At 66.3% G+C, this 67674-nt stretch overlaps 3 protein-coding genes across 3 annotated transcripts in view; 1 reads left to right on the forward strand and 2 right to left on the reverse strand.

Moving 5' to 3' along the window:
• Positions 1 to 24000: 24000 nt before the first annotated feature.
• On the forward strand, positions 24001 to 34708 carry LOC125433436 (acanthoscurrin-2-like; the record flags this gene model as incomplete). Its single annotated transcript, XM_048497943.1, has 2 exons — positions 24001 to 24572; positions 34669 to 34708. Coding segments are annotated over 2 exons (612 nt in total), but the record flags the coding sequence as incomplete, so codon positions are not given.
• On the reverse strand, positions 34569 to 57679 carry LOC125433437 (sodium-dependent lysophosphatidylcholine symporter 1-B-like). The gene is made up of 12 exons (XM_048497944.1): positions 57281 to 57679; positions 50536 to 50655; positions 50268 to 50392; positions 47707 to 47967; positions 45368 to 45464; positions 44949 to 45039; positions 44493 to 44614; positions 41761 to 41844; positions 41050 to 41133; positions 40383 to 40495; positions 38048 to 38191; positions 34569 to 34958 (listed from the first exon to the last, which is right to left on the reverse strand). Exons 1-12 carry the CDS (start codon positions 57368 to 57370, stop codon positions 34778 to 34780), a joined length of 1512 nt encoding a protein of 503 aa, XP_048353901.1. The 5' UTR covers positions 57371 to 57679; the 3' UTR covers positions 34569 to 34777.
• A 9262-nt stretch (positions 57680 to 66941) lies between these two features.
• NSFL1C (NSFL1 cofactor) overlaps positions 66942 to 67674 on the reverse strand; it is a 25375-nt gene continuing 24642 nt past the window's right edge. The window contains exon 9 of the mRNA XM_048498626.1: positions 66942 to 67531. Coding sequence (XP_048354583.1) covers positions 67369 to 67531 — 163 coding nt within the window. The 3' untranslated portion in view covers positions 66942 to 67368. The remainder of the gene's footprint in view (positions 67532 to 67674) is intronic.

A 67674-nucleotide genomic window follows, 5' to 3' on the forward strand; every position in this document is an offset into this window, starting at 1 on the left:
TCCCCCCTCAGACGTCTCCTCTCCAAACTAAAGAGTCCCAAACGCTGCAGCCTCTCCTCATAAGGAAGGTGCTCCAATCCTTCAATCATCCTTGTTGCTCTTCTCTGCACTTTTTCTATCTCTTCAATAACCTTTTTGAGATGTGGCGACCAGAACTGAACACAGTACTCCAAGTGCGGTCAAACCACGGCTTTATATTAGGGAATGACAATCCTTGCAGTTTTATTATCAAGGTTTGATTATTAGATTGGGTTTTATTGTATAATTATTACGATTAGACTTATGACATTGTTCACCGCTCTGAGAATGGCTTGCTGGGATAGGGTGGGATAGAAAGCTCAAATGAAGTGGACATAATGGGAAGATTGGGAGGTTAGTTAGTATGGTTTGTACCAGTAGCATTTTCTCCTGATGTTCTGCCTGCATCTGAGGCTGGCATCAAGAAGATGCCGGCCACAGACGCAGGGGAAACGTCAGGAGAAAAAGCTTCTGGAACACGGCCATACCACCCGGAAAACCCACAACACCCTAATGCAGTGATGGCGAACCTTTTCGAGACCGAGTGCCCAGATTGCAACCCAAAACCCACTTATTTATCGCAAAGTGCCAACACGGCCATTTAACCTGAATACTGAGGTTTTCGTTTAGAAAAAACAGTTGGCTCCGAGGCGTGCGTTACTCGGGAGTAAGCTTGGTGGTAGCCGGTGGCTTTGCTTTGAAGCAACCGTGCCGCTCTTCCAACGGGTGAATCATGACCCTAAAAGGGTTTACTCAGAAGCAAGCCCCATTGCCAGCAACCGAGCTCACTCCCAGGTAAAGGATCGCGCTTTAGTTCTTCGCATGAAAATCAGTTGGGTTTAACAGCGCTCAACAAGGTTACCTATACTGCTTCCCCAAACTTGGTCTGAGGTTTAATGCTAATAGAGCCCAGCGGCCCAGGTCAGCCTAGATGTGTGTGTGGGGGGGGGGGCAACTCTGTTTGCACGTGCCCACAGAGAGGGCTCTGAGTGCCACCTCTGGCACCCGTGCCATAAGTTCGCCATCACTGCCCTAATGATTCCAGCCAAAACCTTTGACAATACATATAGTAATTTAGGTTGCATCATCAGAAACCCAGAGGGCAGGTCAAAGGGGAAGCAGGCGGGAGGGCGGGACCGTAACATGCAGACGTGACTCTGCTCCAACACTGCTCCAACGCTGCCGGTGGAGGAGACAAAGGGAGGAAACGTGACCAAAAAGAGTCTTGGGGTGGGGAACGGCGCGCACTAAAAGCCCACCGCCAGCACGGCAGAAGTGCTACCAGCTGGACAGCTTTTATTTTTCCCCTTGGGGGAAAAAAACTCACAACTATGCGGAATCTCGACCCCCCCGCCCCTTTGAAAATCCCTTTCAGAAGATCTGCTCCTTCCCAGAGGAACCGGGCCGGCCAGGATGCGGCTGGAACTGAGCTCTTTGGCTACCTCCTGAAAAGAGAAACGAAACCTTTAGCCTGAAAAGGCCAACTGGGCCTCACCTTGAATCTCACTGTGGTGGGGACCTGACCCCTCTAACTCTAGGGGGGGGAGGGGGTTTCATCTCCCCTGTAGCCCCACTGCTATCAGAGCCAGCATGACGTCTGCCAGGAGCGCTTTGATTCTGTGTTCCTGTATTGTAGGGGGTTGGATTTGATGGCTCTTTGTGGTCTCTCCGAAGAACTATGACTAGCCCAAGGTCACCCAGCTGGCATGTGTTGGAGCGCACAAGCTAATCTGGTGAACCAGATAAGCCTCCACAGCTCAAGTGGCCGAGCAGAAAATCATATCCAGTTTTCCAGATTAGAGTACACCTGCTCTTAACCACTACAACACGCTGGCTCTCTTAACCTTCGCTTCTCCAGACTAAACATCCCCATCTCCCTAAATCTCTTCTCATGGGGTGAGGATTCCCTTTGACCATTTTGGTCGCCCTCCTCTGGACCCGTTCCAGCTTGTCAATATCCTTCTTGAATTGCGGTGTCCAGAACTGCACACAGTATTCCAGGTGAGCGCTGACCAATGCAGAATAGAGAGGTATCATTACGTCCCTGAGTGTAGACACTATACTCCTGTTGGTGCAGACCAGAATCGCATTGGCTTTCTTGGCAGCCGCATCACGCTGCTGACTCATGTTCAGTTTCTGGTCTACTAAGACTCCCAGATTCCTTTCACATGTGCTGCTGTCAAGCCAGACGTCACCCATTTTACAGCTGGGACATACCCTCTTAACCTCACTACGCAGCAGTGGCGTAGTGGTTAAGAGCAGGTGCACTCTGATCTGGAGGAACGGGGTTTGATTCCCAGCTCTGCCGCCTGAGCTGTGGAGGCTCATCTGGGGAATTCAGATTAGCCTGCGCACTCCCACACACGCCAGCTGGGTGACCTTGGGCTAGTCACAGCTTCTCGGAGCTCTCTCAGCCCCACCTACCTCACAGGGTGTTTGTTGTGAGGGGGGAAGGGCAAGGAGATTGTCAGCCCCTTTGAGTCTCCTGCAGGAGAGAAAGGGGGGATATAAATCCAAACTCTTCCTCTTCCTCCTCCTCCTCCTCCTCTTCCTCCTCCTCCTCCTCCCCGCCCTCCTCTTCCTCCTCTCGGGGCAGTCTTCCGAAGTCAGGCTTATTCTGACTTTTCAGAAGACATAAGCAAGGCGAACTCTTTGTGGGTGTTCTCAGATCTACGGTGAAGATAGGGCCTTCCTTTTTAAGTCAGCTTTTAATTAGCGCGTCGGATCGTAATGTCTTCAACGGCAGGACTCTGAAGTGAATTTCGTTAAGGAAATGTTTTCACTGAGCTGCTCGAAGCGCAACTTGAATTTTGACTGACAATTTAGGGGCTATAAATCTATATATATAAAAATCTAACAGTGTGTTTGTCCCTGATAGTCTCCCTCAGAAGCTGCTGGACGGATCGCCCCCAAATTTTCACAGAACGTTCCTCCCTGTTGCGGGCAGGTAATCGGACCTTCAAACCGCCGAAAGTCCATACCTGAGCCAGGTAAAACGTCGTTTTCCTGGTGCACCAGGCCATGAAGCTGGCTGTATTTAACTGTCACCCTTAGAGTGTTCGTGCAGCCTGTCTGTCTGTGGCCTGAGGGCTTGGTTTGAGGGCTTGGGATGAGGGCTTGGGATGAGGGCTTGGGATGAGGGCTTAGGATGTTCGTGCAGATGGGCAGAGATGAGCAGTGAAAACAGTAAATAGGTAATACTGTTAGGTAACACGAGTGGAAGTGAAACACATACACACTTTGCCGTGTGAGACGTCAGGTGAGGTTACCCCCCCCCCCCCACACACACACACACACGCAGGTAACTTTTACTCTCTGTGCCTCACCCACTGCTACCACAAAATACACATCCAGCTCATCCTCACACACCTCACTCTGCCCTCCCTCACATCCAACCACCACTTACCCAATTCCTCACCCATATTCGCCACAGATCTCTTTTACTAAAAGCGAGCTGGAGTTTGCCTTTTCCTTTTAAGAAAATCCGTGGGGTGGGGGCGAACCAACACTACCGGCTCCGCTTCTTTTGCACGTGGCCCTTTAAGAACCCAGGGAGCTGGCCTCGGATCTGCTGCCTCACCACCCCGCCTCTGCTGCGTGAATGGGATAGCCAGCTTGCCACAGTTCTGCCTTCCCCAAGCCAGGACTGTACGTGTCAACCAGCCTCATGGACAGCGGGATTCGCACTCTGGACAGTTCCGTTGTAGAATGGGAAGGGTTACCTTATACTAAAAAAACAAGGCACCACCATATAACAATGTGAATTGAAAAGGGAAAGAGGGATTCCATTTGATCACCTGTAAAGGCTATGCTGGCGGATCATTGGACCCATATGGACATCTGTGTGGCTATGCGGACCTGTGGGATGAGAAGCACAATTATTACAGCAACGCCGCCCGGGCCCCGCTAGTTTCCAATAAAAATTCAGAGACCCAAAGCAGAACATGAACAGACGGTACACTGGATTTGTGATTGGTCACTATCCCTGAGCACAAGAAAGCGTGCCTCAATCCAAAATGAAAAGGGGGGATACAAATGCTTAAATAAATTAATGTCTTTGCAATCTTCCAAGCAAGTCTTTTCAGGGAAATTCTGGCATCGCCAATTATGACCCTCCCCGGGCCTTCTCGTCTCCAGCCAGAACACACCCAGTTTGTCCTCAAAAGATTCAACTTCCAGATCCACCCTTTTACAGCTACGCTCTGCTAAACCCCGCCCGGTTCCTTTGAAACCATTCCAAGTATCCACAGGACCGGCAGGCAAATACCTTTAAACACCCTGAGCTGAATTTGGGGCAATTACACTCTTTTGTCGAAGGCTTTCACAGCAGGGGATTGCTGGGGTGTTGTGGGGTTTCTGGGCTGTATGGCCGTGTTCCGGTAGCATTTTCTCCTGACGTTTCACCTGCAGGTGAAAACGTGCAGGAGAAAATGCTACTGGAACACGGCCATGCAGCCCAGAAACCACACAAAACCCCATTACAATCTCCCCCCCACCCATTTACCTTAAGCAGCAGTGGCGTAGGAGGTTAAGAGCTCGTGTATCTAATCTGGAGGAACCGGGTTTGATTCCCAGCTCTGCCGCCTGAGCTGTGGGAGTACATCCGTGGGAATTCAGATTAGCCTGTGCACTCCCACACACGCCAGCTGGGTGACCTTGGGCTAGTCACAGCTTCTTGGAGCTCTCTCAGCCCCACCTACCTCACAGGGTGTTTGTTGTGAGGGGGGAAGGGCAAGGAGATTGTAAGCCCCTTTGAGTCTCCTGCAGGAGAGAAAGGGGGGAGATAAATCCAAACTCTCACTCTTCTTCTTCTTCTTAAAATGCCATCCTTTTCTTTTTTTATTTTAGCCAACTAATCTATCAAGAGTTTCCAACCGCCCAAAAACTTAACTAAGTTTTTCTTTATGTAACAAAGTTAGTTTGGCCAACTCTGATACCTTTACCCATAGTGGGCATAGCTGGAGTTTTCTATTTCTGTGCATGGGGTATTCTTGCAGCTAATGTCATATATAAAAACAAACGTCCGTGTTTTCTTTCCAGAGGTCTATTCATAAGTCCCAACAGGCACGCTTCAGGTTTCATTTGTACATTTGTCTTTAAAATCTATTGAATTATTGGCTACCAATTATACAAATATAATAAATAAATAAATAAATAAATAAAAATCTATTGAATTATTGTTTATATTGACCTGTAAAATTCGTTTGCTTTTCCATAACTGTTTGTATTGACCTGTAAAATTCCTTTGCTTTTCCATAAAATTCCTTTGCTATTCCATAATTCCATAATAATGTCCCGTCTCGGGGGCAACTACGAATTCAAGGCTGACTCAATGCAAATCTCCTTGGGATGTCTGGGGACAGACTTGCTCCCAGGTAAAAGGTCCCACGTATCGTGGCCGGCCCCGGTCACCACGGATCTCCTGCAGCAAACGGACAACTTTTCTGGAATGTCTCTTGAAACAACTGAGAAGAGTTTGGGACTCTTTAGTTTGGAGAGGAGACGCCTGAGGGGGGATATGATTGAAGTCTATAAAATCAGGCATGGGGTAGAAAATGTTGACAGATAGACATTTTTCTCTCTTTCTCACAATACTAGAAACAGGGGGCATCCATTGAAAATGCTGGGGGGAAGAATTAGGACTAATAAAAGGAAACACTTCTTCACGCAACGTGTGATCGGTGTTTGGAATATGCTGCCACAGGAGGTGGTGATGGCCTCTACTAACCTGGATAGCTTTAAAAAGGGTTTGGACAGATTTATGGAGGAGAAATCGATCTATGGCTACCAATCTTGATCCTCCTTGATCTCAGATTGCAAATGCCTTAACAGACCAGGTGCTCGGTAGCAGCAGCAGCAGCAGCAGGCCATTGCTTTCACATCCTGCACGTGAGCTCCCAAAGGCACCTGGTGGGCCACTGTGTATAGCAGAGTGCTGGACTAGATGGACTGTGGTCTGATCCAGCAGGTTCATTCTTATGTTCTTAAGCAAACAGAAGGCTGGTAGGAAGCAGGAAGCAAAGGGCTGCAGTCCCGTACGCTCAAGTAACCTGGGCAACTATCGCACACATACCGGCGCGACCTGCCCGAAAAGAATGGCTCTGTTTCAAGAAAGGCTGGCATCTCGAGCCACTTGGCAGGCTGCCCCGCGGAGCCTCTGAAGGAACACGACAGGCAAGTTAGCAGGAAGAGATGATGCCAGGGCCTCCACCCACGACTACCAGCCCAGAGAGGAAGGAGTCTTCCGTCCTCCTCCTGCCACCCCACCCTGCGTGTTGCTTTTCCTGCCACTGTCAGCTGCTCAGAGTCACGGGCTCCTCACCTTACACAGCAAAGAGCTTCCCAGAGTCCCAGCAGCAGCCCCTGCTAGAAGGACAAAGGTCATTCCTTCACTGGGACGGTTTACTTTGTGGAGGCATGACCGCAATTTGCTGCTATGCACAAGTGCAGTCTTACTGGGCCAGGCAGGACATTAAGAACATAAGAACTTGCCTGCTGAGAGGAGGGGCGTCACTAAGGCAAAAATCACGTGGCAAAATCACCCATTAGTAACCCCCTCTCAGCACACACAAAATGATTAGTAACCTACTCTCGGGAACCTGTGAGAACCTGCTGGATCCCACCTCTGCCGCCCTACCCCCAAAGGGCTCAGGGTGGTTCACACACCAATCAAACATAATACCACACAAGTAAAAAATCGAATAATCCCAATTAAAACAATAAATATGATAAAACAGTAGCAGAAGCAACAACAACCTGTCCGTAGTTAGACAATTAAGCAGTTAGAACAGATGACGTCTGGTACTAAACCCCGGGAGGGGACTGGCAGATGTTCAGATAAGCCGATGGCACGTAGGGCAACCAAGAGGGCAACAAAAATTAAAGAGTTAAGAGAATGATGTACAGTAGTCAGCGTGGGTTTCTGAAAAACAAGTCGTGCCAGACTAATCTTATCTCTCTCTTTTTTTATAGAGTGACAAGCTTGGTAGATGAAGGGAATGCTGTGGACGTAGCATACCTTGATTTTAGTAAAGCCTTTGACAAGGTGCCCCATAATATTCTCGCCAGTAAGCTAGTGAAATGTGGACTAGACAATGCTACTATTGGATGGATTTGTAATTGGTTGACTGGCCAAACACAAAGAGTGCTCATCAATGGCTCATCTTCATCCTGGAGAGAAGTGAGTAGTGGAGTGCCACAGGGTTCTGTCCTGGGCCCAGGGCTGTTCAATATTTTTATCAATGACTTGGATGATGGAATAGAGGGCATGCTAATCAAATTTGCAGATGACCTCAAATTAGGAGGGGTAGCTAATACCCCAGAGGACAGAGTCAGAATTCAAAATGAATTGGATTAGAGAGCTGGGCCAAAACAAACAAAAATGAATTTCAACACAGATAAATGTAAGACACTACACCAGTGGTGGCGAGCCTATGGCACAGGTGCCAGAGGTGGCACTCAGAGCCCTCTCTGTGGGCACGCGCAAACAGAGTGCCCCCCACATATCTAGGCTGGCTTGGGCCACTGGGCTTGATTATTAGCATTAGCTAATTGATTATTAGCATTATTAGCATTAAACCTAAGACCTAGTTTTGGGGAAGCAATGTAGGTAACCCTGTTAAGTGCTGTTAAACCCCACTGATTTTCATGCGAAGAACTAAAGTGTGATCCTTTATTTGGGAGTAAGCTCAGTTGCTGGCAATGGGGCTTGCTTCTGAGTAAACTCTCCTAGGGTCTGAGTAAACCCTCCTAGGGTCATGATTCTGAGTAAACCCTCCTAGGGTCATGATTCACCCGTTGGAAGAGTTGCACGGTTGCTTCAAAGCAAAGCCACTGACTACCACAAAGCTTACTCCCGAGTAATGCATGCCTCGGAGCCAACCGTTTTTTCTAAACTAAAACCTCAGTATTCAGGTTAAATTGCCGTGTTGGCACTTTGCGATAAATAAGTGGGTTTTGGGTTGCAGTTTGGGCACTCGGTCTCGAAAAGGTTCGCCATCGCTGCACTACACTTAGGCAGAAAAAATATGAAATGCACAGATATGAGATGGGTGAAACCTGGCTTGAAAACACCACATGCAAAAGGCACCTGGGAGTCTTAGTAGACCACAAACTGAACATGAGTCAGCAGTGTGATACTGCAGCCAAGAAAGCCAATGCAATTCTGGGAAGCATCAAAAGGAGTATAGTGTCTAGAACAGATCGAGGGGAAGTAATTGCGCCGCTCTAATCTGCATTGGTCAGACCTTGCCTAGAGTTCTGTGTTCAGTTCGGGGCACTGCAATTTAAGGATATTGACAAGCTGGAACGGGTCCAGAGGAGGGCGACCAAAATGGTCAAAGGTCTGGAATCCATGCCCTACAAGGAGAGATGTAGGGAGCCGGGGATGTTTAGTTTGGTGAAGAGAAGGTCAAGAGGTGTCATGATAGCCATGTGTAGATATCTGAAGGGATGTCATGTTGGTGAGGGAGCAAGCTTGTTTTCTGCGGCTCCAGAGACTAGGACCAGGAGTCACGGGTTCAAGGTGCAGGAAAAGAGATTCCACTTAAACATCAGGAAAAACTTCCTGACCGTCAGGGCTGTTCGACAGTGGAATTCACTGCCTCGGAGTGCGGTGGAGTCTCCTTCTTTGGAGGTTTTGAAAGAGAGGCTGGAGGGACACCTGTCAAGAGTGATTGGTGTTTGGAATAGGCTGCCACAGGAGGTGGTGATGGCCACTCACCTGGATAGCTTTAAAAGGGGCTTGGACAGATTTATGGAGGAGAAGTCGATCTATGGCTACCAATCTTGATCCTCCTTGATCTGAGGTTGCAAATGCCTTAGCAGACCAGGTGCTCGGGAGAAGCAGCAGCAGCCGCAGAAGGCCATTGCTTTCACCTCCTGCATGTGAGCTCCCAAAGGCACCTGGTGGGCCACTGCGAGTAGCAGAATGCTGGACTAGATGGACTCTGGTCTGATCCAGCAGGCTCGTTCTTATGTTCTTATGTTCTTAGGAGTGCTTTGATTGCATGTTTCTGCATCACAGAGGGTTGGACTGGATGGCCCTTGGGGGTCTCTTCCAACTCTATGATTCTAGGTGCTTCACCCAATCAGCAACAGAAAGGGCACCAAGACTACAGCCAGGGAAATGCAACACGCTTGAAGCTACAACAGCTCTTCGCAAGGGGAGTGGCTATTTAACAAGCCTGTTTTTGCACGCACCGGAAAGAGATCCCCAAATTCCTTTCCTCAGCAAAGCAGCTTCGCTAGAGGCACACGTGGCACGGCTAAGCCGGCGCGACCCAAGAAGGAAGTTAAAGGCGGCAAGAGAAAGGTTGAAAATGCAGCAGAAGGGTGAAGAATTAATGTTTGGTCACCGACTATAAAGACACCCGCCCTTTCTGGGAACCGGGTTTGATTCCCCGCTCTGCCGCCTGAGCTGTGGAGGCTTATCTGGGGGATTCAGATCAGCCTGTGCACTCCCACACACGCCAGCTGGGTGCCCTTGGGCTAGTCACAGTTCTTCGGAGCTCTCTCAGCCCCACCTACCTTAGGGGTGGGGGGGGGGGGGGGTGGGGGGGGGGGGGGGTGGGGGGGGGGGGGGGTGGGGGGGGGGGGGGGTGGGGGGGGGGGGGGGTGGGGGGGGGGGGGGGTGGGGGGGGGGGGGGGTGGGGGGGGGGGGGGGTGGGGGGGGGGGGGGGTGGGGGGGGGGGGGGGTGGGGGGGGGGGGGGGTGGGGGGGGGGGGGGGTGGGGGGGGGGGGGGGTGGGGGGGGGGGGGGGTGGGGGGGGGGGGGGGTGGGGGGGGGGGGGGGTGGGGGGGGGGGGGGGTGGGGGGGGGGGGGGGTGGGGGGGGGGGGGGGTGGGGGGGGGGGGGGGTGGGGGGGGGGGGGGGTGGGGGGGGGGGGGGGTGGGGGGGGGGGGGGGTGGGGGGGGGGGGGGGTGGGGGGGGGGGGGGGTGGGGGGGGGGGGGGGTGGGGGGGGGGGGGGGTGGGGGGGGGGGGGGGTGGGGGGGGGGGGGGGTGGGGGGGGGGGGGGGTGGGGGGGGGGGGGGGTGGGGGGGGGGGGGGGTGGGGGGGGGGGGGGGTGGGGGGGGGGGGGGGTGGGGGGGGGGGGGGGTGGGGGGGGGGGGGGGTGGGGGGGGGGGGGGGTGGGGGGGGGGGGGGGTGGGGGGGGGGGGGGGTGGGGGGGGGGGGGGGTGGGGGGGGGGGGGGGTGGGGGGGGGGGGGGGTGGGGGGGGGGGGGGGTGGGGGGGGGGGGGGGTGGGGGGGGGGGGGGGTGGGGGGGGGGGGGGGTGGGGGGGGGGGGGGGTGGGGGGGGGGGGGGGTGGGGGGGGGGGGGGGTGGGGGGGGGGGGGGGTGGGGGGGGGGGGGGGTGGGGGGGGGGGGGGGTGGGGGGGGGGGGGGGTGGGGGGGGGGGGGGGTGGGGGGGGGGGGGGGTGGGGGGGGGGGGGGGTGGGGGGGGGGGGGGGTGGGGGGGGGGGGGGGTGGGGGGGGGGGGGGGTGGGGGGGGGGGGGGGTGGGGGGGGGGGGGGGTGGGGGGGGGGGGGGGTGGGGGGGGGGGGGGGTGGGGGGGGGGGGGGGTGGGGGGGGGGGGGGGTGGGGGGGGGGGGGGGTGGGGGGGGGGGGGGGTGGGGGGGGGGGGGGGTGGGGGGGGGGGGGGGTGGGGGGGGGGGGGGGTGGGGGGGGGGGGGGGTGGGGGGGGGGGGGGGTGGGGGGGGGGGGGGGTGGGGGGGGGGGGGGGTGGGGGGGGGGGGGGGTGGGGGGGGGGGGGGGTGGGGGGGGGGGGGGGTGGGGGGGGGGGGGGGTGGGGGGGGGGGGGGGTGGGGGGGGGGGGGGGTGGGGGGGGGGGGGGGTGGGGGGGGGGGGGGGTGGGGGGGGGGGGGGGTGGGGGGGGGGGGGGGTGGGGGGGGGGGGGGGTGGGGGGGGGGGGGGGTGGGGGGGGGGGGGGGTGGGGGGGGGGGGGGGTGGGGGGGGGGGGGGGTGGGGGGGGGGGGGGGTGGGGGGGGGGGGGGGTGGGGGGGGGGGGGGGTGGGGGGGGGGGGGGGTGGGGGGGGGGGGGGGTGGGGGGGGGGGGGGGTGGGGGGGGGGGGGGGTGGGGGGGGGGGGGGGTGGGGGGGGGGGGGGGTGGGGGGGGGGGGGGGTGGGGGGGGGGGGGGGTGGGGGGGGGGGGGGGTGGGGGGGGGGGGGGGTGGGGGGGGGGGGGGGTGGGGGGGGGGGGGGGTGGGGGGGGGGGGGGGTGGGGGGGGGGGGGGGTGGGGGGGGGGGGGGGTGGGGGGGGGGGGGGGTGGGGGGGGGGGGGGGTGGGGGGGGGGGGGGGTGGGGGGGGGGGGGGGTGGGGGGGGGGGGGGGTGGGGGGGGGGGGGGGTGGGGGGGGGGGGGGGTGGGGGGGGGGGGGGGTGGGGGGGGGGGGGGGTGGGGGGGGGGGGGGGTGGGGGGGGGGGGGGGTGGGGGGGGGGGGGGGTGGGGGGGGGGGGGGGTGGGGGGGGGGGGGGGTGGGGGGGGGGGGGGGTGGGGGGGGGGGGGGGTGGGGGGGGGGGGGGGTGGGGGGGGGGGGGGGTGGGGGGGGGGGGGGGTGGGGGGGGGGGGGGGTGGGGGGGGGGGGGGGTGGGGGGGGGGGGGGGTGGGGGGGGGGGGGGGTGGGGGGGGGGGGGGGTGGGGGGGGGGGGGGGTGGGGGGGGGGGGGGGTGGGGGGGGGGGGGGGTGGGGGGGGGGGGGGGTGGGGGGGGGGGGGGGTGGGGGGGGGGGGGGGTGGGGGGGGGGGGGGGTGGGGGGGGGGGGGGGTGGGGGGGGGGGGGGGTGGGGGGGGGGGGGGGTGGGGGGGGGGGGGGGTGGGGGGGGGGGGGGGTGGGGGGGGGGGGGGGTGGGGGGGGGGGGGGGTGGGGGGGGGGGGGGGTGGGGGGGGGGGGGGGTGGGGGGGGGGGGGGGTGGGGGGGGGGGGGGGTGGGGGGGGGGGGGGGTGGGGGGGGGGGGGGGTGGGGGGGGGGGGGGGTGGGGGGGGGGGGGGGTGGGGGGGGGGGGGGGTGGGGGGGGGGGGGGGTGGGGGGGGGGGGGGGTGGGGGGGGGGGGGGGTGGGGGGGGGGGGGGGTGGGGGGGGGGGGGGGTGGGGGGGGGGGGGGGTGGGGGGGGGGGGGGGTGGGGGGGGGGGGGGGTGGGGGGGGGGGGGGGTGGGGGGGGGGGGGGGTGGGGGGGGGGGGGGGTGGGGGGGGGGGGGGGTGGGGGGGGGGGGGGGTGGGGGGGGGGGGGGGTGGGGGGGGGGGGGGGTGGGGGGGGGGGGGGGTGGGGGGGGGGGGGGGTGGGGGGGGGGGGGGGTGGGGGGGGGGGGGGGTGGGGGGGGGGGGGGGTGGGGGGGGGGGGGGGTGGGGGGGGGGGGGGGTGGGGGGGGGGGGGGGTGGGGGGGGGGGGGGGTGGGGGGGGGGGGGGGTGGGGGGGGGGGGGGGTGGGGGGGGGGGGGGGTGGGGGGGGGGGGGGGTGGGGGGGGGGGGGGGTGGGGGGGGGGGGGGGTGGGGGGGGGGGGGGGTGGGGGGGGGGGGGGGTGGGGGGGGGGGGGGGTGGGGGGGGGGGGGGGTGGGGGGGGGGGGGGGTGGGGGGGGGGGGGGGTGGGGGGGGGGGGGGGTGGGGGGGGGGGGGGGTGGGGGGGGGGGGGGGTGGGGGGGGGGGGGGGTGGGGGGGGGGGGGGGTGGGGGGGGGGGGGGGTGGGGGGGGGGGGGGGTGGGGGGGGGGGGGGGTGGGGGGGGGGGGGGGTGGGGGGGGGGGGGGGTGGGGGGGGGGGGGGGTGGGGGGGGGGGGGGGTGGGGGGGGGGGGGGGTGGGGGGGGGGGGGGGTGGGGGGGGGGGGGGGTGGGGGGGGGGGGGGGTGGGGGGGGGGGGGGGTGGGGGGGGGGGGGGGTGGGGGGGGGGGGGGGTGGGGGGGGGGGGGGGTGGGGGGGGGGGGGGGTGGGGGGGGGGGGGGGTGGGGGGGGGGGGGGGTGGGGGGGGGGGGGGGTGGGGGGGGGGGGGGGTGGGGGGGGGGGGGGGTGGGGGGGGGGGGGGGTGGGGGGGGGGGGGGGTGGGGGGGGGGGGGGGTGGGGGGGGGGGGGGGTGGGGGGGGGGGGGGGTGGGGGGGGGGGGGGGTGGGGGGGGGGGGGGGTGGGGGGGGGGGGGGGTGGGGGGGGGGGGGGGTGGGGGGGGGGGGGGGTGGGGGGGGGGGGGGGTGGGGGGGGGGGGGGGTGGGGGGGGGGGGGGGTGGGGGGGGGGGGGGGTGGGGGGGGGGGGGGGTGGGGGGGGGGGGGGGTGGGGGGGGGGGGGGGTGGGGGGGGGGGGGGGTGGGGGGGGGGGGGGGTGGGGGGGGGGGGGGGTGGGGGGGGGGGGGGGTGGGGGGGGGGGGGGGTGGGGGGGGGGGGGGGTGGGGGGGGGGGGGGGTGGGGGGGGGGGGGGGTGGGGGGGGGGGGGGGTGGGGGGGGGGGGGGGTGGGGGGGGGGGGGGGTGGGGGGGGGGGGGGGTGGGGGGGGGGGGGGGTGGGGGGGGGGGGGGGTGGGGGGGGGGGGGGGTGGGGGGGGGGGGGGGTGGGGGGGGGGGGGGGTGGGGGGGGGGGGGGGTGGGGGGGGGGGGGGGGGGGGGGTGGGGGGGTTGGGGGTGGGGATGGGAGTGGGGGGGGGAGGGGGGTGGGGGGGAGGGGGGTGAGGTGGGGGGGGGGGGGATGTGGGGGGGGGGGGAGAGGGGGAGGGGGGGGGGGGTGCGGGGGTGGGGGGGGCGGGGGGGGGGGGGGGGGGGGGGGCGGGGGGGGCGGGGGGGGGTGGGAGGGGGGGCGGGCGGGGGGGGGCGGGTGGGGGGTGGGGGGGCGTGGCGGGGGGCGAAGCGGGGGTGGGGGGAGGGGGGGGTGGGGAGAGGGGGGGGTGGGGGGGGGGGGGGGTGGGGGGGGGGGGGGGGGGGGGGGGGGGGGGGAGGGGGGGGGGGGGGGTAGGGGGGGAGGGGGGGGGAGGGGAGGGGCTGGGGGGGGGGGGGGGTGGGGGGGGGGGGGGGTGGGGGGGGGGGGGGGTGGGGGGGGGGGGGGGTGGGGGGGGGGGGGGGTGGGGGGGGGGGGGGGTGGGGGGGGGGGGGGGTGGGGGGGGGGGGGGGTGGGGGGGGGGGGGGGTGGGGGGGGGGGGGGGTGGGGGGGGGGGGGGGTGGGGGGGGGGGGGGGTGGGGGGGGGGGGGGGTGGGGGGGGGGGGGGGTGGGGGGGGGGGGGGGTGGGGGGGGGGGGGGGTGGGGGGGGGGGGGGGTGGGGGGGGGGGGGGGTGGGGGGGGGGGGGGGTGGGGGGGGGGGGGGGTGGGGGGGGGGGGGGGTGGGGGGGGGGGGGGGTGGGGGGGGGGGGGGGTGGGGGGGGGGGGGGGTGGGGGGGGGGGGGGGTGGGGGGGGGGGGGGGTGGGGGGGGGGGGGGGTGGGGGGGGGGGGGGGTGGGGGGGGGGGGGGGTGGGGGGGGGGGGGGGTGGGGGGGGGGGGGGGTGGGGGGGGGGGGGGGTGGGGGGGGGGGGGGGTGGGGGGGGGGGGGGGTGGGGGGGGGGGGGGGTGGGGGGGGGGGGGGGTGGGGGGGGGGGGGGGTGGGGGGGGGGGGGGGTGGGGGGGGGGGGGGGTGGGGGGGGGGGGGGGTGGGGGGGGGGGGGGGTGGGGGGGGGGGGGGGTGGGGGGGGGGGGGGGTGGGGGGGGGGGGGGGTGGGGGGGGGGGGGGGTGGGGGGGGGGGGGGGTGGGGGGGGGGGGGGGTGGGGGGGGGGGGGGGTGGGGGGGGGGGGGGGTGGGGGGGGGGGGGGGTGGGGGGGGGGGGGGGTGGGGGGGGGGGGGGGTGGGGGGGGGGGGGGGTGGGGGGGGGGGGGGGTGGGGGGGGGGGGGGGTGGGGGGGGGGGGGGGTGGGGGGGGGGGGGGGTGGGGGGGGGGGGGGGTGGGGGGGGGGGGGGGTGGGGGGGGGGGGGGGTGGGGGGGGGGGGGGGTGGGGGGGGGGGGGGGTGGGGGGGGGGGGGGGTGGGGGGGGGGGGGGGTGGGGGGGGGGGGGGGTGGGGGGGGGGGGGGGTGGGGGGGGGGGGGGGTGGGGGGGGGGGGGGGTGGGGGGGGGGGGGGGTGGGGGGGGGGGGGGGTGGGGGGGGGGGGGGGTGGGGGGGGGGGGGGGTGGGGGGGGGGGGGGGTGGGGGGGGGGGGGGGTGGGGGGGGGGGGGGGTGGGGGGGGGGGGGGGTGGGGGGGGGGGGGGGTGGGGGGGGGGGGGGGTGGGGGGGGGGGGGGGTGGGGGGGGGGGGGGGTGGGGGGGGGGGGGGGTGGGGGGGGGGGGGGGTGGGGGGGGGGGGGGGTGGGGGGGGGGGGGGGTGGGGGGGGGGGGGGGTGGGGGGGGGGGGGGGTGGGGGGGGGGGGGGGTGGGGGGGGGGGGGGGTGGGGGGGGGGGGGGGTGGGGGGGGGGGGGGGTGGGGGGGGGGGGGGGTGGGGGGGGGGGGGGGTGGGGGGGGGGGGGGGTGGGGGGGGGGGGGGGTGGGGGGGGGGGGGGGTGGGGGGGGGGGGGGGTGGGGGGGGGGGGGGGTGGGGGGGGGGGGGGGTGGGGGGGGGGGGGGGTGGGGGGGGGGGGGGGTGGGGGGGGGGGGGGGTGGGGGGGGGGGGGGGTGGGGGGGGGGGGGGGTGGGGGGGGGGGGGGGTGGGGGGGGGGGGGGGTGGGGGGGGGGGGGGGTGGGGGGGGGGGGGGGTGGGGGGGGGGGGGGGTGGGGGGGGGGGGGGGTGGGGGGGGGGGGGGGTGGGGGGGGGGGGGGGTGGGGGGGGGGGGGGGTGGGGGGGGGGGGGGGTGGGGGGGGGGGGGGGTGGGGGGGGGGGGGGGTGGGGGGGGGGGGGGGTGGGGGGGGGGGGGGGTGGGGGGGGGGGGGGGTGGGGGGGGGGGGGGGTGGGGGGGGGGGGGGGTGGGGGGGGGGGGGGGTGGGGGGGGGGGGGGGTGGGGGGGGGGGGGGGTGGGGGGGGGGGGGGGTGGGGGGGGGGGGGGGTGGGGGGGGGGGGGGGTGGGGGGGGGGGGGGGTGGGGGGGGGGGGGGGTGGGGGGGGGGGGGGGTGGGGGGGGGGGGGGGTGGGGGGGGGGGGGGGTGGGGGGGGGGGGGGGTGGGGGGGGGGGGGGGTGGGGGGGGGGGGGGGTGGGGGGGGGGGGGGGTGGGGGGGGGGGGGGGTGGGGGGGGGGGGGGGTGGGGGGGGGGGGGGGTGGGGGGGGGGGGGGGTGGGGGGGGGGGGGGGTGGGGGGGGGGGGGGGTGGGGGGGGGGGGGGGTGGGGGGGGGGGGGGGTGGGGGGGGGGGGGGGTGGGGGGGGGGGGGGGTGGGGGGGGGGGGGGGTGGGGGGGGGGGGGGGTGGGGGGGGGGGGGGGTGGGGGGGGGGGGGGGTGGGGGGGGGGGGGGGTGGGGGGGGGGGGGGGTGGGGGGGGGGGGGGGTGGGGGGGGGGGGGGGTGGGGGGGGGGGGGGGTGGGGGGGGGGGGGGGTGGGGGGGGGGGGGGGTGGGGGGGGGGGGGGGTGGGGGGGGGGGGGGGTGGGGGGGGGGGGGGGTGGGGGGGGGGGGGGGTGGGGGGGGGGGGGGGTGGGGGGGGGGGGGGGTGGGGGGGGGGGGGGGTGGGGGGGGGGGGGGGTGGGGGGGGGGGGGGGTGGGGGGGGGGGGGGGTGGGGGGGGGGGGGGGTGGGGGGGGGGGGGGGTGGGGGGGGGGGGGGGTGGGGGGGGGGGGGGGTGGGGGGGGGGGGGGGTGGGGGGGGGGGGGGGTGGGGGGGGGGGGGGGTGGGGGGGGGGGGGGGTGGGGGGGGGGGGGGGTGGGGGGGGGGGGGGGTGGGGGGGGGGGGGGGTGGGGGGGGGGGGGGGTGGGGGGGGGGGGGGGTGGGGGGGGGGGGGGGTGGGGGGGGGGGGGGGTGGGGGGGGGGGGGGGTGGGGGGGGGGGGGGGTGGGGGGGGGGGGGGGTGGGGGGGGGGGGGGGTGGGGGGGGGGGGGGGTGGGGGGGGGGGGGGGTGGGGGGGGGGGGGGGTGGGGGGGGGGGGGGGTGGGGGGGGGGGGGGGTGGGGGGGGGGGGGGGTGGGGGGGGGGGGGGGTGGGGGGGGGGGGGGGTGGGGGGGGGGGGGGGTGGGGGGGGGGGGGGGTGGGGGGGGGGGGGGGTGGGGGGGGGGGGGGGTGGGGGGGGGGGGGGGTGGGGGGGGGGGGGGGTGGGGGGGGGGGGGGGTGGGGGGGGGGGGGGGTGGGGGGGGGGGGGGGTGGGGGGGGGGGGGGGTGGGGGGGGGGGGGGGTGGGGGGGGGGGGGGGTGGGGGGGGGGGGGGGTGGGGGGGGGGGGGGGTGGGGGGGGGGGGGGGTGGGGGGGGGGGGGGGTGGGGGGGGGGGGGGGTGGGGGGGGGGGGGGGTGGGGGGGGGGGGGGGTGGGGGGGGGGGGGGGTGGGGGGGGGGGGGGGTGGGGGGGGGGGGGGGTGGGGGGGGGGGGGGGTGGGGGGGGGGGGGGGTGGGGGGGGGGGGGGGTGGGGGGGGGGGGGGGTGGGGGGGGGGGGGGGTGGGGGGGGGGGGGGGTGGGGGGGGGGGGGGGTGGGGGGGGGGGGGGGTGGGGGGGGGGGGGGGTGGGGGGGGGGGGGGGTGGGGGGGGGGGGGGGTGGGGGGGGGGGGGGGTGGGGGGGGGGGGGGGTGGGGGGGGGGGGGGGTGGGGGGGGGGGGGGGTGGGGGGGGGGGGGGGTGGGGGGGGGGGGGGGTGGGGGGGGGGGGGGGTGGGGGGGGGGGGGGGTGGGGGGGGGGGGGGGTGGGGGGGGGGGGGGGTGGGGGGGGGGGGGGGTGGGGGGGGGGGGGGGTGGGGGGGGGGGGGGGTGGGGGGGGGGGGGGGTGGGGGGGGGGGGGGGTGGGGGGGGGGGGGGGTGGGGGGGGGGGGGGGTGGGGGGGGGGGGGGGTGGGGGGGGGGGGGGGTGGGGGGGGGGGGGGGTGGGGGGGGGGGGGGGTGGGGGGGGGGGGGGGTGGGGGGGGGGGGGGGTGGGGGGGGGGGGGGGTGGGGGGGGGGGGGGGTGGGGGGGGGGGGGGGTGGGGGGGGGGGGGGGTGGGGGGGGGGGGGGGTGGGGGGGGGGGGGGGTGGGGGGGGGGGGGGGTGGGGGGGGGGGGGGGTGGGGGGGGGGGGGGGTGGGGGGGGGGGGGGGTGGGGGGGGGGGGGGGTGGGGGGGGGGGGGGGTGGGGGGGGGGGGGGGTGGGGGGGGGGGGGGGTGGGGGGGGGGGGGGGTGGGGGGGGGGGGGGGTGGGGGGGGGGGGGGGTGGGGGGGGGGGGGGGTGGGGGGGGGGGGGGGTGGGGGGGGGGGGGGGTGGGGGGGGGGGGGGGTGGGGGGGGGGGGGGGTGGGGGGGGGGGGGGGTGGGGGGGGGGGGGGGTGGGGGGGGGGGGGGGTGGGGGGGGGGGGGGGTGGGGGGGGGGGGGGGTGGGGGGGGGGGGGGGTGGGGGGGGGGGGGGGTGGGGGGGGGGGGGGGTGGGGGGGGGGGGGGGTGGGGGGGGGGGGGGGTGGGGGGGGGGGGGGGTGGGGGGGGGGGGGGGTGGGGGGGGGGGGGGGTGGGGGGGGGGGGGGGTGGGGGGGGGGGGGGGTGGGGGGGGGGGGGGGTGGGGGGGGGGGGGGGTGGGGGGGGGGGGGGGTGGGGGGGGGGGGGGGTGGGGGGGGGGGGGGGTGGGGGGGGGGGGGGGTGGGGGGGGGGGGGGGTGGGGGGGGGGGGGGGTGGGGGGGGGGGGGGGTGGGGGGGGGGGGGGGTGGGGGGGGGGGGGGGTGGGGGGGGGGGGGGGTGGGGGGGGGGGGGGGTGGGGGGGGGGGGGGGTGGGGGGGGGGGGGGGTGGGGGGGGGGGGGGGTGGGGGGGGGGGGGGGTGGGGGGGGGGGGGGGTGGGGGGGGGGGGGGGTGGGGGGGGGGGGGGGTGGGGGGGGGGGGGGGTGGGGGGGGGGGGGGGTGGGGGGGGGGGGGGGTGGGGGGGGGGGGGGGTGGGGGGGGGGGGGGGTGGGGGGGGGGGGGGGTGGGGGGGGGGGGGGGTGGGGGGGGGGGGGGGTGGGGGGGGGGGGGGGTGGGGGGGGGGGGGGGTGGGGGGGGGGGGGGGTGGGGGGGGGGGGGGGTGGGGGGGGGGGGGGGTGGGGGGGGGGGGGGGTGGGGGGGGGGGGGGGTGGGGGGGGGGGGGGGTGGGGGGGGGGGGGGGTGGGGGGGGGGGGGGGTGGGGGGGGGGGGGGGTGGGGGGGGGGGGGGGTGGGGGGGGGGGGGGGTGGGGGGGGGGGGGGGTGGGGGGGGGGGGGGGTGGGGGGGGGGGGGGGTGGGGGGGGGGGGGGGTGGGGGGGGGGGGGGGTGGGGGGGGGGGGGGGTGGGGGGGGGGGGGGGTGGGGGGGGGGGGGGGTGGGGGGGGGGGGGGGTGGGGGGGGGGGGGGGTGGGGGGGGGGGGGGGTGGGGGGGGGGGGGGGTGGGGGGGGGGGGGGGTGGGGGGGGGGGGGGGTGGGGGGGGGGGGGGGTGGGGGGGGGGGGGGGTGGGGGGGGGGGGGGGTGGGGGGGGGGGGGGGTGGGGGGGGGGGGGGGTGGGGGGGGGGGGGGGTGGGGGGGGGGGGGGGTGGGGGGGGGGGGGGGTGGGGGGGGGGGGGGGTGGGGGGGGGGGGGGGTGGGGGGGGGGGGGGGTGGGGGGGGGGGGGGGTGGGGGGGGGGGGGGGTGGGGGGGGGGGGGGGTGGGGGGGGGGGGGGGTGGGGGGGGGGGGGGGTGGGGGGGGGGGGGGGTGGGGGGGGGGGGGGGTGGGGGGGGGGGGGGGTGGGGGGGGGGGGGGGTGGGGGGGGGGGGGGGTGGGGGGGGGGGGGGGTGGGGGGGGGGGGGGGTGGGGGGGGGGGGGGGTGGGGGGGGGGGGGGGTGGGGGGGGGGGGGGGTGGGGGGGGGGGGGGGTGGGGGGGGGGGGGGGTGGGGGGGGGGGGGGGTGGGGGGGGGGGGGGGTGGGGGGGGGGGGGGGTGGGGGGGGGGGGGGGTGGGGGGGGGGGGGGGTGGGGGGGGGGGGGGGTGGGGGGGGGGGGGGGTGGGGGGGGGGGGGGGTGGGGGGGGGGGGGGGTGGGGGGGGGGGGGGGTGGGGGGGGGGGGGGGTGGGGGGGGGGGGGGGTGGGGGGGGGGGGGGGTGGGGGGGGGGGGGGGTGGGGGGGGGGGGGGGTGGGGGGGGGGGGGGGTGGGGGGGGGGGGGGGTGGGGGGGGGGGGGGGTGGGGGGGGGGGGGGGTGGGGGGGGGGGGGGGTGGGGGGGGGGGGGGGTGGGGGGGGGGGGGGGTGGGGGGGGGGGGGGGTGGGGGGGGGGGGGGGTGGGGGGGGGGGGGGGTGGGGGGGGGGGGGGGTGGGGGGGGGGGGGGGTGGGGGGGGGGGGGGGTGGGGGGGGGGGGGGGTGGGGGGGGGGGGGGGTGGGGGGGGGGGGGGGTGGGGGGGGGGGGGGGTGGGGGGGGGGGGGGGTGGGGGGGGGGGGGGGTGGGGGGGGGGGGGGGTGGGGGGGGGGGGGGGTGGGGGGGGGGGGGGGTGGGGGGGGGGGGGGGTGGGGGGGGGGGGGGGTGGGGGGGGGGGGGGGTGGGGGGGGGGGGGGGTGGGGGGGGGGGGGGGTGGGGGGGGGGGGGGGTGGGGGGGGGGGGGGGTGGGGGGGGGGGGGGGTGGGGGGGGGGGGGGGTGGGGGGGGGGGGGGGTGGGGGGGGGGGGGGGTGGGGGGGGGGGGGGGTGGGGGGGGGGGGGGGTGGGGGGGGGGGGGGGTGGGGGGGGGGGGGGGTGGGGGGGGGGGGGGGTGGGGGGGGGGGGGGGTGGGGGGGGGGGGGGGTGGGGGGGGGGGGGGGTGGGGGGGGGGGGGGGTGGGGGGGGGGGGGGGTGGGGGGGGGGGGGGGTGGGGGGGGGGGGGGGTGGGGGGGGGGGGGGGTGGGGGGGGGGGGGGGTGGGGGGGGGGGGGGGTGGGGGGGGGGGGGGGTGGGGGGGGGGGGGGGTGGGGGGGGGGGGGGGTGGGGGGGGGGGGGGGTGGGGGGGGGGGGGGGTGGGGGGGGGGGGGGGTGGGGGGGGGGGGGGGTGGGGGGGGGGGGGGGTGGGGGGGGGGGGGGGTGGGGGGGGGGGGGGGTGGGGGGGGGGGGGGGTGGGGGGGGGGGGGGGTGGGGGGGGGGGGGGGTGGGGGGGGGGGGGGGTGGGGGGGGGGGGGGGTGGGGGGGGGGGGGGGTGGGGGGGGGGGGGGGTGGGGGGGGGGGGGGGTGGGGGGGGGGGGGGGTGGGGGGGGGGGGGGGTGGGGGGGGGGGGGGGTGGGGGGGGGGGGGGGTGGGGGGGGGGGGGGGTGGGGGGGGGGGGGGGTGGGGGGGGGGGGGGGTGGGGGGGGGGGGGGGTGGGGGGGGGGGGGGGTGGGGGGGGGGGGGGGTGGGGGGGGGGGGGGGTGGGGGGGGGGGGGGGTGGGGGGGGGGGGGGGTGGGGGGGGGGGGGGGTGGGGGGGGGGGGGGGTGGGGGGGGGGGGGGGTGGGGGGGGGGGGGGGTGGGGGGGGGGGGGGGTGGGGGGGGGGGGGGGTGGGGGGGGGGGGGGGTGGGGGGGGGGGGGGGTGGGGGGGGGGGGGGGTGGGGGGGGGGGGGGGTGGGGGGGGGGGGGGGTGGGGGGGGGGGGGGGTGGGGGGGGGGGGGGGTGGGGGGGGGGGGGGGTGGGGGGGGGGGGGGGTGGGGGGGGGGGGGGGTGGGGGGGGGGGGGGGTGGGGGGGGGGGGGGGTGGGGGGGGGGGGGGGTGGGGGGGGGGGGGGGTGGGGGGGGGGGGGGGTGGGGGGGGGGGGGGGTGGGGGGGGGGGGGGGTGGGGGGGGGGGGGGGTGGGGGGGGGGGGGGGTGGGGGGGGGGGGGGGTGGGGGGGGGGGGGGGTGGGGGGGGGGGGGGGTGGGGGGGGGGGGGGGTGGGGGGGGGGGGGGGTGGGGGGGGGGGGGGGTGGGGGGGGGGGGGGGTGGGGGGGGGGGGGGGTGGGGGGGGGGGGGGGTGGGGGGGGGGGGGGGTGGGGGGGGGGGGGGGTGGGGGGGGGGGGGGGTGGGGGGGGGGGGGGGTGGGGGGGGGGGGGGGTGGGGGGGGGGGGGGGTGGGGGGGGGGGGGGGTGGGGGGGGGGGGGGGTGGGGGGGGGGGGGGGTGGGGGGGGGGGGGGGTGGGGGGGGGGGGGGGTGGGGGGGGGGGGGGGTGGGGGGGGGGGGGGGTGGGGGGGGGGGGGGGTGGGGGGGGGGGGGGGTGGGGGGGGGGGGGGGTGGGGGGGGGGGGGGGTGGGGGGGGGGGGGGGTGGGGGGGGGGGGGGGTGGGGGGGGGGGGGGGTGGGGGGGGGGGGGGGTGGGGGGGGGGGGGGGTGGGGGGGGGGGGGGGTGGGGGGGGGGGGGGGTGGGGGGGGGGGGGGGTGGGGGGGGGGGGGGGTGGGGGGGGGGGGGGGTGGGGGGGGGGGGGGGTGGGGGGGGGGGGGGGTGGGGGGGGGGGGGGGTGGGGGGGGGGGGGGGTGGGGGGGGGGGGGGGTGGGGGGGGGGGGGGGTGGGGGGGGGGGGGGGTGGGGGGGGGGGGGGGTGGGGGGGGGGGGGGGTGGGGGGGGGGGGGGGTGGGGGGGGGGGGGGGTGGGGGGGGGGGGGGGTGGGGGGGGGGGGGGGTGGGGGGGGGGGGGGGTGGGGGGGGGGGGGGGTGGGGGGGGGGGGGGGTGGGGGGGGGGGGGGGTGGGGGGGGGGGGGGGTGGGGGGGGGGGGGGGTGGGGGGGGGGGGGGGTGGGGGGGGGGGGGGGTGGGGGGGGGGGGGGGTGGGGGGGGGGGGGGGTGGGGGGGGGGGGGGGTGGGGGGGGGGGGGGGTGGGGGGGGGGGGGGGTGGGGGGGGGGGGGGGTGGGGGGGGGGGGGGGTGGGGGGGGGGGGGGGTGGGGGGGGGGGGGGGTGGGGGGGGGGGGGGGTGGGGGGGGGGGGGGGTGGGGGGGGGGGGGGGTGGGGGGGGGGGGGGGTGGGGGGGGGGGGGGGTGGGGGGGGGGGGGGGTGGGGGGGGGGGGGGGTGGGGGGGGGGGGGGGTGGGGGGGGGGGGGGGTGGGGGGGGGGGGGGGTGGGGGGGGGGGGGGGTGGGGGGGGGGGGGGGTGGGGGGGGGGGGGGGTGGGGGGGGGGGGGGGTGGGGGGGGGGGGGGGTGGGGGGGGGGGGGGGTGGGGGGGGGGGGGGGTGGGGGGGGGGGGGGGTGGGGGGGGGGGGGGGTGGGGGGGGGGGGGGGTGGGGGGGGGGGGGGGTGGGGGGGGGGGGGGGTGGGGGGGGGGGGGGGTGGGGGGGGGGGGGGGTGGGGGGGGGGGGGGGTGGGGGGGGGGGGGGGTGGGGGGGGGGGGGGGTGGGGGGGGGGGGGGGTGGGGGGGGGGGGGGGTGGGGGGGGGGGGGGGTGGGGGGGGGGGGGGGTGGGGGGGGGGGGGGGTGGGGGGGGGGGGGGGTGGGGGGGGGGGGGGGTGGGGGGGGGGGGGGGTGGGGGGGGGGGGGGGTGGGGGGGGGGGGGGGTGGGGGGGGGGGGGGGTGGGGGGGGGGGGGGGTGGGGGGGGGGGGGGGTGGGGGGGGGGGGGGGTGGGGGGGGGGGGGGGTGGGGGGGGGGGGGGGTGGGGGGGGGGGGGGGTGGGGGGGGGGGGGGGTGGGGGGGGGGGGGGGTGGGGGGGGGGGGGGGTGGGGGGGGGGGGGGGTGGGGGGGGGGGGGGGTGGGGGGGGGGGGGGGTGGGGGGGGGGGGGGGTGGGGGGGGGGGGGGGTGGGGGGGGGGGGGGGTGGGGGGGGGGGGGGGTGGGGGGGGGGGGGGGTGGGGGGGGGGGGGGGTGGGGGGGGGGGGGGGTGGGGGGGGGGGGGGGTGGGGGGGGGGGGGGGTGGGGGGGGGGGGGGGTGGGGGGGGGGGGGGGTGGGGGGGGGGGGGGGTGGGGGGGGGGGGGGGTGGGGGGGGGGGGGGGTGGGGGGGGGGGGGGGTGGGGGGGGGGGGGGGTGGGGGGGGGGGGGGGTGGGGGGGGGGGGGGGTGGGGGGGGGGGGGGGTGGGGGGGGGGGGGGGTGGGGGGGGGGGGGGGTGGGGGGGGGGGGGGGTGGGGGGGGGGGGGGGTGGGGGGGGGGGGGGGTGGGGGGGGGGGGGGGTGGGGGGGGGGGGGGGTGGGGGGGGGGGGGGGTGGGGGGGGGGGGGGGTGGGGGGGGGGGGGGGTGGGGGGGGGGGGGGGTGGGGGGGGGGGGGGGTGGGGGGGGGGGGGGGTGGGGGGGGGGGGGGGTGGGGGGGGGGGGGGGTGGGGGGGGGGGGGGGTGGGGGGGGGGGGGGGTGGGGGGGGGGGGGGGTGGGGGGGGGGGGGGGTGGGGGGGGGGGGGGGTGGGGGGGGGGGGGGGTGGGGGGGGGGGGGGGTGGGGGGGGGGGGGGGTGGGGGGGGGGGGGGGTGGGGGGGGGGGGGGGTGGGGGGGGGGGGGGGTGGGGGGGGGGGGGGGTGGGGGGGGGGGGGGGTGGGGGGGGGGGGGGGTGGGGGGGGGGGGGGGTGGGGGGGGGGGGGGGTGGGGGGGGGGGGGGGTGGGGGGGGGGGGGGGTGGGGGGGGGGGGGGGTGGGGGGGGGGGGGGGTGGGGGGGGGGGGGGGTGGGGGGGGGGGGGGGTGGGGGGGGGGGGGGGTGGGGGGGGGGGGGGGTGGGGGGGGGGGGGGGTGGGGGGGGGGGGGGGTGGGGGGGGGGGGGGGTGGGGGGGGGGGGGGGTGGGGGGGGGGGGGGGTGGGGGGGGGGGGGGGTGGGGGGGGGGGGGGGTGGGGGGGGGGGGGGGTGGGGGGGGGGGGGGGTGGGGGGGGGGGGGGGTGGGGGGGGGGGGGGGTGGGGGGGGGGGGGGGTGGGGGGGGGGGGGGGTGGGGGGGGGGGGGGGTGGGGGGGGGGGGGGGTGGGGGGGGGGGGGGGTGGGGGGGGGGGGGGGTGGGGGGGGGGGGGGGTGGGGGGGGGGGGGGGTGGGGGGGGGGGGGGGTGGGGGGGGGGGGGGGTGGGGGGGGGGGGGGGTGGGGGGGGGGGGGGGTGGGGGGGGGGGGGGGTGGGGGGGGGGGGGGGTGGGGGGGGGGGGGGGTGGGGGGGGGGGGGGGTGGGGGGGGGGGGGGGTGGGGGGGGGGGGGGGTGGGGGGGGGGGGGGGTGGGGGGGGGGGGGGGTGGGGGGGGGGGGGGGTGGGGGGGGGGGGGGGTGGGGGGGGGGGGGGGTGGGGGGGGGGGGGGGTGGGGGGGGGGGGGGGTGGGGGGGGGGGGGGGTGGGGGGGGGGGGGGGTGGGGGGGGGGGGGGGTGGGGGGGGGGGGGGGTGGGGGGGGGGGGGGGTGGGGGGGGGGGGGGGTGGGGGGGGGGGGGGGTGGGGGGGGGGGGGGGTGGGGGGGGGGGGGGGTGGGGGGGGGGGGGGGTGGGGGGGGGGGGGGGTGGGGGGGGGGGGGGGTGGGGGGGGGGGGGGGTGGGGGGGGGGGGGGGTGGGGGGGGGGGGGGGTGGGGGGGGGGGGGGGTGGGGGGGGGGGGGGGTGGGGGGGGGGGGGGGTGGGGGGGGGGGGGGGTGGGGGGGGGGGGGGGTGGGGGGGGGGGGGGGTGGGGGGGGGGGGGGGTGGGGGGGGGGGGGGGTGGGGGGGGGGGGGGGTGGGGGGGGGGGGGGGTGGGGGGGGGGGGGGGTGGGGGGGGGGGGGGGTGGGGGGGGGGGGGGGTGGGGGGGGGGGGGGGTGGGGGGGGGGGGGGGTGGGGGGGGGGGGGGGTGGGGGGGGGGGGGGGTGGGGGGGGGGGGGGGTGGGGGGGGGGGGGGGTGGGGGGGGGGGGGGGTGGGGGGGGGGGGGGGTGGGGGGGGGGGGGGGTGGGGGGGGGGGGGGGTGGGGGGGGGGGGGGGTGGGGGGGGGGGGGGGTGGGGGGGGGGGGGGGTGGGGGGGGGGGGGGGTGGGGGGGGGGGGGGGTGGGGGGGGGGGGGGGTGGGGGGGGGGGGGGGTGGGGGGGGGGGGGGGTGGGGGGGGGGGGGGGTGGGGGGGGGGGGGGGTGGGGGGGGGGGGGGGTGGGGGGGGGGGGGGGTGGGGGGGGGGGGGGGTGGGGGGGGGGGGGGGTGGGGGGGGGGGGGGGTGGGGGGGGGGGGGGGTGGGGGGGGGGGGGGGTGGGGGGGGGGGGGGGTGGGGGGGGGGGGGGGTGGGGGGGGGGGGGGGTGGGGGGGGGGGGGGGTGGGGGGGGGGGGGGGTGGGGGGGGGGGGGGGTGGGGGGGGGGGGGGGTGGGGGGGGGGGGGGGTGGGGGGGGGGGGGGGTGGGGGGGGGGGGGGGTGGGGGGGGGGGGGGGTGGGGGGGGGGGGGGGTGGGGGGGGGGGGGGGTGGGGGGGGGGGGGGGTGGGGGGGGGGGGGGGTGGGGGGGGGGGGGGGTGGGGGGGGGGGGGGGTGGGGGGGGGGGGGGGTGGGGGGGGGGGGGGGTGGGGGGGGGGGGGGGTGGGGGGGGGGGGGGGTGGGGGGGGGGGGGGGTGGGGGGGGGGGGGGGTGGGGGGGGGGGGGGGTGGGGGGGGGGGGGGGTGGGGGGGGGGGGGGGTGGGGGGGGGGGGGGGTGGGGGGGGGGGGGGGTGGGGGGGGGGGGGGGTGGGGGGGGGGGGGGGTGGGGGGGGGGGGGGGTGGGGGGGGGGGGGGGTGGGGGGGGGGGGGGGTGGGGGGGGGGGGGGGTGGGGGGGGGGGGGGGTGGGGGGGGGGGGGGGTGGGGGGGGGGGGGGGTGGGGGGGGGGGGGGGTGGGGGGGGGGGGGGGTGGGGGGGGGGGGGGGTGGGGGGGGGGGGGGGTGGGGGGGGGGGGGGGTGGGGGGGGGGGGGGGTGGGGGGGGGGGGGGGTGGGGGGGGGGGGGGGTGGGGGGGGGGGGGGGTGGGGGGGGGGGGGGGTGGGGGGGGGGGGGGGTGGGGGGGGGGGGGGGTGGGGGGGGGGGGGGGTGGGGGGGGGGGGGGGTGGGGGGGGGGGGGGGTGGGGGGGGGGGGGGGTGGGGGGGGGGGGGGGTGGGGGGGGGGGGGGGTGGGGGGGGGGGGGGGTGGGGGGGGGGGGGGGTGGGGGGGGGGGGGGGTGGGGGGGGGGGGGGGTGGGGGGGGGGGGGGGTGGGGGGGGGGGGGGGTGGGGGGGGGGGGGGGTGGGGGGGGGGGGGGGTGGGGGGGGGGGGGGGTGGGGGGGGGGGGGGGTGGGGGGGGGGGGGGGTGGGGGGGGGGGGGGGTGGGGGGGGGGGGGGGTGGGGGGGGGGGGGGGTGGGGGGGGGGGGGGGTGGGGGGGGGGGGGGGTGGGGGGGGGGGGGGGTGGGGGGGGGGGGGGGTGGGGGGGGGGGGGGGTGGGGGGGGGGGGGGGTGGGGGGGGGGGGGGGTGGGGGGGGGGGGGGGTGGGGGGGGGGGGGGGTGGGGGGGGGGGGGGGTGGGGGGGGGGGGGGGTGGGGGGGGGGGGGGGTGGGGGGGGGGGGGGGTGGGGGGGGGGGGGGGTGGGGGGGGGGGGGGGTGGGGGGGGGGGGGGGTGGGGGGGGGGGGGGGTGGGGGGGGGGGGGGGTGGGGGGGGGGGGGGGTGGGGGGGGGGGGGGGTGGGGGGGGGGGGGGGTGGGGGGGGGGGGGGGTGGGGGGGGGGGGGGGTGGGGGGGGGGGGGGGTGGGGGGGGGGGGGGGTGGGGGGGGGGGGGGGTGGGGGGGGGGGGGGGTGGGGGGGGGGGGGGGTGGGGGGGGGGGGGGGTGGGGGGGGGGGGGGGTGGGGGGGGGGGGGGGTGGGGGGGGGGGGGGGTGGGGGGGGGGGGGGGTGGGGGGGGGGGGGGGTGGGGGGGGGGGGGGGTGGGGGGGGGGGGGGGTGGGGGGGGGGGGGGGTGGGGGGGGGGGGGGGTGGGGGGGGGGGGGGGTGGGGGGGGGGGGGGGTGGGGGGGGGGGGGGGTGGGGGGGGGGGGGGGTGGGGGGGGGGGGGGGTGGGGGGGGGGGGGGGTGGGGGGGGGGGGGGGTGGGGGGGGGGGGGGGTGGGGGGGGGGGGGGGTGGGGGGGGGGGGGGGTGGGGGGGGGGGGGGGTGGGGGGGGGGGGGGGTGGGGGGGGGGGGGGGTGGGGGGGGGGGGGGGTGGGGGGGGGGGGGGGTGGGGGGGGGGGGGGGTGGGGGGGGGGGGGGGTGGGGGGGGGGGGGGGTGGGGGGGGGGGGGGGTGGGGGGGGGGGGGGGTGGGGGGGGGGGGGGGTGGGGGGGGGGGGGGGTGGGGGGGGGGGGGGGTGGGGGGGGGGGGGGGTGGGGGGGGGGGGGGGTGGGGGGGGGGGGGGGTGGGGGGGGGGGGGGGTGGGGGGGGGGGGGGGTGGGGGGGGGGGGGGGTGGGGGGGGGGGGGGGTGGGGGGGGGGGGGGGTGGGGGGGGGGGGGGGTGGGGGGGGGGGGGGGTGGGGGGGGGGGGGGGTGGGGGGGGGGGGGGGTGGGGGGGGGGGGGGGTGGGGGGGGGGGGGGGTGGGGGGGGGGGGGGGTGGGGGGGGGGGGGGGTGGGGGGGGGGGGGGGTGGGGGGGGGGGGGGGTGGGGGGGGGGGGGGGTGGGGGGGGGGGGGGGTGGGGGGGGGGGGGGGTGGGGGGGGGGGGGGGTGGGGGGGGGGGGGGGTGGGGGGGGGGGGGGGTGGGGGGGGGGGGGGGTGGGGGGGGGGGGGGGTGGGGGGGGGGGGGGGTGGGGGGGGGGGGGGGTGGGGGGGGGGGGGGGTGGGGGGGGGGGGGGGTGGGGGGGGGGGGGGGTGGGGGGGGGGGGGGGTGGGGGGGGGGGGGGGTGGGGGGGGGGGGGGGTGGGGGGGGGGGGGGGTGGGGGGGGGGGGGGGTGGGGGGGGGGGGGGGTGGGGGGGGGGGGGGGTGGGGGGGGGGGGGGGTGGGGGGGGGGGGGGGTGGGGGGGGGGGGGGGTGGGGGGGGGGGGGGGTGGGGGGGGGGGGGGGTGGGGGGGGGGGGGGGTGGGGGGGGGGGGGGGTGGGGGGGGGGGGGGGTGGGGGGGGGGGGGGGTGGGGGGGGGGGGGGGTGGGGGGGGGGGGGGGTGGGGGGGGGGGGGGGTGGGGGGGGGGGGGGGTGGGGGGGGGGGGGGGTGGGGGGGGGGGGGGGTGGGGGGGGGGGGGGGTGGGGGGGGGGGGGGGTGGGGGGGGGGGGGGGTGGGGGGGGGGGGGGGTGGGGGGGGGGGGGGGTGGGGGGGGGGGGGGGTGGGGGGGGGGGGGGGTGGGGGGGGGGGGGGGTGGGGGGGGGGGGGGGTGGGGGGGGGGGGGGGTGGGGGGGGGGGGGGGTGGGGGGGGGGGGGGGTGGGGGGGGGGGGGGGTGGGGGGGGGGGGGGGTGGGGGGGGGGGGGGGTGGGGGGGGGGGGGGGTGGGGGGGGGGGGGGGTGGGGGGGGGGGGGGGTGGGGGGGGGGGGGGGTGGGGGGGGGGGGGGGTGGGGGGGGGGGGGGGTGGGGGGGGGGGGGGGTGGGGGGGGGGGGGGGTGGGGGGGGGGGGGGGTGGGGGGGGGGGGGGGTGGGGGGGGGGGGGGGTGGGGGGGGGGGGGGGTGGGGGGGGGGGGGGGTGGGGGGGGGGGGGGGTGGGGGGGGGGGGGGGTGGGGGGGGGGGGGGGTGGGGGGGGGGGGGGGTGGGGGGGGGGGGGGGTGGGGGGGGGGGGGGGTGGGGGGGGGGGGGGGTGGGGGGGGGGGGGGGTGGGGGGGGGGGGGGGTGGGGGGGGGGGGGGGTGGGGGGGGGGGGGGGTGGGGGGGGGGGGGGGTGGGGGGGGGGGGGGGTGGGGGGGGGGGGGGGTGGGGGGGGGGGGGGGTGGGGGGGGGGGGGGGTGGGGGGGGGGGGGGGTGGGGGGGGGGGGGGGTGGGGGGGGGGGGGGGTGGGGGGGGGGGGGGGTGGGGGGGGGGGGGGGTGGGGGGGGGGGGGGGTGGGGGGGGGGGGGGGTGGGGGGGGGGGGGGGTGGGGGGGGGGGGGGGTGGGGGGGGGGGGGGGTGGGGGGGGGGGGGGGTGGGGGGGGGGGGGGGTGGGGGGGGGGGGGGGTGGGGGGGGGGGGGGGTGGGGGGGGGGGGGGGTGGGGGGGGGGGGGGGTGGGGGGGGGGGGGGGTGGGGGGGGGGGGGGGTGGGGGGGGGGGGGGGTGGGGGGGGGGGGGGGTGGGGGGGGGGGGGGGTGGGGGGGGGGGGGGGTGGGGGGGGGGGGGGGTGGGGGGGGGGGGGGGTGGGGGGGGGGGGGGGTGGGGGGGGGGGGGGGTGGGGGGGGGGGGGGGTGGGGGGGGGGGGGGGTGGGGGGGGGGGGGGGTGGGGGGGGGGGGGGGTGGGGGGGGGGGGGGGTGGGGGGGGGGGGGGGTGGGGGGGGGGGGGGGTGGGGGGGGGGGGGGGTGGGGGGGGGGGGGGGTGGGGGGGGGGGGGGGTGGGGGGGGGGGGGGGTGGGGGGGGGGGGGGGTGGGGGGGGGGGGGGGTGGGGGGGGGGGGGGGTGGGGGGGGGGGGGGGTGGGGGGGGGGGGGGGTGGGGGGGGGGGGGGGTGGGGGGGGGGGGGGGTGGGGGGGGGGGGGGGTGGGGGGGGGGGGGGGTGGGGGGGGGGGGGGGTGGGGGGGGGGGGGGGTGGGGGGGGGGGGGGGTGGGGGGGGGGGGGGGTGGGGGGGGGGGGGGGTGGGGGGGGGGGGGGGTGGGGGGGGGGGGGGGTGGGGGGGGGGGGGGGTGGGGGGGGGGGGGGGTGGGGGGGGGGGGGGGTGGGGGGGGGGGGGGGTGGGGGGGGGGGGGGGTGGGGGGGGGGGGGGGTGGGGGGGGGGGGGGGTGGGGGGGGGGGGGGGTGGGGGGGGGGGGGGGTGGGGGGGGGGGGGGGTGGGGGGGGGGGGGGGTGGGGGGGGGGGGGGGTGGGGGGGGGGGGGGGTGGGGGGGGGGGGGGGTGGGGGGGGGGGGGGGTGGGGGGGGGGGGGGGTGGGGGGGGGGGGGGGTGGGGGGGGGGGGGGGTGGGGGGGGGGGGGGGTGGGGGGGGGGGGGGGTGGGGGGGGGGGGGGGTGGGGGGGGGGGGGGGTGGGGGGGGGGGGGGGTGGGGGGGGGGGGGGGTGGGGGGGGGGGGGGGTGGGGGGGGGGGGGGGTGGGGGGGGGGGGGGGTGGGGGGGGGGGGGGGTGGGGGGGGGGGGGGGTGGGGGGGGGGGGGGGTGGGGGGGGGGGGGGGTGGGGGGGGGGGGGGGTGGGGGGGGGGGGGGGTGGGGGGGGGGGGGGGTGGGGGGGGGGGGGGGTGGGGGGGGGGGGGGGTGGGGGGGGGGGGGGGTGGGGGGGGGGGGGGGTGGGGGGGGGGGGGGGTGGGGGGGGGGGGGGGTGGGGGGGGGGGGGGGTGGGGGGGGGGGGGGGTGGGGGGGGGGGGGGGTGGGGGGGGGGGGGGGTGGGGGGGGGGGGGGGTGGGGGGGGGGGGGGGTGGGGGGGGGGGGGGGTGGGGGGGGGGGGGGGTGGGGGGGGGGGGGGGTGGGGGGGGGGGGGGGTGGGGGGGGGGGGGGGTGGGGGGGGGGGGGGGTGGGGGGGGGGGGGGGTGGGGGGGGGGGGGGGTGGGGGGGGGGGGGGGTGGGGGGGGGGGGGGGTGGGGGGGGGGGGGGGTGGGGGGGGGGGGGGGTGGGGGGGGGGGGGGGTGGGGGGGGGGGGGGGTGGGGGGGGGGGGGGGTGGGGGGGGGGGGGGGTGGGGGGGGGGGGGGGTGGGGGGGGGGGGGGGTGGGGGGGGGGGGGGGTGGGGGGGGGGGGGGGTGGGGGGGGGGGGGGGTGGGGGGGGGGGGGGGTGGGGGGGGGGGGGGGTGGGGGGGGGGGGGGGTGGGGGGGGGGGGGGGTGGGGGGGGGGGGGGGTGGGGGGGGGGGGGGGTGGGGGGGGGGGGGGGTGGGGGGGGGGGGGGGTGGGGGGGGGGGGGGGTGGGGGGGGGGGGGGGTGGGGGGGGGGGGGGGTGGGGGGGGGGGGGGGTGGGGGGGGGGGGGGGTGGGGGGGGGGGGGGGTGGGGGGGGGGGGGGGTGGGGGGGGGGGGGGGTGGGGGGGGGGGGGGGTGGGGGGGGGGGGGGGTGGGGGGGGGGGGGGGTGGGGGGGGGGGGGGGTGGGGGGGGGGGGGGGTGGGGGGGGGGGGGGGTGGGGGGGGGGGGGGGTGGGGGGGGGGGGGGGTGGGGGGGGGGGGGGGTGGGGGGGGGGGGGGGTGGGGGGGGGGGGGGGTGGGGGGGGGGGGGGGTGGGGGGGGGGGGGGGTGGGGGGGGGGGGGGGTGGGGGGGGGGGGGGGTGGGGGGGGGGGGGGGTGGGGGGGGGGGGGGGTGGGGGGGGGGGGGGGTGGGGGGGGGGGGGGGTGGGGGGGGGGGGGGGTGGGGGGGGGGGGGGGTGGGGGGGGGGGGGGGTGGGGGGGGGGGGGGGTGGGGGGGGGGGGGGGTGGGGGGGGGGGGGGGTGGGGGGGGGGGGGGGTGGGGGGGGGGGGGGGTGGGGGGGGGGGGGGGTGGGGGGGGGGGGGGGTGGGGGGGGGGGGGGGTGGGGGGGGGGGGGGGTGGGGGGGGGGGGGGGTGGGGGGGGGGGGGGGTGGGGGGGGGGGGGGGTGGGGGGGGGGGGGGGTGGGGGGGGGGGGGGGTGGGGGGGGGGGGGGGTGGGGGGGGGGGGGGGTGGGGGGGGGGGGGGGTGGGGGGGGGGGGGGGTGGGGGGGGGGGGGGGTGGGGGGGGGGGGGGGTGGGGGGGGGGGGGGGTGGGGGGGGGGGGGGGTGGGGGGGGGGGGGGGTGGGGGGGGGGGGGGGTGGGGGGGGGGGGGGGTGGGGGGGGGGGGGGGTGGGGGGGGGGGGGGGTGGGGGGGGGGGGGGGTGGGGGGGGGGGGGGGTGGGGGGGGGGGGGGGTGGGGGGGGGGGGGGGTGGGGGGGGGGGGGGGTGGGGGGGGGGGGGGGTGGGGGGGGGGGGGGGTGGGGGGGGGGGGGGGTGGGGGGGGGGGGGGGTGGGGGGGGGGGGGGGTGGGGGGGGGGGGGGGTGGGGGGGGGGGGGGGTGGGGGGGGGGGGGGGTGGGGGGGGGGGGGGGTGGGGGGGGGGGGGGGTGGGGGGGGGGGGGGGTGGGGGGGGGGGGGGGTGGGGGGGGGGGGGGGTGGGGGGGGGGGGGGGTGGGGGGGGGGGGGGGTGGGGGGGGGGGGGGGTGGGGGGGGGGGGGGGTGGGGGGGGGGGGGGGTGGGGGGGGGGGGGGGTGGGGGGGGGGGGGGGTGGGGGGGGGGGGGGGTGGGGGGGGGGGGGGGTGGGGGGGGGGGGGGGTGGGGGGGGGGGGGGGTGGGGGGGGGGGGGGGTGGGGGGGGGGGGGGGTGGGGGGGGGGGGGGGTGGGGGGGGGGGGGGGTGGGGGGGGGGGGGGGTGGGGGGGGGGGGGGGTGGGGGGGGGGGGGGGTGGGGGGGGGGGGGGGTGGGGGGGGGGGGGGGTGGGGGGGGGGGGGGGTGGGGGGGGGGGGGGGTGGGGGGGGGGGGGGGTGGGGGGGGGGGGGGGTGGGGGGGGGGGGGGGTGGGGGGGGGGGGGGGTGGGGGGGGGGGGGGGTGGGGGGGGGGGGGGGTGGGGGGGGGGGGGGGTGGGGGGGGGGGGGGGTGGGGGGGGGGGGGGGTGGGGGGGGGGGGGGGTGGGGGGGGGGGGGGGTGGGGGGGGGGGGGGGTGGGGGGGGGGGGGGGTGGGGGGGGGGGGGGGTGGGGGGGGGGGGGGGTGGGGGGGGGGGGGGGTGGGGGGGGGGGGGGGTGGGGGGGGGGGGGGGTGGGGGGGGGGGGGGGTGGGGGGGGGGGGGGGTGGGGGGGGGGGGGGGTGGGGGGGGGGGGGGGTGGGGGGGGGGGGGGGTGGGGGGGGGGGGGGGTGGGGGGGGGGGGGGGTGGGGGGGGGGGGGGGTGGGGGGGGGGGGGGGTGGGGGGGGGGGGGGGTGGGGGGGGGGGGGGGTGGGGGGGGGGGGGGGTGGGGGGGGGGGGGGGTGGGGGGGGGGGGGGGTGGGGGGGGGGGGGGGTGGGGGGGGGGGGGGGTGGGGGGGGGGGGGGGTGGGGGGGGGGGGGGGTGGGGGGGGGGGGGGGTGGGGGGGGGGGGGGGTGGGGGGGGGGGGGGGTGGGGGGGGGGGGGGGTGGGGGGGGGGGGGGGTGGGGGGGGGGGGGGGTGGGGGGGGGGGGGGGTGGGGGGGGGGGGGGGTGGGGGGGGGGGGGGGTGGGGGGGGGGGGGGGTGGGGGGGGGGGGGGGTGGGGGGGGGGGGGGGTGGGGGGGGGGGGGGGTGGGGGGGGGGGGGGGTGGGGGGGGGGGGGGGTGGGGGGGGGGGGGGGTGGGGGGGGGGGGGGGTGGGGGGGGGGGGGGGTGGGGGGGGGGGGGGGTGGGGGGGGGGGGGGGTGGGGGGGGGGGGGGGTGGGGGGGGGGGGGGGTGGGGGGGGGGGGGGGTGGGGGGGGGGGGGGGTGGGGGGGGGGGGGGGTGGGGGGGGGGGGGGGTGGGGGGGGGGGGGGGTGGGGGGGGGGGGGGGTGGGGGGGGGGGGGGGTGGGGGGGGGGGGGGGTGGGGGGGGGGGGGGGTGGGGGGGGGGGGGGGTGGGGGGGGGGGGGGGTGGGGGGGGGGGGGGGTGGGGGGGGGGGGGGGTGGGGGGGGGGGGGGGTGGGGGGGGGGGGGGGTGGGGGGGGGGGGGGGTGGGGGGGGGGGGGGGTGGGGGGGGGGGGGGGTGGGGGGGGGGGGGGGTGGGGGGGGGGGGGGGGGGGAGGGGGGGTTGGGGGGGGTTTGGGGGGGGGGGGGGGGGGTGGGGAGTGGGGGGGTGGGGGGGGGGTGGGGTGGGGGGGCTTGTAAGGACTCCTGGGAACTAAGAGCTTTTTCAGCCAGCTGAACTAAGTGGGGGGGCACAGAGGGTGAGGGAAGGAGGAGGGGTGTGGGGGTGACCCCAATGGCGCATGCCCGGGGCGGCGTGCCCCCTCGCCCCATTGGCGCCATGCGACTGCAAACACCTTTCATTCTCTGTGGTCCCTCTTTCCGTGGCGCAGTCCACTCTTACCCCGAAGCCTCCATCTCTGCTCGGATCTCTTTCCGCCGCTCTTCGTTGATGGGGTAGGAGCAGAAGAGGGTCATGGAGGTCAACAGCAGGGCGATGGGAATGGGCGCCATCAGAATGCGCAGGGTGAGGATGACTGGGCGGTTGTGGGTGCAGTCTTGGGCCCTGTAGCCTGCAAAACTACGAAAGGCCAAAGTTAACGTGTGCCACTTGGGAGGGAAGCTCTTAGAGAGAGTTTGGATGTATATCCCCCCTTTCTCTCCTGCAGGAGATTCAAAGGGGCTGACAATCTCCTTGCCCTTCCCCCCCTCACAACAAACACCCTGTGAGGTAGGTGGGGCTGAGAGAGCTCCGAGAAGCCGTGACTAGCCCAAGGTCACCCAGCTGGCGTGTGTGGGAGTGCACAGGCTAACCTGAATCCCCCAGATAAGCCTCCACAGCTCAGGCGGCAGAGCGGGGAATCAAACCCGGTTCCTCCAGATTAGATACACGAGCTCTTAACCTCCTACGCCACTGCTGCTGCAACTTAGGAGAGGCAGCTGGGTAACGACGCCGAACAGACAACGGACGGGTGGGGAGACACCCAACTCCGTGAGGTTCTTGCTGTGGTGGGTTTTCCAGGCTGTCTGGCTGGGGTCTGGTAGTTTTTGCTCCTAACTTTTCGTCTATGTCTACGGCTGGCATCTTCAGAGGCATGTCATGGTACCGTGTTTCCCTGAAAATAAGACAGAGTCTTATATTAATGTTTGCTCCCAAAGATGCGCTATGTCTTATTTTCAGGGGGTGTCTTATTTTTCCGCTCCACAGCTGCATGCTCTGGTGTTCTGTTCGCCGGGCATGCTTCCAAACAAAAACTTTGCTACGTCTTACTTTTGGGGGATGCTTTATATTTAGCACTTCAGCAAAACCTCTACTACGTCTTATTTTCAGGGGATGTCTTATTTTTGGGGAAACAGGGTAAGATATGTTTCTCTGTGTGTGTCACGGATTGCACCTAGTTGATTGAGGTGCATTCCTAACTCGATGTAGTGTGACAAAATATATCGCCAGTGATTGTATCGAATTGATTGAGATGCATTCCTGCCTCAATGTAATCGCTACAAGATATATGTAACCGGCCTGATATATGTTACCACTGCTGAGATGGGACATTCTTTCCTTGATCTTTTCTTTATGGCTTCGCACACTGAGTAGATAACTAGGCTTACCCCTGACACTTTTGGTCTCATGGAAAACGGGATGTTTTCATTGTCCTGTGAAGGCAGGAGGCCAGGTGGCTTCATCTCTATGTGTCGCTGACTTTGGGGTGCCTCGGCTTCAAAATAACTCTTTCTCACATTCTTTGGAAAAATGGGAGGGGGGGCTAGCCCTTACCATTCACCCCATCCCCCTTGCAACGATGCCCCTATCCCGAATTCCATGGAGAGTTTGGGGTGGGGTGCAGTTGCGAGTGGGAGCAACCCCACAATGTGCCCCCTTGCTACGCCACTATCCTAAACAGATATTGAACTGATGGACACACAGTAGAGGTAGAAGAAGAGAAGAAGATGAGTTTGGATTTATATTCCCCCTTTCTCTCATGTAAGGAGACTCAAAGAGGCTGACAATCTCCTTTCCCTCCCCCCCCCCCCACAACAAACACCCTGTGCAGTGGTGGGATCCAAAAATGTTAGTAACAGGTTCCCATGGTGGTGGGATTCAAACAGTGGCGTAGCGCCGATGGGGCTGGGCGGGGCACGACGGGGGCGTGGCCGGGCATTCCGAGGTGGGGTATTAATAATTTCTCTGTTACTGTAAAAAACTCTTACTGTAAAAAAAAAGTTCCTAATTTCCAGCTGGTATCTTTCTGTCCATAATTTAAACTCATTAAAGCAGGTCCTATCGTCTGCTGCCAACAGAAACAACTACTTCTCCTCTAATTGACTGCCTCTCAAATACTTAATCCTTTCAAATACTTAATTTTGTTTCTAGAAATCAAAAGAAGGATACTTTCCTTAAACAAGGAACTTAACCATATTGCTAAAACATGTTTTTAAAACAGCCCAACAGGGAGAATGATCCTGTTTTCTACCTTCGCTACCCAGCAACATAGGAAACAACAGGACTTTGTGATTTTGGGACGTAATGGAATTTCTAACGGAAAAGCAGACGCAATTAGTAACCCCCTCTCGGCACACACAAATAATTAGTAACCCCCTCTCGGGAACTGGTGAGAACCTGCTGGATCCCACCTCTGACCCTGTGGGGTAGGTGGGTCTGAGAGAACTCTGAAGAACTGTGACTCGCCCAAGGTCACCCAGCTGGCATGTGTTGGGGTGCACAAGCTAATCTGGTTCACCAGATAAGCCTCCACAGCTCAAGTGGCAGAGCGGGGGAATCAAACCCGGTTCTCCAGATTAGAGTGCACCTGCTCTTAACCTCTACACCACACTGGGACGGTTTCCTAAAAAGAAGAAGAACAAGAACAAGAAGAACAAGAAGAACAAGAAGAACAAGAACATAGCAGAAGAGTGCCGGATTTCTATCCTTTTCTTCCCAGCAGGAGACTCCAAAGGGGCTGATTAATCTCTCTTGCCCTTCTTCCCTCACAACAAAACAGAATCTCTTGGGTGGAGGTAGGTGTTAAGGAGAGTCTCCGAGAAGTTGCACTTAGCCCCAAGGTCACCGCAGCTGGCTGGTGTGGGAGTGTACAGGGTAATCTGAATTCCCCGGACAAGCCTTACAGCCTGTATGGTTCCTCCAGATTAGATACTACACGAGTTCTTAAACCCAGGGTAAAGGATGGCAGTATGGGGACTATGCTGTATGGGGAAGTGGCGTGCATGGGGTTGCATGGAGCTCTCAGAAGGGTGCAATGCCACAGAATCCACCCTCCGCCCTCCAAAGCCACCATTTTCTCCTGGGGAACCAATCTTGCTCATCTGAAGATCAACTGTGTATCCAGGAGAACTGTAGACTCTCGCTGGAGTTGGTAACTTAGTTTAGGGGTGGCTAATGATGATGCTCAGGATGTTCATGGAATATTTATTCTATCAGCTCTCAAGCAAAGCACGGCTGATGGGAATTGTAGTCCATGGACATCTGGAGCACTGTAGGTTGGCCCCCCCTGCCCTAGCCCCTTTCCGTTCCCCAAATGCTTGTTGGAAAATCGGTGTCCAGTTTCCCTGAGGTCCGCTTCCTCTCCCGAGAGTGGATGTGCTAAGCTAGCTTTTGCGACATTCTACTGGGGGTGGGGGTGGGGGAAAGAGGGACGGCGAGAGGAGGCTCACTGCAAGCTCATCGTCGAAACGCCGAGAGAAAGCCCTCCCGCAAACTTGTTGAAGAAGACGTAGAAGGAGTAGAAAAAGGCTTCCAGGTTCAGGCAATTGGGGTTGCGGAGTTTGAAGTCATCCACCGCATCTGGAACCATCGACCTGCGAGCAAAGAACAGCTCAGGTTAGCAGTTCCTAAATGCACGCTTCTGACCCAGAGACTGCACTGCAGGGCCCACGTTAGCCCGATCTCATCAGATCTTGAACTAGGCGGGTCAGCCCTAGTCAGTACTTGAATGGGAGACCAACAAGGTTTCTTCCACTACCAGAAGCTGAAGCACATATTAAGTGACACTGCTGGACGAGACCGACGGTCCTTCTGCGTTCTCATCCATACGGCCACTGAACATAAGAACATAAGAACTAGCCTGCTGGATCAGACCAGAGTCCATCTAGTCCAGCTCTCTGCTACTCACAGTGGCCCACCAGGTGCCTTTGGGAGCTCACGTGCAGGACGTGAAAGCAATGGCCTTCTGCTGCTGCTGCTGCTCCCGAGCACCTGGTCTGCTCAGGCATTTGCAATCTCAGATCAAGGAGGGTCAAGATTGGTAGCCACTGAACTCCTTCTTGGCTAATATTCACTTATAAACCTGTCCTCCATAAATGTATCCAAGCCCTTTGAAAGCCATCAAAGTCAGAGGAACTCCTAGCATCTTTAGGCGGTGAGTTCCACAGATCCAACAATCATTCTGCAAACAGTACTTCCTTCAGTCCGCCTTCAGCCTACTGTCACGCGGGGTAAACATCACCTGACACCCATTCTTTGTCTTTCCCGTGTCTATTCCCCGATTGCCAGAACTACCTGAATGTATAGATATTCCCTTGCATTGATAAGGGGGTGGGGGACAATTGCAAACCAGAGACGCAATCCAATCAGAACCTTGAAAAGATGTTGAACCAATTGCAATGTAGGGTTGTGGCCCAGAGGTGGGATCCAGCAGGTTCTCACAGGTTCCCGAGAGTAGGTTACTGATTATTTGTGCGTGCCGAGAGGGGGTTACTAATTGGTGATTTTGCCACGTGGTTTTTGCCTTAGTTACGCCCCTCCTCTCAGCAGTAGCGCACAGAACTGGAAGCAGTCTAGCAGGAGGTGCACCGGCGTGCGTGGCAGCCTGCGTCTGCATGCATTCGTTTCCCACACAGGAATGCCCCACCCCGGAATGCCCGGCCACGCCCCCGTCATGCCCCCCCCAGTCCCATTGGTGCTACGCCACAGTTTGAATCCCACCACCATGGGAACCTGATACTAAAATTTTTGGATCCCACCACTGGTTGTGGCCTGAGAAACTCCTGCAGTCCACCATCTTCGGCGCTGCTGGCCTCCTCCCAGCCTTGGGACCGGACGCCATAAGTAAGTAAGTAAGTAAGTAAGTAAGTAAGTAAGTAAGTAAGTAAGTAAGTAAGTAAGTAAGTAAGTAAGTAAGTAAGTAAGTAAGTAAGTAAGTAAGTAAGTGAGTGAGTAAGTAAGTGAGTGAGTGAGTGAGTGAGTGAGTGAGTGAGTGAGTGAGTGAGTGAGTGAGTGAGTAAGTAAGTGAGTAAGTAAGTGAGTGAGTAAGTGAGTGAGTAAGTGAGTGAGTAAGTGAGTGAGTAAGTAAGTGAGTGAGTAAGTAAGTAAGTGAGTGAGTAAGTGAGTAAGTAAGTAAGTGAGTAAGTAAGTAAGTGAGTAAGTAAGTAAGTAAGTGAGTAAGTAAGTAAGTGAGTGAGTAAGTAAGTGAGTGAGTGAGTGAGTGAGTGAGTAAATAAGTAAGTAAATGAGTGAGTGAGTGAGTAAGTAAGTAAATGAGTGAGTAAGTAAATAAATAAGTAAGTAAATGAGTAAATGAGTAAATAAGTAAATGAGTAAATAAGTAAATAAATAAATGATGTAATTTCAATTCAATTTTATGTGGATGCTACTATGTAAATTTTAAGGGTTTTAATATTAATGTTTATATTTATATCTATTGTTTTATTGATCTTGTTTATGGGCCCTGTACACCGCTCAGAGCCCTCCAGGGGTTGAGCGGTCTATGAAGTATATAATAATAGATAAATAAAATAAAATAAATTCCCGGAAGAAATCCAGACCACCCCGGAAGTCCTTACTAGGTGGCGGAACCTGCGATCCTCTCATCTTATGAAAAATGGCTTCCTTCCTCTTTCTCATATCCCCAAGTGTGGACGCTTTTTCCTAGCTCCCCAGACAGATTCCCTGCTCCTATTGAGGACCGCATGGAGCAGGGTCACAGGAAACTTTGCGCCCACGCCTTCGGAATGCGGAACTGCTATTGTTCGGGATTTCCCTTCCACTTACCATGGCAACAGGTAGAGAACGGAGAGGCTGCAGCCGGCCAGAGCAACCATGAAAGCAGAGACCAGGAAATTATGGGTCACCAGGGTGATGACGATGAGAGCCGGGATGATGAGCTGCAGGAGAGATGGAGAAACGTGAGCCTCCGTCAAGGCCGACATCGTCATTCCAGGACACGAATCTGACAAGCTGAATTACAGTGTTGTTATATTTCTTCTGGTGGATGGTTTCCTGGGCCAGTTAACGGGAGCCAGGAGACTCATTTTGATATTTTTTTGGCTTTGGCCTTCCTGGCACCTACTTCCTTTATCCTCCCCCCCTCCCAGCCCCCCATGCACACAGTCTCTTGTTTACCTTCACAGGTATCCTCCACTCTCAGAAGAGAAAAAGGGGACGTTTATTTATTTATTTCATTTATACCATACCTTTCCCCCCAAACATGACTCAAAACAACTTACATCATCCTCTACTATCCTCTGTGTTGGGCTCACAACAACCCTGTAAGGTAGACCGGGTTGAATGTGAGCCTGGCCCAAGGTCACCCAGCGAAATTCCATGACAGGGTTTGGATTCGGGCCTCGGCCTCTCGGATCCAGGTACAGCACTCTAATGGCCACACCACACTGGCCCTCAGGCGTTCAATGGGACCTTTCTTTTAAGGGTCACTCACCGACAGGCCTACGAAAACAGCCGTTTTCTTCCCAAACCTGACCAGGAACAATTGCCAGGCGGGGATGGAGAGGGAGGCTGCCACCTGGAGAGAGCAGAAAGAGGGAAAATGGGAATCTCCACCAGCCCAGCTTGGCCTGAAGATCTATTGAGGGCCTGTAGGGCATAGGTGTCAAACTCACGGCCCTCCAGATGTTATGGACTACAGTTCCCATCATCCCCTGCCAGCATCATGCAGCCAGCAGTCTCTTCTGACCTCCCCTCCCGGCCTCGGAGACCTTTTATAAGCACTGAGGCCAGGGGGTGGGACTTCCTGCTCCCCAAGCCCCACCCCCAGGGTGGGGTTGAGGGTGCTTGGCGGCAGGTGCCTTGGACGGGTCGAGGCACGTGAAAACAATGAGACAGCAGGACTTCCTGGTCATGTGGGGGGCCGATTTTGCGCTGCTCACGTGACCAGAAGAGTGGCGCCCGGGGACAAGGGGTACCCCTTGTCCCTAGGCAGATACGCCACTGGTGGGGGAGAGAAAGGAGATTGTAAGCCCCTTTGAGTTTCCTTACAGGAGAGAAAGGGCGGGGGATATAAGTAAATACTAACTATCTTCACTGCTTCTTAATAGAAGTAGAATGAATGAAATACGCTGACAATAAAGGCTGATTCCCTTCCAAGATAAGAGACACAGAGCAGAGGGCAAGAACAGAATTATTTACTTACCAACATGATGAGCACCAGGTGCTGGAAGCTTCCGGGGAGCCCGGCTGCATGTGTGCAGAAAAAGGCAAAAATCCCCTGGGCCAGCTGTGCGAGAGCAGAAAGAAGGTCAGGGTGCCAAAGAAAGAGGCAGTGCGGAGCAAAGGTTAGAGCATGGGGCCGGAATCTCAAAGACTGAGCTTCAAACTTCTCCTGGGTTCATGGAAGTGGCCAGAATAAAGGGAGGGGCGGGAGAAGGATGCGTGCAGCCTTGAACCTCCCCTCAAGAACTCGTTTCAGGTTTCCAAGTGTAGGCTGGAAAATTCTTGGAGATTTGGGGGGCACAGCTGAGGGAGGGTGTAGTATGGGGAGGGGAGGGTCTTCAGTGTGATGTTCTGTTATAGACTCTATCCTCCACGGCAGCCATTTTGTCTAGGGGAACTTATCACTGTAGTCTGGAGATCAGCTGTAATCCCAGGAGATCTCCAGGCCCCAGCTGGAGTTGGCAACTCCATTGAAACTGGCTTCAGGGAAAAAGGAGGTTGGGACTGGAGCACCTTCCTTATGAGGAGAGGCTGCAGCGTTTGGGACTCTTTAGTTTGGAGAGGAGACGTCTGAGGGGGGATATGATTGAAGTCTATAAAATTATGAATGGGGTAGAAAATGTTGACAGAGAGACATTTCTCTCTCTTTCTCTGTACACAAGAACCAGAGAGCATTCTGACTAGAAAATGCTGGGGGGAAGAATTAGGACTAATAAAAGGAAACACTTTATTCACGCATAGCATGATAAGTGTTTGGAATATGCTGCCACAGGAGGAGTCAAGTGATAGCCTCTCACCTAGGACAGCTTCAAAGGGAGAAGCTTGGAATAGATTTACTTGGAGGAGAAGTCGATCTCTGGCTTCTAATCTTGATCCTCCTTGATCCCCTAGGGTTTGCAAATGCCTCCCTTGCAGACCAGAGACTCAGGGAGCAGCTTAGCTTAGCAGCTTGGCTTGGCTTAGGAGAAGGAGCCATTGCTTTTTTCCACATCCTGCATGTAGGCTCCCAAAGGAGGCACCTGGTGGAGCCACTTTCACGAGGAAGTATGAGAAGGCTTGAGACCTAGATGGACTCTGGTCTGATCCAGCTGGCTTGTTCTTATGTTCTTATGTGTCTATAGACATGGAGATACTCTCATCCTTTCCCCATTTTCTACCCTACCCCCTGCCATAGCTATAATCACTGGGCTAACTTTATTTATGTATTGGGTTTCACATCCCACCCTTCCCCTCATTAGGCTTTCAGGGGCGGCACACAATGAGAATCCCTTTTACTTCAGAAGCCACTTACCCCAGCGTCTCGGGGCAGGAAATGAAATGTTGCATTCATGGAGTTCTGCACTGTTTTTTTCCCCTTTATGTCCCAAAAGCATTTTATTTCCAGCCTCAAAATGTTTTCAAAGGATACCCTTTTGAAACGATTCTTTCGTTTGAAAGGTTTTCAAATATGGCGGCGCAATCTTTTTACTTGCTGTGCAATCTTCTAACTATATTTTCCACGTCTCTGCGCCATACCCAAACTTTCTCCTCAGAAAAAAGAAAGTTTTATTTTATTCTTCGATTTATACTCTACCCATCCCCGAAGGGAATCAGGTGTGAGCGATGCATAACTGACTTGACAGTGTACATTAAACAAGGTCGTCTGTGTGGATTACCTAATGCTGCTAAAGATAGAAAACAGAATTACATTGCAGAGCTCACTCCGCCCCCCGCCCCCCCCCCCGGCCTGTTTATTGTCATAATTTCTGTGTGTTTTTTTATTTAGGCTGGGGAGGCCGTAATCTTTGAAACACTGATTATGGAAGGATATAGAGGAGTCGAAGTTTAGAGACCTCCGAGGCATCGATTCAACCGACCGTCAAAGGCAAGCAGAGGAAACACTTAGTGGTATGCATACAAAAAAGTTTGCAAGGGGGGTAAGTGTGGACAAACACCGTGGTACGGGGGGGGGGGTTGAAAATGTTTTCCCGACTTTTTAGGTGATTTGTGCGGAAAGAGCCAGTAAATAACCAATCAAACCATTTCCCTAATTGAAACTTCGTTAGTTTAGTTTGGAGAGGAGACGTCTGAGGGGGGATATGATGGAAGTCTATAAAATTATGCCTGGGGTAGAAAATGTGGACAGAGAGAAATTTTCTCTCTCTTTCTCACAATACTAGAACCAGGGGGCATCCATTGAAAATGCTGGGGGGAAGAATTAGGACTAATAAAAGGAAACACTTCTTCACGCAACGTGTGATCGGTGTTTGGAATCTGCTGCCCCAGGAGGTGGTGATGGCCACTCACCTGGATAGCTTTAAAAGGGGCTTGAACAGATTTATGGAGGAGAAGTCGATCTATGGCTACCAATCTTGATCCTCTTTGATCTCAGATTGCAAATGCCTTAGCAGACCAGGTGCTGGGGAGCAGCAGCAGCAGAAGGCCATTGCCTTCACCTCCTGCAGGTGAGCTCCCAAAGGCACCTGGTGGGCCACTGCGAGTAGCAGAATGCTGGACTAGATGGACTCTGGTGTGATCCAGCAGGCTAGTTCTTATGTTCTTATGAAACCAAACGACAGTAATATTAATGTCACGATTTCAATCGGTCCCAAAAAATATATTCTGGAGGGGATAAACACAGGTGAGGAAAAAGGAAAGAGGTTCTCATTGCAGGGGACCCGCATGCGATCTGGTTACCCCTTCTTGCTCATTCCGTGGACGGAGGCTGTGTACCTGGAAGGCCAGCGAGGCGCATAGGAAGCCACAAAGAAGCCAGACGTAAGGTCGGTGGCTCAGGATCACCCGCAGACTCTTGAAGAAGGACAGCCTGGCCTTCCCCAAAGGGCTAAGGGGTCCTAAAAGACAGAGACCATCCTGATTAAGTTGATGGGGTGGCCTTCGCATGAAGAAGGAGGAGGAGGAGGAGGAGGAGGAGGAATTTGGATGTATACCCCACTGTTCTCTCCTGTAAGAAGAAGAGTTTGGATGGGAACTGTAGTCCATAACATCTGGAGGGCATGAGTTTGTACCTGTGTCTTAAAGGAGTTTTGGGAGACATGTGCTGTACTATTGTGTAAACAGGTATACATCTACACTTGGGACCGTTTTAGAGCGTGCTTGTGCGTCTCTTAGCTGGATCGTCCATACCTGCTCAGGAGTTGCAAGAAAAGGCAGGAGGGATGATCGCACCTGTCTGCTCCTTCACTCCGAAAAAGAGGACCAGGCAGGACAAGAAATAGAGGGACCCGAGGACCGTGGCGGCCACCAAGTACGACCTGCGCTGGAAGGCAGAGAGAAGCCCCCCCTTAATATCTAGGCAAGACCATTGTGATTTCCTTCCCTACACCAAGGGCACCAAACTACAGGAAGGGGCCGGACAGTAACAGATTAGACTGGGCTGGGCTCCTGTCGGGAGTCGAACCCAGAGCCTCCTGGCCTGGCAGTTCCTCCAGCAAACCACTGGAGAGTAGACAGCAGAGGCGCCAGTGCTGGTCTTGCTCTCCCAGGCGTGCATTTCCATTTCCTCTCTCGCCCTGTCCTGGAGATGTTGCCTTCCACGCCCCCAGCCACGGCCGAGGGACTTCTGCCCGTGTTGCTTCCGTACCTACTTGATCTCCTTCCAATCTCATGGATTCCCAATCCCACAGTCCCACAGTCCCCAACGTGGAACCCACATGGGCACCAAGGAGTCTGCCAACACCTTTCCTAGAATCCACGAAGTGTTTTTAGTTGGGGCCAGGTGGCGCTTTGGCCAACCAAATTGGCTTTGCAGATTGTTTTGGATGCCAAGGCCTGGACACCACAGGAATCTCAACTAGGTGACGGAAGGAAAGCTCTGGCGGCCATTTTGTGGCTGAGCAGTGCCTTCTGTGGCAGCCATTTTGTGGCTTCATCAACCATGCTATGTCAGAATGCCAAAGGCTGGGGACCAGTGGTGGGATCCAAAAATTTTAGTAACAGGTTCCCATGGGGGTGGGATTCAAACTGTGGTGTAGGGCCAATGGGGCGGGGCGGGGGGGGGGGGGGGCAGGAGGGGGGGGGGGAGGGGGGAGGGGGGGGTGGGGGGGGGGGGGGGTGGGGGGGGGGGGGGGGGGGGGGGGGGGGGGGGGGGGGGGGGGGGGGGGGGGTGGCGGGGGGGGTGCGAGGGGTGGGGGGGGGGGGGGGGGGCGCGTGGGGGGGGGGGGGGGGGGGGGCGGGGGGGGGGGGGCAGGGGGGGGGGCCTGGGGGGGGTGGGGGGGGGGGGAGGGTGGGGTGGGGGGGGGTGTGGGGGGGGGGTGGAGGGGGGGGGGGGTGGGCGGGTGTGGGGGGGGGAGGGAGGAGGCGGGGGGGGGGTGGGGGGGGGGGGGGGCGAGGGGAGGGTGGGGGGTTGGGGGGGGGGGGGGGGGGGGGGGGGGGGGGGAGAGGAGGGGGGGGGGGGGGAGGGGGGGGGGGAGTCGGTGGCTTTGCTTTGAAGCAACCGTGCAACTCTTCCAATGGGTGAATCACGACCCTAGGAGGGTTTACTCAGAAGCAAGTCCCATTGCCAGCAACTGAGCTTACTTCCAGGTAAAGGATCACACTTTCGTTCTTTGCATGAAAATCAGTGGTGTTTAACAGCGCTTAACAAGGTTGTCTACACTTCTTTCCCAAAACTAGGTCTTAGGTTTAATGCTAATAATCGAGCCCAGCGGCCCAGGCCAGCCTAGATGTAAGTGGGGGTGTGCGTCTCTGTTTGCGCGTGCCCACAGAGAGGGCTCTGAGTGCCACCTCTGGCACCCGTGCCATAGGTTGGCCACCACTGCCATAGTGCAAACCTGGATCCTTTTTCTTTTTCTTTTGAAGTTCCAAATAGATTACTAAAATCAGAAGAGGTGAATGAAATCCCGCCCCGCACACACCCACTGTTGTGACCCTCCAACGTTTTAGCCGGGGTCCTGCCATATTTCTTTCTACAGAGAGCTTAATGGCGATGCAGCCTTGAGAACTGTTTTGCTTTCGATTACCTCCTGTACCAGTTGGCCCTTAACTAGTTCTGTAGCTGCAGTGCAGAGGGGTTGAGACTAAGAGACTTCATCCCAGTTCGCACGGTCTGAAAAAATGGGTGTGTGAGAGTGCGTGACAGTACCTTCCCGCCACTGCAGGGGCGTATCTGCCAGGGGTATATGGAGTATCATATGTCCCCAGGTGCATGCCATCTAATCACGGGGGGGTGCCAGGCCCAGGTGGTGCTCGCAGGCTCTGGGCAATAGACCCGGCCGTCGTTGCCAGCTTTGGGCGGTAGATCTGAGTGACTTGCCGGCTCTGGGTGGTAGACCTGGGCACATTGCCAACTCCAGGCGATAGTCCTGGGCGCCGTTGCTAGCTCTGGGAAGTAGACCTGGGTGCCTCGCTGGCTTCGGGTGGTAGACCTGGGCACCAGGGGGTGGGCATGGAGCGGAAAACTCAAATGTTGTCCTGTGCTCAATTTTCCCTAGATGCGCCCAGTGGTGGGATCCAGAAATTTTAGTAACAAGTTCCCATGGTGGTGGGATTCAAACTGTGGCGTAGCACCAATGGGGATGGGCGGGGCGTGATGGAGGCGTGGCTGAGCATTCCGAGGGTAGGGCATTCCGGGGCGGGGCTGTGGCAAGGACGCAGCCACTGCGCCGGTCCTTGGGCGGGAAACGAATGCGCGCAGGCGCAGGCTGCCACGCACGCCGGTGCACCTCCTGCTAGACTGCTCCAAGTTCTGCGCGCTACTGCTGAGAGGAGGGGCGTAACTAAGGCCAAAATCACATGGCAAAAACCACCAATTAGTAACCCCCTCTCGACACACACAAATAATTAGTCACCTACTCTCGGGAACCTGTGAGAACCTGTGGGATCCCACCTCTGGATATACCTCTGCACCATTGGGAAGGTAAGGCAGAGTTGTGGGCCTGACATATCTATGGTGCGGGATATAACATTTCGCCTGTTCTAGTGGACTCAGTTCTGACAATACAAGTCGACAGCTTTTCTATCCTTGCAATCAAGAATCCTGATTTCAAAGAACTGACTCTTTTTTGGGACACGTCCGGGGTCGTCACACACTCGCGCGCACACACAAATCCTTACGCTCATGCAGGTCTGGAACAAGCAGTACATAGCCAAGTACCAAAGGAACTTCAGTGTCACGGAGAGGGAATCTGATGGGACAAACCAGAGCAGGAAGTAGAAGAGGACCCCAAAAGGCATGGAGAAGACAATCCTGCAAGGAGAAAGAGGGGTCAGAAGAGCCCTGTGGATCCAGCCATCTAGGCTGATGTACAACAGTGGACAGCCAGAGGTTTCTATGTGATCCCAAGCAAGGCATGAAGGGCCTGCTGCCCTATCACATGTGCACAGAGCAGCAGCAGCAGAAGTTCTAATAATCTTCTCAGCAGTGGAGCAGCAGCAGCGCAGGAGGTTAAGAGCTCGTGTATCTAATCTGGAGGAACCGGGTTTGATTCCCAGCTCTGCCGCCTGAGCTGTGGAGGCTTATCTGGCGAATTCAGATTAGCCTGTGCACTCCCACCCACGCCAGCCGGGTGACCTTGGGCTAGCCACAGCTTCTCGGAGCTCTCTCAGCCCCACCTACCTCACAGGGTGTTTGTTGTGAGGGGGGAAGGGCAAGGAGATTGCCAGCCCCTTTGAGTCTCCTGCAGGAGAGAAAGGGGAGATATAAATCCAAACTCCTCTTCCTCTTCTTCCTCCTCCTCTTCTTCTTCTCCTTCCTCTTCTTCCTCCTCCTCTTCCTCTTCTTCCTCTTCTTCTTCTTCTTCTTCTATTCTACTATTGGAGGAGGGCAACCAAAGTGGTAAACAGTCTGGAATCCATTCCCTACGAGGAGAGACTTAAGGAGCTGGGGATGTTTAGTTTGGCGACATGATAGCCATGTTTCAATATTTGAAGGGATGTCATGTTGATGAGGGAGCAAGCTTGTTTTCTGCTGCTCCATAGACTAAGACCAGGAGTCATGGGTTCAAGGTGAAGGAAAAGAGATTCCACCTAAATAACAGGAAAAAGCTCCTGACAGTCAGGGCTGTTCAACAGTGGGATTCACTGCCTCAGAGAGTGGTGGAGACTCCTTCTTTAGAGGTTTTTAAAGAGAGGCTCAGTGGCCATCTATCAAGAATTTGAATTTATATCCCCACTTTCCCTCCTGTAAGGAAACTCAAAGGGGCTTACAAGCTCCTTTCACTCTCCCCCCACCCCCCCAACAAACACCCTGTGAGGTGAGTGGGGCTGAGAGAGCTCCAAAGAACTGTGACTAGCCTAAGGTCACCCAGCTGGCATGGGTTGGAGTGCACAAGCTAATCTAGTTCACCAGATAAGCCTCAAGTGGCAGAGTGGGGAATCAAACCCAGTTCTCCAGATTAGAGTGCACCTGCTCTTAACCACTGTACCACGCTGGCTCGACAGCTCTACCTTTTAGGCCTTGCAGAACTGAGACTCATTTGCCTACAGCAGTGATGGTGAACCTTTTCAAGACCGAGTGCCCAAACTGCAACCCCAAACCCACTTATTTATCGCAAAGTGCCAACATGGCAATTTAACCTGAATACTGAGGTTTTAGTAAAGAAAAAATGGTTGACTCTAAGGTGCACGTTACTCGGGAGTAAGCTTGGTGGTAGTCGGTGGCAACTGTACAACGCTTTGAACGGGTGAATCACGACCCTAGCAGGGTTTACTCAGAAGCAAGCCCCAATGCCAGCAACCGAGCTCATTCCCAGGTAAAGGATCATGCTGTAGTAGTTCTGACCATGAAAATAATTAGGGTTTAACAACGCTTAACAGAGTTACCTACACTGCTTCCCCAAAACTAGGTCTTAGCTTTAGTGCAGTGATGGCGAACCTATGGCACGGGTGCCAGAGGTGGCACTCAGAGCCCTCTCTGTGGGCACGCGCAAACAGAGTGTCCCCCCCCCCCCCATTACATCTAGGCTGGCCTGGGCCGCTGGGCTCGATTATTAGCATTAAACCTAAGACCTAGTTTTGGGAAAGAAGTGTAGACAACCTTGTTAAGCGCTGTTAAACACCACTGATTTTCATGCAAAGAACTAAAGTGTGATCCTTTACCTGGGAGTAAGCTCGGTTGCTGGCAATGGGACTTGCTTCTGAGTAAACCCTCCTAGGGTCGTGATTCACCCGTTGGAATAGTTGCACGGTTGCTTCAAAGCAAAGCCACCGACTGCCACCAAGCATACTCCCAAGTTACACGCCTCAGAGCCAACCGGTCTTTCTAAACTAAAACCTCAGTATTCAGGTTAAATTGCCATGTTGGCACTTTGCAATAAATAAGTGGGTTTGGGGTTGCGGTTTGGGCACTCAGTCTCGAAAAGGTTTGCCATCACTGCTTTAGTTTAATAATTTCCCTGAAATAATTGCACTATTATCACATGATGAGCTCTGTGCACGCGTGCCCACAGAGAGGGCTCTGAGTGCCACCTCTGGCACCCGTGCCATAGGTTCGCCACCACTGGCCTACAGATTGCCGTCCACGCTCCTCCAGGGTCCTTCCGGACTCACCAGGGGATCAGCTTGCCACATCTCCTGCGGGGGCTCCGGCTGACCAAGAATCCCACGGCCGGGTCCGTCACTGCGTCCCAGGCTCGCCCCACGAAGAGGATCAGGGACGCGTGGAAAGGCTCCAGCTACGTGGAGACAAACGCTCAGCTCAGAGCGCGGAAAGAGCATCTTTGAGTGGCTGAGGGCAGGGATCCTCCCCTCTCACACGCTCGGCCCCACCCACAAAGAAAGCCACCGGGAATCTGCCCTTTCCTCAATCTTGGCTCACCTGCGCCACGTCGAGCAGGAAGATCTGGAGGAAAAATCCGAGCGCGTTGCCCGTGATCTGGTACGGGGCGCCCCCGATGGCATAGCAGAGCTTCCGTTGCAGGGGCAAAGGAGATCTCACCTGGAGAGGAGAGGCTGAGAAGAGCTGCCCAAAGGCCCCGCCCCAAGAACTTGAACCAGGGGCCCCCATCTTCCCTGGCTTCTGATTGGCTGTGCAGATCAAACAGCATCCAGGTGGATAACACCTTTCGGGGGGATATGATTGAAGTCTATACAATTATGCATGGTCTTGGATCTTGAATCAATGAACAAACTCTATATTAATGTATGGTCGAAGGCTTTCATGGCTGGATTCAACTGGTTGCGGTGGGTTTTCCGGGCTGTGTGGCCGTGGTCTGGTGGATCTTATTCCTAATGTTTCACCTGCTTCTGTGGCTGGCCTCTTCAGAGGTGTATCACAGGCAGAAGTCTGTTATACACTGTGAAGATTCCGGCCACAGATGCAGGAGAGGGGAGGAGTTTGGAGAGGAGTTTGGAGAGGAGACGTCTGAGTGGGGATATGATTGAAGTCTATAAAATTATGCATGGGGTAGAAAATGTGGACAGAGAGAAATTTTCTCTCTCTTTCTCACAATACTAGAACCAGGGGCACACATTGAAAATGCTGGGGGGAAGAATTGGGACTAATAAAAGGAAACACTTCTTCACGCAACGTGTGATGGGTGTTTGGAATATGCTGCCACAGGAGGTGGTGATGGCCACTAACCTTTATAGCTTTAAAAGGGGCTTGGACAGATTTATGGAGGAGAAGTCGATCTATGGCTCCCAATCTTGATCCTCTTTGATCTGAGATTGCAAATGCCTTAACAGACCAGGCGCTCAGGAGCAGCAGCAGCAGAAGGCCATTGCTTTCACATCCTGCAGGTGAGCTCCCAAAGGCACCTGGTGGGCCACTGCGAGTAGCAGAGTGCTGGACTAGATGGACTCTGGTCTGATCCAGCTGGTTAGTTCTTATGTTCTTATGTTCGGGCATTACAGAAAGTATTGTCAAAGGCTTCCACGGCTGGAATCACTGGGGTGTTGTGGGGTTTCCAGGCTGTATGGCCGTGTTCCAGTAGCCTTTTCTCCTGATGTTTTGCCTGCATCTGTGGCTGGCATCTTCAGAGGATCTGATGGTAGTAAAGCAAGTAGAGTATATATATCTGTGGAATGTCCAGGGTGGGAGAAAGAACCATTTGCATTGCTTAACAAGTGTAAAGGGGTGCAATTACCAAGTGCGATGTAAGAACATAAGAAGAACATAAGAACATAAGAACAAGCCAGCTGGATCAGACCAGAGTCCATCTAGTCCAGCTCTCTGCTACTCGCAGTGGCCCACCAGGTGCCTTTGGGAGCTCACCTGCAGGATGTGAACACAATGGCCTTCTGCGGCTGCTGCTCCCGAGCACCTGGACTGTTAAGGCATTTGCAATCTCAGATCAAAGAGGATCAAGATTGGTAGCCATAACACAAGATTTGCATGTGTTGAGTGGAATCCACTACCATTCAGATGCCCTCACTAATTGACTATGCAACTTCATTGTTACTCACATATGCTAAAATGGGTGGATCCTCTGAAGGTGCCAACCACAGATGTAGGCGAAACATCAGGAGAAAATGCTACTGGAACACGGCCATACAGCCCGGAAGCCACACAACACTCCATTACAGAAAGTGTTTAGGAGAACTTCGCACAGCTCTCTTCCCCGAAACGAGTTCAACCCGTTATATTCATCCCAGGTTTTTCCAAAATTGCTAAACCAGCGATCTTTTCCTTCCAGCCCTAGTTGAATATGATTCCTGTCTGTTGAGCAAACGCCAGGAAGGCAGGAAAAGCTTAATCGTTGGGGGCAGGAAGCCGGTGGCTTTATCTCTGTCTATCGCCGACATTGGGGCGCCTCGGATCCGAAATTACTCTTTTTCACATTCTTTGGGGAAAATGGGAGGGTGGGGAATTACAGCCCATTTCCAGACTACAGAGATGAGTTCTCTGAGTTCGGAGGGTGGACTCTATGGCCCCCTTCTGCCCCATTGAGGTCCCTGCTCTCCCCAAACTCCATCCCCAAATCTCTGGGAATTTCGCAACCAGGATCTGGCAAACCCACCAGTGGTGGGATCCAAAATTTTTAGTAACAGGTTCCCATGGTGGTGGGATTCAATCAGTGGCGTAGCGCCAATGGGGCTGGGTGGGGCACGACGGGGGCGTGGCCAGGCATTCCGGGGGCGGGGCGTTAATAATTTCTCTGTTACTGTAAAAAACTCTTACTGTAAAAAAAAGTTCCTAATTTCCAGCTGGTATCTTTCTGTCCATAATTTAAACTCATTATAGCAAGTCCTATCGTCTACTGCCAACAGAAACAACGACTTCTCCTCTAATTGACTCCCTGTCAAATACTTAATACTTTCAAATACTTAATTTTGTTTCTAGAAATCAAAAGAAGGATCCTTTCCTTAAACAAGGAACTTCACCATGTTTCTAAAACATGTTTTGAAAACAGCCCAACAACAGGGAGAATGATCCCGTTTTCTACCTTCGCTAACCAGCCACATAGGAAACAACAGGACTTGATGATTTTTGGACCTAATGGGATTTCTAACGGAAAAGCAGACCCAATTAGTCACCCCCTCTCGGCACACACAAATAATTAGTAACTCCCTCTCGGGAACTGGTGAGAACCTGCTGGATCCCACCTCTGAAACCCACCCCTGGGGGGCACCTGGCCATCTCATCTCGACTTTTGCCCGCCCATCTCTTCCAACCCTCTCCTTCTCCTTCCATTCTGCTGCTTTCATCACAGTTTTTAAAGACGGCTTCCACTACTGCGTTGCTTTCTTATATTTTCAGTTTTTAGATGATTTGCTTTAAGGTAATTTGCTTTTTAAAGATAATGTTTGCTTTTAGGTAATTTGAAGAATGGGGATTGCTGCTTTTCTCTGTTGGGGGGGGGGGTCCTTCCCCCTAAACTTTTTAACTGGCGTGTTTTGGGCTGGTTTTTTTTGTCACTAACTGAGAGAAGGACCCCAAAATACCAAGGAAGCTTTCCTTGACATAAGGTGATCAAAGGGGGGGGGTGGGGAAAATGGAAAAGGGTAGCAAATGGGAAGAAGAAGAAGAAGAAGAAGAAGAAGAAGAAGAAGAAGAAGAAGAAGAAGAAGAAGAAGAAGAAGAAGAAGAAGAAGAAGAAGAAGAGGAGGAGGAGGAGGAGGAGGAGGAGGAGGAGGAGGAGGAGGAGGAGAAGGAGAAGAAGGGAGGAGGAGGAAGAGGAGAAGAAGGAGGAGAAGGAGAAGGAGGAGGAGAAGGGAGGAGGAAGAGAAGGAGGAGGAGGAGGAGGAGGAGGAGAAGAAGGGAGGAGGAGGGGAAGGAGAAGGAGGAGGAGGAGGAGGTGAAGGAGAAGAAGGAGAAGAAGAAGGAGGAGGAGAAGAAGAAGAAGGAGAAGAAGGAGAAGAAGAAGAAGAAGAAGAAGGGAGGAGAAGGAGAAGAAGGAGAAGGAGGAGGAGGAGGAGGAGGAGGAGAAGAATGATGTATATTCCACCTTTCTCTCCTGTAAGGAAATTCAAGGTGGCTTACAATCTCCTTTCCCTTCCTCTCCCCACAACAGACACACCTTGTGAGTAGGCGGGGCTGAGAGAGTTCTGAAAAGCTGTTCTGCAGATGAGAATCCACCTGCTCTCAACGACGACACCGGGCTGGCTCCAGATGATTATGCCCAACTGGGGCCACAAGGAGTTAATCAGCAAACCGCACATGGAATTAACCAGCAAAATGTGGAGAGGAAACACTTATGAACACAAGTATTTACCTTCTACTGAGCCCCATGGTCTACCCAGAAAATTCAAAGGGCTGCAGAAATCATACATACTATGCCATATTGTATGATACAATCTGGCGAATTGGGTCTGATTCCCTTCTTCTCCTGCTGCGTGACCTTGTGCCAATCACAGTTCTCTCGGAACTCTTTCAGCGCCTGGTAAATGGCAGGCCATGGCAAACCACCTTTCAATGTGTCGGGCCTTGACAATGCTATTGAGTCACACAAACACACGCGCCTTGGGAGATTCATCGCCCTCCCTCTATGGGTATCTGCTGCCATTGGGGAGAAAGGCGGGGGCATGAACACCAATCAATAAATAAATGTCAGGTTTATCACAGGAAAAAAAAGAATACTGGAATGAGTGGAATCGCAGGTCCCAGCTGGGGCTGCTTTGAACCACTTTGAAAAAATATTTTGTGCTTTAAGAAGGTCAGATTAGATCAGTGGTCCATCTAGTCCAGCATCCTGTCTCACATAGTGGCCAACCAGTTCCTCTGGAGATCTAGCCACAGGGCAGCAAGGCTGAGGCCTTCATAAGGACCTCAGAAGAACCCCACTGAATTAGACTAGAGGTCCATCTAGTCCAGCATCCCTTCTCACACAGTGGCCAGCCAGTTACTCTGGAGGTCCAACCACGGGGCGTAGAGGACAAGGCCTTCATAAGAACCTCAGAAGAGCCCTGCTGGATCAGACCCGTGAGGGTCCATCTAATCCAGCATTTGGTCTCACCCAGTGGCCAGCTGCCCTGGATAGCCAAGAACAGGGCACAGAGACCAAGGCCTTCCCTGATGCTGCCTCCTGGCCGTAGAATCCAGAGGTTGACTGCCACTGAACGTGGAGGTTTGTGCTTTAACAGTGTGCCTTTGAACTGCAAGCCACCTCCAACCTGAAGAGGGGACATAAAATGCCCTAAACAAATTTGCACCTATTGCATGAAAAGATCCCTGTCCAAATGCAAAACCCCAGAGACAACGAATCAGCTTCATTGCCGTCGAAGACCAGAAGTTACGAAGTACAGAGTATAAAACCACAATTTACAATTTCCAAATAAAATTTGAAGAAGAAGAAGAAGAAGAAGAAGAAGAGGAGGAGGAGGAGGAGGAGGAGGAGGAGGAGGTTGGATTTATATCCCCCCTTTCTCTCCTGCAGGAGACTCAAAGGGGCTGACAATCTCCTTTCCCTTCTTTCCCCCTCACAACAAACACAGTTCGCCATCACTGCACTGCTGCTCCACTGCTGAGAAGATTATTAGAACTGCGAACGTTTTTACAAATGCAGAAGGTTAAAACCGAAAGATCAAATAGGTCTCAACACCGATCGCACAAGTGATGCACAAAACCGAAATATAAAATTGATAATCCAAATGGCCGACCACTTACTTGTGTTTAAATTACCCTGTTTACATCTACGTCTTTTAACTATATAGGCGCCGAACTTCGCCACCACTCTTGTGATGTTCAGATTGTCGTCTTCTGGAAGCCTTTTCATACAGCTTTCCTCAGAACCAGATAAAGTCGCTGTTGGGAGAGAGCTAAACATCTTTGCCCTCCTCACCTTATGCAGGGGACGCCATAGAAAAATACGTGGCAGGGAACCCCAGAGGCAAGGACTCAGAGGTGGGATCCAGCAGGTTCTCACCAGTTCCCGAGAGTGGGTTACTAGTTATTTGTGTGTGCCGAGAGGGGGTGACTAACTGGGTCCGCTTTTCCGCCTCCACGCCCTCGCCTCCGCGAGAGGCATCCTGCCTTTGAACGTGAAGGTTCCATATAGCAATTGCGAGGTTCCACCGGGCCTTTGGAGAGACCGGCCGCTGAGGGTGCCCCTGTCCCCTCCTCTTTACCCCCATGGGCCCTAATACCATCAGGACCCATTATTTCGTATTAGGAGGGTTTCGTAAGGGCGCAGTCGATGTTTTAAGATATGACTGTTTTAATTATATGTATGTTTTTAGCTGATGTTTTATCTGTACACCGCCCTGAGCCCTTCGGGGATAGGGCGGTATACTAAATTTAATAAATGATGATGATGATGATGATGATGATGATGATGATGATGATGATGATGATGATGATGATGATGATGATGATGATACTCCCTGAACTGGGTGAATCCCTTTCAGGTACTGCAATTCATGGATTCTCAGCCTTCCGTACCTTTTATCTCACCAGTCTCTATCAAAGAACCTGTGTGTTTCACCACTGCTGTGCTCAGATTTGTGAGTTGGGACATTTTCTAGAATGGGATGATGATTTAGAAATGACCTGGTGCAAAAATAATAATTTGGGGGGTCGTGGTGGGGTGGCTGCCCATGGGGGGGCATCCGACTCAGGTTTTGCCCAGGGCTCAGGTTTGCCTAGGTACACCTCTGTCGAGGGGGGCGCTGGTGAGGGAACCTGTTACTACAATTTTTGGATCCCACCACTGCAAGGACTCCCGTCTCTGGGGTGGTGTGTGGTTTCCGGGCTGCATGGCCGTGTTCTAGCAGCATTCTCTCCTGACGTTTCGCCTGCATCTGTGGCTGGCATCTTCAGAGGATCTGATGCCAGCCACAGATGCAGGCGAAACGTCAGGAGAGAATGCTGCTAGAACACGGCCATGCAGCCCGGAAACCACACACCACCCCAGTGATTCCGGCCGTGAAAGCCTTCGACAATACTCCCCTCTCTGCCAGCCAGCCTGGCTCTGAGGCCCAGCACTCCGCCAGACTGAGTTTTGGGGCGGACGCCAGGCGCCCAAGACAGCCGCCAGCTTCTCTGCAAACTCAGCCTCTTGTAAACGCTACCTAGGACAGCAGGCACGCTCTCAGAGGTTTCTACCACACCTGCAGCGGGCGACCAGGAGCAGATGCATGCTGGCCTTCTTTCCACCCCCCACCCCTCTTGTTTATTTATTTACCTGGAGGGGCTGAAGATCCTTCCCAGGATCAGCTGCTTCCAGGCTTAACCCTGTCGGTGCCGCGTCGCCCTGGCCTCCTTCCTGTGGCATGGCTAAGGATCAGGGTGTTCCCGCTCCCCTTGCAGGCGGGCAGGCGGGCAGGCACAACGGCAAGAGGCAGGAAGCCAGCCAGCAGACCATTGGCCGGGCTCGCCTGCTGCTAACCATGCCCCTTCCTTCTGTGTCGCAAAAGGGGCAGCCCTGAAAACTGACACCACCGGAGTCCTCCCCAGCAAGGGGTGGGATCTGCAGAGAGGCAGCCCTGCCAAGAATCCCTGGCCTGGGGCTGCTCGGGCAAGTCGGAAAGGCGCTCGGGGGCGCGCGGAAATTGACCGGCAGCAGGAGCCACGTGGGGCCCAAAGGAAAGGGACCACTAGAGCATTGTTTTCAACCCCCAGCAGTGACTCTGCGCATCATGTGCAGGAGCCCTTCTCTCTCTTACTCCCTCCCTTCCACCCCTTTCTTTCTTTCCTTCTTTCCTTCCTTTCTCTCCCTCTCTCCCTTCTTTCTTTCTTACTCTTTCTTTCTTACTCTTTCTTTCTTACTCTTTCTTTCTTTCTTTCTTTCTTTCTTTCTTCTTTCTTTGCCTGCCTGTTCTTTCTTTCTTTCCCTTTCTTTCCCTTTCTTTCCCTTTCTTTCTTTCTTTCTTTCTTTCCCTCCCTCCACTATTTTTTCCCTCCCTCCATTATTTTCTTTCTTTCCCTCCCTCCCAGCCCTCTTCTTTCTTTCCATCCATCCCTCCTTTCTTTGCCTCTCTCCCTTCTTTCTTTCTTTCTTTCTTTCTTTCTTTCTTTCTTTCTTTCTTTCTTTCTTTCTTTCTTTCTTTCTTTCTTTCTTTCTTTCTTTCTTCTTTCTTTCTTACTCTCCTTTTTTCCTGCCTGTTCTTTCTTTCTTTTCCTTTCTTTCCCTTTCTTTCTTTCTTTCTTTCTTTCCCTCCCGCCACTATTTTCTTTCCCTCCCTCCATTATTTTCTTTCTTTCCATCCATCCCGCCTTTCTTTGCCTCTCTCCCTTCTTTCTTTCTTTCTTACTCTCCTTTCTTTGCCTGCCTGTTCTTTCTTCCCCTTTCTTTCCCTTTCTTTCTTTCTTTCCCTCCCTCCATTATTTTTTCTTTCCCTCCCTCCTAGCTCTCTTCTTTCTTTCCATTCATCCCTCCTTTCTTTGCCTCTCTCCCTTCTTTTTTCTTTCTTTCTTTCTTTCTTTCTTTCTTTCTTTCTCTCCTTTCTTTGCTTGCCTGTTCCTTCTTTCTTTCCCTTTCTTTCTTTCTTTCTTTCTTTCTTTCCTTCCTTCCTTCTTTCTTGCTCTATTGCTTACACGTAGGTATCAATGTCAAATGTCCATAGTAAGAATACAACAATTTACCTTACATTATCAACAGTATTGCCAGATTGTGTGAATGCAATGAAACGCTGGTTTCACCAGGGCAATTGCAAACATTTAGTGCAGGGGCCTCAGCCCAGGATACTCAGCCCAGGATACTTTTACAAATCCAGGACTACTGGTGAAACCCAGCCCCAAAGGGATTGATGATCAAAATCCCTTTAGATATGTTTAAGAGCACTGGAGGGAGTACAGAACAATGGCGTACTGGCTGGGTGGGAGGGCAGACATCTTTGGAAACCATAGAGATTCAGAGCAAGTGCCGGATCGTCTCCTTAGTGCAGTGATGGCAAACCTATGGCACGGGTGCCAGAGGTGGCACTCAGAGCCCTCTCTGTGGGCACACGCAAACAGAGTCGCCCCCCCCACACACACACATCTAGGCTGGCCTGGGCCGCTGGGCTCTATTAGCATTAAACCTAAGACCTAGTTTTGGGGAAGCAGTGTAGGTAACCTTGTTAAGCGCTGTTAAACCCAACTGATTTTCATGCGAAGAACTAAAGCGTGATCCTTTACCTGGGAGTAAGCTCGGTTGCTGGCAATGGGGCTTGCTACTGAGTAAACTCTCCTAGGGTCATGATTCACCTGTTGGAAGAGTTGCACGGTTGCTTCGAAGCAAAGCCACCCACTACCACCAAGCTTACACCTGAGTAACGCATGCCTCGGAGCCAACCGTTTTTTCTAAACTAAAACCTCAGTATTCAGGTTAAATGGCCGTGTTGGCACTTTGCGATAAATAAGTGGGTTTTGGGTTGCAATCTGAGCACTCGATCTCGAAAAGGTTCGCCATCACTGCCTTAGTGCAATGTTGGCACTTCAAGGTTGCCCCAAAAGTGACATCATTGCACTGTGATGAAGGTCACCCCCTCCCCTTTCTTTTTTCCCCAAATAAATTTACTTCCAACCAAAGATCACTGACATATGCATCAATGATCAAGCTGTTAAACATAAATATATGGCCATTTAACAATCCTTACTAAATATAGGAAGAAGAAGAAACGTTTGGATTTATATCCCACCTTTCTTGCTGCCTTTAAGGAGATTCAAGGTGGCCTACAATCTCTTCTCTTTTCCCCACAACAGACACCTTGTGAGGTATGCGGGGTTGAGAGAGTTCTGTGACTAGCCCAAGGTCACCCAGCAGGAATGGAGTGCACAAGCACATCTGGTTCACCAGCTAGGCCTCTGCCACTCAGGTGGAGGAGTGGGGAATCCAACCCGGTTCTCCAGATTAGAATCCACCTGCTCTTAACCACTTCACCACGCTGGCTCTCTTTGCTGGTCTACCTCCACCTGCCAACCAGGTGAGCATTGGCGGACATCAGCAATAATTAGCGGGAGTTTGCCCAACATTAATGGGCGCATGTTAAGCCCAAACTCTATGCCTTGCAGAGAGGGAGCCTTTGGAATCCTGACACAGGTTGGTGGGCGCAGCCACAAAACGGTTGTAATAAAATGGCTGCCGAAGGAGGCGGAGCCAGAGACACAATGGCTGCGACAACTCATCCTCCATTACAGAGGGAAGATTCTCGTAGTGTGATAATAGCTGCTGGCAAAGCAACTGTTTTTTTTTTTAATCTGCACAGCCAGTGGTGGGATCCAAAAATTTTTGTAACAGGTTCCCATGGTGGTGGGATTCAAACTGTGGCGTAGGGCCAATGAGGCTGGGCGGGGCACGACGGGGGCGTGGCCAGGCATTCCGGGGGCGGGGCATTCCTGGACGGGGCTGTGGCAAGGACGCAGCCGCTGCGCCGGTCCTTGGGTGGGAAACGAATGCACGCAGGCGCAGGCTGCCACGCACGCCGGTGCACCTCCTGCTAGACTGCTTCAAGTTCTGCGCGCTACTGCTGAGAGGAGGGGCGTAACTCAGGCAAAAATCACGTGGCAAAATCACCCATTAGTAACCCCCTCTCGGAACGCACAAATAACTAGTAACCTACTCTTGGGAACCTGTGAGAACCTGCTGGATCCCACCTCGGTGCACATCCCATCAAGTCTCCAGCGGCCAGTCAGAAGCTTTGTTGGGCAAAAACTTCACCTGGCTCCGCCCACTTTCCAAAAACATTTGGTGGGCACTACAATAGGGGTTGGCGGGTGCAATGACACAAACAGGCACCGTGTTGGGGAACCTCTGACCTGAACAACCCAGCATAAGGCCACTTTCCTGAATTTCCTTTTTGCTTCACGATCTGCAAAGATGCCATTTCTACTTTGGGAAAAAAACGCTTTCCCTCCTTTCCTCACTCACTCCGCCCCATCGAGGGTTAATCTGAATTTTTCCAAAAATGCCATTTCGCAAGGTCTCTCGATAATTATAGTGCTGGGGAGTTGAGTCAGCCGGCTTTTGTCTTTCCTGCCTTTCCGCCGCCAGTTCCTTTCTGAATGACAAACGGGGGCTCCTACGCCTCAGCTCCGCTTCCAAGATACTTCCACCCACGTGCAGAGAAGAGCTGGCTTCCACTCCAGATTGGAGGGCAAATTAATTTTGGAAGGAGCCCCCCCCCCCAATTAAATCCTCCTCCTCCTTCTCCTCCTCCTCCTCCTGGTGCTGCTGCTTCTTCTTCTTGTTGTTGTTCTTCTTCTTGTTCTTCTTCTTCTTGTTCTCCTTCTCCTCCTCCTTCTTCGTCTTCGTCTTCATCTTCTCCTCCTCCTCCTCCTTCTTGTTGTTGTTGTTCTCCTCCTTCTCCTCCTCCTCCTCCTCCTCCTTCTTCTGGGTTCTGGCAGTGGGGGAAAGGGTTAATTTCTTCCACACACATTTCTTCAGAAAGGTTCCCACAGTAGCTTGAAGCCAAACTACGGGAGAAAGACAGACCTGTATTGTACCTGTCTTTTTTATCTCCTGGGAAAAAGACAGGCAGAGTATAAATGTATTTTTTCTCTCCACTATGGTCTGAAACGTAGTTTTCATTTTGTGGGTTCATTCAGCCCAGGGCCACAGAATTCTCTCCTTCCCCCACCCCCAATGCCCTAGCCCCAATCCACATTTCCCCTGCAACTCAAAGCAGGACGGATCCCAAATGTGTAGTTCCTGCCACAAAACACCAGCATTACACATAGCCTGGTCCTTACGTTTTGATTGCCTGGCTGTGAAGAACAATAAAGTACGTATTGAAGTTGTTCTAAATCTCCTGTGTTTGCTGCTCCCAAAGATCTGGAATTTGGCAGTGCGGTCTCCGGAACTCCTCACCACTTGAAGAAGCGGTGCATCCCATAAAACGTGGCTGTTCATCACAGAAGCAACTGGGTGACCTTGGGCCAGTCACAGTTCTCTCAGGACTCTCTCAGCCCCACCTACTACACAAGGGGTCTGTTGGGGGGAGAGGAAGGGCAAGGAGCTTTTAAGTCATCTTGAGTCTCCTTACAAGAGAGAAAGGTGGGATATAAATCCAAAACTCTTCGTCCAAAAACTCTATATGGTGTCCCAGAGGGAAAGAGGTTGGTCAAAGGACTGGGGGAATTCCCCCTTGCTCGTGAGAGCCCCACAGCATCCTTTATATATGAAATCCCCAAATGTGCCAGCCCCCCCACCCCCCACCCCCGGCACCTTTTCGAGAATCCCTGGCTTTGGTGCTGCAGTGCCACCCACTGGCAGAGACAGAGGACTGCCTGCAATTGCCCTAAAACAGTGGTGGCGAACCTGTGGCACGGGTGCCAGAGGTGGCACTCAGAGCCCTCTCTGTGGGCACACACAAAGTCCCCCCTCCCGGCCACATATCTAGGCTGGCCTGGGCAGCTGTGCTTGATTATTAGCATTAAACCTAAGACATAGTTTTGGGGAGGCAGTGTAGGTAACCCTATTAAGGGCTGTTAAACCACACTGATTTTCATGCAAAGAACTAAAGCGCGATCCTTTACCTGGGAGTAAACTTGGTTGCTGGCAATGGGGCTTACTTCTGAGTAAACCCTCCGAGGGTTGTGATTCACTTGTTGGAAGAGTTGCATGGTTGCTTCAAAGCAAAGCCACCGACTACCACCAAGCTTACTCCTGAGTAACGCATGCCTCGGAGCCAACCGTTTTCCCTAAACGAAAACCTCAGTATTCAGGTTAAATTGCCGTGTTGGCACTTTGCCATAAATAAGTGGGTTTTGGGTTGCAATCTGGGCACACAGTCTCGAAAAGGTTCGCCATCACTGCCCTAAAAGAAATAAGTAGCTGTCCATTGGGACTGGGGAAGTTCAAAGCACAAATCCTGAGCAGAGTTACTCCTGTCTAAACCCACTGGGCTGAAACCGGAGTTGCTCTGTGTAGGGTTCAAACAGGGGCGTAACAAGGCAGCCCTGGACAAACTGTAGCCCTGGGCAAAACCTGAGTTGGATGCCCCCCCCATGGACGGCCACTCCACCACGACAAAAAATTTTTTGCACCAGGACATTGGTGCCTGCTGCGGGTGCATTTTTAGACATATCAGCACCAAGAGTTCAGGGTATCATCTGGAAACTGTCCTTATGGTACCCCCCAAGTTTGGTGAAGTTTGGTTTAGGGGGTCCAAAGTTATGGACCCTCAAAGGGGGTGCTCCATCCCCCATTCTTTAACTAAAGAATTTAAGGCTACGCTTTGAGGGTCCGCAACTTTGGAACCCCAGATAAACTGCACCAAACTTGGGGGGTGCCATCATCTCCAGATGATACCCTGAAATTTTGGTGCCAATACATCCAAAAATGCACCCCCTGCAGGAACATCCTAGAAATTTGCCCAAGAATCTTTGTTCTGCATTGAGTTTTCTGCATTGCTGTCAATGGGGGTTGCACATTTCTGAAGGCACAGTCTCAAAACTTTCATGGTCTCATCAGGAGACTTCCCTAATGATACCCCCCAGGTTTGGTGCAGTTTGGTTCAGGGGGGCCAAAGTTATGGACCCTCAAAACTGTAGACCCTATCTCTGATTAGCTCCCATTGGAAACAATGGAGGATAGGGGCACCCCCTTTGGGAGTCCATAACTTTGGACTCCTTGAACCAAACCTCACCAAACTTGGGGGGTAGCATAAGGACAGTCTCCTGATGTTACACTGAAAATTTGGTGCCACTAGTCTAAAAACCGCGCCCCCTGCAGGCCAAAAATGGAAAACCACTAAAATACCCAAAAACGAACCCCGCATTTTGATGCCCCCCCCACAAGGTGATGCCCTGGGCAGCTGCCCACCTTGCCCAATGGGCATTACGCCCCTGGGTTCAAAAAGGATGCAGACAGAACGGAGCGGCTGCAGAGGAGAGCGACGAGGAGACCGAGCCCTACGAAGAAAAGCTGAGTGTCTTGGGAATGTCCAGTCTGGAGAAGAGCAGATTCAGGGGGGACATGAAGTTTTGGAAGGGATGTCACTTAGAGAAGGGGAGCAGATAAGGCTGCAGTAAAGGGCATAAATAAAATGTGGGCCAGGAAAGCAGATGATCTGCCAACTTGAGATGCAGCTGGCCTGCCTGCAGTTCAACAGGTGAAGCCCAAAGGTTTCCTGAAATTGACCTCCCCGATTCAGAAGAAAAGAAGAAGAAGAAGAAGAGTTTGGATTTATATCCCCCCTTTCTCTCCAGTAGGAGACTCAAAGGGGCTGACAATCTCCTTGCCCTTCCCCCCTCACGACAAACACCCTGTGAGGTGGGAGGGGCTGAGAGAGCTCCGAGAAGCTGTGACTAGCCCAAGGTCACCCAGCTGGCGTGTGTGGGAGGGCACAGGCCAATCTGAATTCCCCAGATAAGCCTCCACAACTCAAGTGGCAGAGCTGGGAATCAAACCCGGTTCCTCCAGATCAGAGTGCACCTGTTCTTAGCCACTGCTCTTAGCCACTACGCCACTGCTACGCCACTGCAGCACATCACAGCAGCTGCCGGGACTTCTGTCACCATCCGACTGGTATTCCTCCATGATGTGGAGGAGATTCCACTGACAGGGGACCAATCGAGGGGTGTCGGCAGCCACCTGGAAGCCTGCTCCTGAAACACCTCCCATCAACGGCCAGGTGCGAGTCGGAGACCGTTTTGCATCAGTGGCGTAGGAGGTTAAGAGCTCGTGTATCTAATCTGGAGGAACCGGGTTTGATTCTCCGCTCTGCCGCCTGAGCTGTGGAGGCTCATCTGGGGAATTCAGATTAGCCTGTGCACTCCCACACACGCCAGCAGGGTGACCTTGGGCTAGTCACAGCTTCTCGGAGCTCTCTCAGCCCCACCCACCTCACAGGGTGTTTGTTGTTTGGGGGGGAGGGCAAGGAGATTGTAAGCCCCTTTGAGTCTCCTACAGGAGAGAAAGGGGGATATAAATCCAAACTCCTCCTCCTCCTCCTCTTCTTCTTCTTCTTCATTACCTTAGAAAGGGGCAGGCAACACGGGCGTCGGTTGGGATTTTTAATGCTCACACGCTAGTTGCAAGAATTTGCAGAGCCCACAGTCAACGTGGCCTGTGGATTCCTCCAGCCACGAGCAACGTCCGTTCCGGAACGCTCGCGCAAGATAACCACGGACTTGGGAGAGCAGGGTAAGTGCGGAGCCAACCTCCCCTTTCCAGAAGCACGTGCTCACATAGGCGTACCTACAACGCCCTCCTGGCTCTGCTTCCGTTCACAGAAGCCCAGGTGAAAGCCACAAGAGGCGTACAGAGGTAAGAACGGGCCTGGAGGCTGAGCCGGCAGTCACGTCACGTTAGCTCCAAAAAGGACAACTATCTCCCGCCTTCGCGTCCAAGGCTCTTGTTCCAAGTGGCCGCAAAGATTAAACACTTGACTGGGTTCTTGACTGAGCAGCAGTGGCGTAGGAGGTTAAGAGCTCGTGTATCTAATCTGGAGGAACCGGGTTTGATTCCCAGCTCTGCCGCTTGAGCTGTGGAGGCTGATCTGGGGAATTCAGATTAGCCTGGGCACTCCCACACACGCCAGCTGGGTGACCTGGGGCTAGTCACAGCTTCTCGGAGCTCTCTCAGCCCCACCCACCTCACAGGGTGTTTGTTGTGAGGGGGGAAGGGCAAGGAGATTGTCAGCCCCTTTGAGTCTCCTGCAGGAGAGAAAGGGGGGATATAAGAAGAAGAAGAAGAAGAGTTTGGATTTATATCCCCCCTTTCTCTCCAGAAGAACTTTCAAAGGAGCTTGCAATTTCCTTCCTTCCCCTCTGGCATGCCTATTAATAGTGGCGACAGCTCCAGCAAACCAACAAACTCTTCTTCTTCTTCTGACACACCCTGCCTCATTTAGTGGACAAAGATTTATTGCGTTACTGTGAGAAAAGCAGGGAAGGAAAAGAGAGCCAACACATTTGTTCCTTAAAAAGAAAAAAGAAAATTAGGCATCTTGGATCCAAAACAGCAAGATTCCAGTAGTGCCAAGCCCCGGACACCGTGACTCACGAGACCCCCAAACTTTGGTTAGGGTATGGGTGGCCAACCTTTGGTGCTCCAGATGTTCATGAACTACAATTCCCATCAGCCCCTGCCCCTGGGCTGAGGGGAATTATAGCCCATGAACATCTGGAGCGCCATAGGTTGGCCACCCCTGGGTTACGGAAATGAACTTCCTCCAACACACGGAGCTGTGGAGAAACCCCATCCATGGTGCCTAAGCAGTAGCTTTCCAGATTATCCTAAAGCAGTGATGGCGAACCTATGGCACGGGTGCCAGAGGTGGCACCCAGAGCCCTCTCTGTGGGCACACGCAAACAGAGCCCCCCCCCCCACACACATCTAGACTGGCCTGGGCGGCTGGGCTCTATTAGCATTAAACCTAAGACCTAGTTCTGGGGAAGCAGTGTAGGTAACCTTGTTAAGCACTGTTAAACCCCACTGATTTTCATGCGAAGAACTAAAGCGTGATCCTTTACCTGGGAGTAAGCTCGGTTGCTGGCAATGGGGCTTGCTTCTGAGTAAACCCTCCTAGGGTCATGATTCACCCGTTGGAAGAGTTGCACGGTTGCTTCAAAGCAAAGCCACCGACTACCACCAAGCTTACTCCCGAGTAACGCATGCCTCGGAGCCAACCGTTTTGTCTAAACTAAAACCTCAGTATTCAGGTTAAATTGCCGTGTTGGCACTTAGCGATAAACAAGTGGGTTTTGGGTTGCAGTTTGGGCACTCGGTCTCGAAAAGGTTCGCCATCACTGTCTAAAGAGACCTTAAGCCAGGAAATCTTGGCCTTCTCTAGTAGGGGTGGACAGGAGATGGCTGGGGAATGATGTCTGGGAAGGGGTGAAGAGGCAGGAGAGAAAGCGTGAGCCCTCCTATGACCTGACCTCCGTACACGCGCAGAACACCAGCACCCCGAGGCGACTTCGTTGGCAACCAAGACAACAGGCCCCTGATCGGGGGTGCTCTTTATTTAATACACTGAAGAGAAGAATTTAGAGCCCACCGCAGGGCGGGAAAGGAGGAGTGGTCACACAACCTTTGCCCCCCCCCCCCCACGCCCACGCCCGGGATGGCGCGGTAACCTGCTCCCGTAAGTTATCCAGTGCGGGTGTGTGCAGCAGACGCAATGGGAGGCGGCTGCTCCGCTCAAAAGTCTGTGTTTGGTTTCAATTTTTTTTAAAGTCCATCAATCAGCACGGAAAAAAATAATAATCATGGGAAATGCAACTACAGAGTCCAACCGAAGAGAGCCCAGAACCCAAGCCCGTGACACAGCCGTGGGGTCGCACCGCGCCGGGCGCGCCGGCAGGGCTACATGAGAGAGGCGCGTGGCTGGCCAGCGGCGGCTGCTAAATGAACCGTTGGACGATGACGGCGTTCAGGAGGTTGGCTTCCTTCAGGGTCTGGTCCTCGTCCGACAGCTCTTTGTTCGGGAAGGTGGTCATCAGGACGAAGCTGGTGGCGGCCATCGCCGGCCGGGCGTCCACAATGAAGAGCCGGATGTCACGGATCCTGCCCGGGGCCAAAAAAAGGGACACAAACAACATTGGCTGGGTCATTGGCTGGATCATCTTCAAGGTGTGGGTGTGGACCTTCAAGGCCTTACGCGGCCTGGGACCCTCGTATCTTTGGGACTGCATTACCCCATATGTCCC

Source organism: Sphaerodactylus townsendi, linkage group LG05 (assembly GCF_021028975.2).
Source record: "Sphaerodactylus townsendi isolate TG3544 linkage group LG05, MPM_Stown_v2.3, whole genome shotgun sequence".
Classification (NCBI taxonomy): Eukaryota; Metazoa; Chordata; class Lepidosauria; order Squamata; family Sphaerodactylidae; genus Sphaerodactylus; species Sphaerodactylus townsendi.

Bases quoted from the DNA above. Each gene is read 5' to 3' on its own strand.
- LOC125433437 (XM_048497944.1), bottom strand. From the start codon at position 57,370: ATGCCACAGGAAGGAGGCCAGGGCGACGCGGCACCGACAGGGTTAAGC. The intron at 47,968-50,267 runs GTGAGTCCGGAA...TTCTCCTTGCAG, and splicing joins TGTGGCAAGCTGATCCCCTG to GATTGTCTTCTCCATGCCTT. The intron at 45,465-47,706 runs AGTCCACTAGAA...CGTGGATTCTAG, and splicing joins GACTTGTATTGTCAGAACTG to GAAAGGTGTTGGCAGACTCC.